The 72,089-nt window shown below is 41.5% G+C and overlaps 2 protein-coding genes across 3 annotated transcripts; one reads left to right on the top strand and one right to left on the bottom strand.

Annotated features, from left to right (window-relative positions):
- Positions 1-7,879: 7,879 nt before the first annotated feature.
- On the bottom strand, positions 7,880-25,954 carry hnrnpm (heterogeneous nuclear ribonucleoprotein M). Its single transcript, XM_088350575.1, has 16 exons — positions 25,754-25,954; positions 23,023-23,204; positions 17,592-17,644; positions 16,915-16,922; positions 14,146-14,239; positions 13,864-14,085; positions 13,629-13,782; positions 13,499-13,548; positions 13,353-13,410; positions 12,048-12,143; positions 11,924-11,971; positions 11,778-11,846; positions 11,620-11,712; positions 11,004-11,539; positions 10,872-10,923; positions 7,880-8,281 (listed from the first exon to the last, which is right to left on the bottom strand). Exons 1-16 carry the CDS (start codon positions 25,819-25,821, stop codon positions 8,118-8,120), a joined length of 1,947 nt encoding a protein of 648 aa, XP_088206701.1. The 5' UTR covers positions 25,822-25,954; the 3' UTR covers positions 7,880-8,117.
- Positions 25,955-26,769: 815 nt separating this feature from the next.
- On the top strand, positions 26,770-51,029 carry dmap1 (DNA methyltransferase 1 associated protein 1). 2 transcript variants are annotated; one of them, XM_088350029.1, is made up of 10 exons: positions 26,770-27,198; positions 27,892-27,983; positions 31,936-32,131; positions 32,206-32,364; positions 32,461-32,628; positions 35,112-35,301; positions 35,381-35,454; positions 37,024-37,096; positions 46,987-47,306; positions 50,549-51,029. In XM_088350029.1, the coding sequence occupies exons 1-10, from the start codon at positions 27,103-27,105 to the stop codon at positions 50,606-50,608; spliced, it is 1,428 nt and encodes a 475-aa protein (XP_088206155.1). In that variant the 5' UTR covers positions 26,770-27,102; the 3' UTR covers positions 50,609-51,029. The 2 variants fall into 2 exon arrangements, with proteins under 2 accessions (XP_088206155.1, XP_088206156.1); XM_088350030.1 differs by having other exon boundaries at positions 26,771-27,198; positions 35,112-35,297; positions 35,383-35,454.
- The last annotated feature ends 21,060 nt before the right edge of the window (positions 51,030-72,089 follow it).

Consider the following 72,089-nt stretch of genomic DNA (forward strand, 5'->3'; position numbering starts at 1 on the left):
TGGTCTGTGGATTGAGTTTGATTGTTCTCACCATCCTTCGCCTCTGCTTGAGATTTTTCTTGGCCTGCCACCCCGGGCCTTAACTAGAACTTTCACTGTGGCCTTCCATTTCCTCACGATGTTCCTCACAGTGGAAACAGACAGCTGAAATCTCTCAGCTAGCTTTTTGTATCCTTCCCCTAACCCATGATGTTAAAGAATATTTGTTTTCAGGTCATTTGACAGTTGTTCTGAGGCTCCCATGTTGCCACTCCTCAGAAGATGCAGAGGAGAACAACTTGCAACTGGCCGCCCTAAATACCCTTTCTCATGATTGGCTTCACATGTGTATTTAGGTCAAGGTTCAATAAGCTTATCAAACAAATTTTGTGTTCCAATAATTAGTGCTAATGTTATTCAAATCAATAAAACAACAAGGGTGCCCAAATGAATGCACCTGCTTACTTTTGTTTAGGTAATTGTTGCACACTTTCTGTAAATCCTATGAACATCATTGCACTTCTTAGATATCACTGTGTTTGTCTGCTATATGACGTAGTTAACTGAAATTGCTGATCCAAACAACCAATGATTTATAAAAGGAAAATCTTGAAAATGATCAGGGGTGCCCAAACTTTTGCATACGACTGTATATTACCGTACACATAAGTAGTGCTTGAAGTACCTGAGTAGTTAGCGTGTCCTAACACCAGTGCGGGGTTTGCATGTTTTCTCTGTGCTTGCGTGGGTTTCCTCAGGGCACTCCGGTTTCCCCCCACATCCCAAAAAACATGCATGTCAGGGTAATTGGCCGGTCCAAATTGTCCCTAGGTGTGAATGAGTGAGTGAGTTGTCTGTCTGTGTGCCTTGCCACTGGCTGGCAACTAGATCGGGGTGTCCCCTGCCCACTGCCCAAAGGAGGCTGGGATGGGCTACAGAACACCTGCAACACTACTGAGAATAAGTGGTGCAGATGATGGATAAGTAGTACTGTTCAAAGGCACCCCAGGTTCGGAATACATTAGCATTGGGTACTGTCCCACGCTGTACATCGTTTTACTTCAACCCACCTATGAATAAATTCATGTCATATCCCATGGGTCTTCTGTATAGCATGGGGGTAATCAGCCCATTTTCGGGGGTGCTCAAGCACTCCCAAATTCAACCTAAGCATCCCCAACACTTACAGCATATCTAAAAGCCTCTTTTGCTTATGTATATGTGTTAGTGTACTCTATTAAAAATATATGGAAAGCGCAGAGGAGGGGGACTCGCTATCTACATGAACACGAGGTGGTGTAAAACAAAGATTTCTATCTGCTGCAGTGATGTCGAACTTGCCCAGAGAGTTCGGACACGCCATTGCTGTTATTGTTTACATCCCACCGCGCGCCAATGCGGAAGTAGCGTGTGACGTCATCCACTCCGCTGTCGCCAAGCTACAAACACAACACCCGGAGGATGCAATGTTAATCTTTGGGGACTTCAACCATGTGAGTCTTGATAAGACACTGCCCTCTTTCGTCCAGTATGTGGACTGCAAGACCAGGGGAAATAGGACTATCGACCTTCTGTATGCAAACATCAAAAATGCATACAGTGCAAAACCACTGCCTGCCCTTGGGAAAGGAGACCACAAACTCATTCTGCTTAAACCTCATTACAAACCAAAAGTGAGGAGGCTACCAACAACCACACACTCTTTCAGGAAATGGTCCACCAAGGCAGAGCAGGCTCTGAGAGACTGCTTTGGACGTACGGACTGGGATGTCCTGCTAGGGTCCAGCAGTGGGGACATTGAGGAGATGGCAAACTGCACTACTGACTACATTAACTTCTGTATGGACAATGTTGTTCCTATAAAAACTGTACGCTGCTATGCCAACAACAAGCCCTGAATCATGAGTGACATCAAGTGTCTTCTGAACCAAAAAAAGAGGGCCTCAACAGGTTTGACCACTCCGCCTCATCCTCACCCCTAAGTACTGCAGCTGTCCCTCCCCCTGCCCCTCTGGATACTAGCACGGAAGACATCCCCCCACTCAAGATAACTGCAGCCCAGGTGTGTGGAGAGCTGAGGAGGCTGCGCCCCAGCAAGGCAGCTGGTCCAGATGGAGTATCCCCCCGACTGCTGAAGGCCTGTGCGTTTGAGCTGGGAGACCCTCTACAGCGCATTGTCAAACTGAGCCTTGAACAGGGGAGGGTCCCTCAGCTGTGGAAAACATCCTGCATCATCCCAGTCCCAAATAAATCAAGACCTGAGGAAGTCAACGACTTCAGGCCGGTCTCCCAGACATCACATGTGATGAAAACCATGGAGCGGTTGCTGCTGCACCACCTGAGGCTACAGGTCCGTCACGCCATCGACCCTCTGCAATTTGCTTACCAGGAGAAGGTGGGAGTGGAGGATGCTATAGCCTACATGTTACACCGATCCCTCTCTCACCTGGATAGGGCTAAGGAGGCTGTGAGGATTACATTTTTGGACTTCTCCAGTGCCTTCAGTACCATACAGCCTCTGCTACTGGGTAGGAAACTGACAGAGATGGGTGTAAACTCACACCTTGTAGAATGGATTACGGACTACCAGACCCTAGTATGTGAAACAGGGGGGCTGTACATCGGACACTGTGGTTAGCAGCACAGATCTCCGCAGGGGACCGTGCTCTCTCCGTTCCTATTCACTCTGTATACATCGGACTTTCAGTACAACTCTGAGTCCTGCCATGTGCAAAAGTTTGCTGATGACACTGCGATCGTGAGATGTATCAGAAGTGGGCAGGAGTAGTACAGGAAATTGATTCAGGACTTTGTACAATGGAGCATTGCAAACCACTTGCACCTGAACACCAAGACCAGGGAGATGGTGGTGGACTTCAGGAGAACAAGAACTCACCCGCTTCCTGTAACCATCAAAGGTGAATGTGTAGAATTTGTCCAGACCTACAAATACCTGGGTGTGCAGCTGGACAACAAACTGGACTGGACTGCCAACACAGAAGCTCTATGTAGGAAAGGCCAAAGCCGACTTTACTTCCTCAGAAGGCTGGCCTCCTTCAACATCTGCAAAAAGCTCCTGAAAATATTCTATGAGACAGTTGTGGCAAGCTCCCTCTTCTGTGCGGCAGCGTGTTGGGGAGGCAGCGTCATGAAGGATGCCTCTCGTCTCAATAAACTGGCGAGGAAAGCGAGCTCTGTTGTAGGCACGGAGCTGGACAGCCTGACAACAGTAGCTGAGAGACGGGCACTGGAAAAGCTGCGGTCAATCATGGACAATCCATCACATTCACTACACAGCATTATCTCCAGACAGAAAAGCAGTTTCAGCGACAGACTGCTGTCACTGTCTTGTACTACGGACAGACTGAAGAGATCTTTTCTTCCTCATGCCATGGGGCTCTTTAACTCTACCCGGCAGAGTAAAGGCCCACATTAAACCACACCCCCCTACATTGCATATTACCGTATTTTTTATCGCAATATGTATTCTGTGTAGCATGATCTAGATACTCTATATAACACGCTACAGTGGGCAATTGCACGTCACATTGGGTATTTGTATATTGTATTCTTTTGCTTTATTGTTGTATTGTTCTCAGCTCAGGGATGCTGCTGGAAATGTGAATTTCCCTGCGGGGATGAATAAAGTATCTATATGAGTAAAAACTTGGCATGGCATAGTAATAGTGTTTCTGCCAACCACAAGGTGTAATGTGATGTTCACAAATGGGAAGTGACACTCCTGAATAGTGTTGAATGATCCAAAATCACCTTAAATGTGTCATATTTGACCACCAGATGCCACTCTATTGTCTAATGCGAACAGAAATCTGTGCCAAATGAGCATAGCGTAGCAGAAAGTTGACGTATATGGCTGGATCCGGTATGTAAAATTAAAAAGAATTAAAAAAATAATCCTATATTCATTAAAGTACCATTAGTATGCTAGTTTATGTATGTATGTATGCCCATTATTAAAATAAATAGGGTTCTTTTCTGCTGAAAGTTTTTTTTACCACTAGGGGGCACTTAATAATTCACATGGTCCCTTTAAGTCGCATTAAAAAAATGAAACCGGCCAGACACTGGCTGCTCAGCACCCTTAAAGCTCTGAACCCCATATCGCCCCTGCTCAACAGTAATATATAAAAACAATATATATTCATAAATCAAGACTTATTTTCAAACGGTTGTGCTGGATGGGACAAGTCAAGTCACTTTTATTTGTATAGCCCTTAATCACAAAGAGTCTCAAAGGGCTGCACAGGTTATTGCACAAACTATTATTTCAGACTATTATTACACCATCCCCTGATCTGAAACCAACATGACGCAAGGAAAAACTTAAAAACCTCAACTTGAGGAAAATGAAGAAACCTTGAGAATGGACCACACATGTGGTAATCGCCCTTTCAGGATGACCAGGCTGCAATGGATGTTGCAATTACAAATAGTACAGAGATATGGTCAACAAAAATATAGGTTATTCATATGCTATAGAGTAGAAGTATGTTTTAAGCTTAGATTTAAACATTTCCACTGAGGTTGCATAAGCGCACCACAATTTGTTTCAATTAAAAATTTGAGTATTTTTAAGGAATGTAAATAGTAACGGAAATCACACTTTGGATACCATGTTTTTTTTACATATTGAAAAAAGTTAGCAAAATTTGTCTCCTTGCAATCACTGGAAAAGTAATGAGACAAGATGACATCTTCGAGTAGGGGAAAATACAAGACACGCTTTAAGCAGAAGTTTTAACAGCTTCAAGCGATCAATATGACACAAAATAAAATCATTACTTTTCCGTAGTAATGAGTTAACAACATACGACCGAAATTCTCACCTCATGACACCGACACAAGGGGGCCACCATCTTCAATATGGTGTTTCCAGATATTTAGGCGACGTGACATTAACCCGGGCCAGTCTTCGTTTTTCATTGGATACTGCATCGTTAATCGGGGCGTTTACACCGTTTTCAGACAATTGCGCTGATCACCTGGTTGTTAACACTAGCATTTTTCATATCAATAATCTAAAAAATGTAAACTCACTTATCCAAATGTTGTCAACGAGTGTATTTAAAAGATTAAATGTCAGAGGTTTCTCTCAGTCGGGAAGAGCCAGACAATTTTAGCATTTTTGACTCATTTCTGAAGCACTACAGAAAATTTATTTCTGTAGCTTTCGTCAGTAATCATGCTACCAAAGAAAATAAATCTTCAACTATGCTCCAATTACAGAACCATCAGCCATGCAAGTAAAGTTATGCGAAATGTCCGACTGAATCTACAGGCGGAACACATCCTAGCTGAAGAAAAGGCAGGTTTCAGGGAGGGAAGGAGCACCACAGATCAGATTTCTAATCTGCACATCTTGTCCGCGAAGTTTCAACAATACCATAGATACCTCTATGAAACCATTGTGGATTTCAAGAAGAAAGGCAAGCCACTTTATAGGCAAGAAACAAGTTCAGACCATCAAACTATGCCAATGCCAACAGTCCGGTACTTATCAATGGTACCATTGGAGCGTGGTTTCAACCCACAGTCGGTATGAGATAAAGCTGCACATTATTCAACATTTTCCGGGAGTGGATCATGGCTGAAGTTTTGGAGCAACATGAAGTTACAGGCAGTTTTGGGGGACACAATATCACTGACCTGCGTTTTGATGATGATTTTGCTGGATTGGGAGGAGACGAACAAGAACTCCGAACCGGTCAATCACCTGGACATAGCATCAACCCAGGGATGGATATCAAAAGAAAAACAAAAGTAATGACCAACAATCCTCAAGGTATCACCACAAGCATCATCATCAACAACAGAGCTAGGAATGTCACCATATTTAAATAACTTGGAGCGGTCATATCAGAAGAACCAGAGAACCAGAAATCATGACCAGGACAGCTCAAACAACAGCCACACTTGCCAGACTTAACCCCATTTGGAGGGACAAGAACATAGCAGTGAACTCAACAATCAGACTCATGCAAGCGCAGTTTACTTCCACCTTCCTCCATGTTTACAAGACACGTACTCTTACAGCCAAACTCGAAAAGAAAATCCAGACCATGGAGATGCTATGCTAAAGGAAACTTCTACGCATCAGTTACTTAGCCCATGTGACAAACGAAACGGTGCACAACACCATCAGATGGCACATATGAACCTAAAAGAACTGTTGTCAACTGTCAACTTCAGTGGCATGCCATGTCACAAGATCATCAAGACTGGCTATTTCTCCAGAGCACAGTCCAAGTGGCAGGAGAGGAAGCCCAAAAAGAACTGGCCCAACCCAAGAACAGGCCAGGGACAGTCAACAGTGGAGAGAGTTGTCCTGAGTTGTCATCATTGGTGCCCTGACGAACCATGCGATAGGATCAGTGACCTGTATAGGCATGGGACACATAAAAAGAAAGCTTCACGCCCAATTTTTTATTAGAAAAAAGTATATTTCCAGCTTTAATAGTAAACAACAGTTGAATATAGATAATTTCTCAAAAATACCAGTTGCGTTAACTTTTTAGAGCCCAATGTCAAGTGAAGTGATCAGAAAATTTCAGTCACTCGGTGGCACCCCTCACTTTCAGCCGCTGGATAGCGGAAGCAAAGCAAATGACGTGAGGCTCCTCGAAATGTGGACAAGATCAGATCAAAGCCATTTACGCCATCTAGTGGTCATTTATTAGACTGGAATCATCCCCAGAGATTTGATACATATTGATCAGCAGCACTAAAGCCTAGTTTTTGATTTTGTGGTAAAAAAAAAAAAAAGTTACGTTTTAGAACTCAGGGACAGCACTTCTGAAAACGAATGTATAAATTATGGTACTAAATATGTACCTTTACTGCGTTTTCAGCAGACACATTTAAAGGAAAAGCTGATAGTACCGTCTTGATTGTTGATTGCCACAGTATAAACTTATCCATTTTTGCTCGTCCTTATGTATTAGGGACCAGGCGACATCAAAATAAACAATTTTGGCAATTAGTCGCAAGTTACCAAATTCATACAGGAATTAACTTTTTTTATTTTTTTTTAAAGGATGTGACCATCAGGAAGTGATCAGTTTTCAACAGGGAGTGACCATAAGTGCCCATTTTAAATCACGTGACCAGTTTTTAACAGGAAGATATGACTACCATAGTCAGGTTTATTTGTATAACCCTACACAATCCCCTGATCTAAAACTTACATAACAAGGAAAAAACACCTCAACATGAGGAAACTGAAAAAACCCTGTGAAAGGGGGCCACACGAGGTGCTATAAATTCTATATCATTTTATAATTTTTTTTAAACATTTTAGCTTTTGTATTCTTTTTTATTAGTGCTTATTTCTATTATAAATTCAATATTTCATGTTTTAATTATTTTTATTATTGCTAATCTTATAATTATACATTATTTATACTCTATAAAATATATAGTTTTTCTTTGCTATTACTATGAAAGATGAGAAATTGATTATTTTAATTTATTAATTGTATTATTAAAGGGCAGCGCAGTGGTTAGCGCATGTGCGGCAAAGTTCTGAGGTCATGAGATCGAACCTCCTGTGTGGAGTTTGCATGTTCTCGCCGTGCTTCCCTGGGTTTCCTCCAGGTACTCCGGTTTCCTCCCACATTCCAAAAACATGCATGTCAGGTTAATTGGCCGGTACAAATTGTCCCTAGGTGTGAATGAGCGAGTGTCTGCCCCTGTGTGCCCTGCGACCGGCTGGCAACCAGTTCAGGGTGTCCCCTGCCCACTGCCTGAAGACAGCTGGGATGGGATCCCCGCAACCCTACTGAGGATAAGCGGTGCAGATAATGGCGGGATGGATAGATGTATTATTAAAGGACAAGTTTGCAATGTATTTTCCCTTACATAAAAAACAAACAACAAAACATTCCCGATTGTAGGTGTAAGTTTATTATCAAAACACCTTGAATTAACAAAGTGGTCAGAGATTAACTATGGACTACAAAAAATGGCTTGCTAACCAACTAACTAAAAAAAATTATAACTAAAATTAGCCTTCTAAAACAATTACACAGCGACAAACGGATCAAACAGAATATGACGTATCTGCCAAGTTTAAACATCATTATTGTAGCGTCTATCATCCGTTATAGGAAAACAACAATTTAGGCATTCCGATCAATCCTAACATCGATTTCTCTTCCGTTCAGACGATGACCGTTCATGGTGCGGCAAGCGCGTTCTGCAATCTCAGGGTTGTCGAAACGGACCACGCCGCAACCCTTGGACTTGCCGTTCTCCATCTTTATATCGGCGTACTGCACCATACCTGCAAACATTTTTTTTAATAAATTAAAAAGGGGAATTTTCATTTATACCTGGATTTTTGTGGTTAATTCATATATTCCATAACCATTCACATATTAAGTGAATTTCCGCAAAGTAGGAACCATGTAATACAAATTAACACAAGGAATCTGTCTACTTCTGCACAGATTTATAACACGCAAGAGCTACAACCCGCAGCATGTGTAGCTATCTTTCTACGTTACGCACTTTACTACTCAGTCGAACCTTGATTTGCCTGAACTATGATTTTACATGAATCACCTTGAAAAAAATATACCTACAGGTACACGGTCTTACAGTTTTTATTATATCCTGTTTTGCACTCAGTTTATAAAAAACTTTCTTTGTAAACACAATAAACTGAGGCTGCAGAGACATTTTATTGGCATTTTATGTTAATGACAATAAGACAATTTTGAATGTTATTGAAAAACATTTATTATATATCTTTGTTACACATTTTCACCTTTTTGATTTATTTTACATGCATGGAAAAGAGCAGTCCTCCAATTTCTTTATACTTGTATAATGACGATTAAAATCCATACATTCATTACTACTCATGAGTCGTTTTCCTAATCAAGGATACTTTCATGCCACAATGCTTAATGGAACTTGTAGTACATAGACAAAGGATCCATGAGAACTCCGGTTTACTCAGCCAAAAAGCCTCATGTGTATTGGTTGATTTCTTCGAAACATTCAAAGATGGGGTGTGTCGTTTCAAGTGTCCTTAAAGGTATAGACAAATTCCAAAATGTGCAAAATGTGAGAAACTACTACTGTATTTTCCGCACTATAAGGCGCACCTAAAAGCCTTTATTTTTTTTTCAAAAGCTGACCATGCGCCTTAGTATACAGTGCACCTTATATATGGATCAATATTAAGTCACAAAGTCTTGCAACTAAGGCAAGCAGCCGCCGACTAGATTTTCCCCCGAAGGCTAAGTAGTCCGCTGTGTATGCTGAGATTTATATACCGGCGTTTCATTTCCTAACCAATGTGTCAATCATTATTTGAATCAGTCACTATTGGCTACAGTTATTCGGAGGTAAAGGGGGCGGATCCTTTTTATCATTTACAGGCTCGCATAGGCTAAAGGGGCGAAACAAAGCCTGCAATTGGCCGAAAAAGATGTGAATCACACGTTGGGTTGCACTATGGCATAGAGAAAACATTTTTTACTATTCTGTATTTGTTAATATTTTACTCTCCTGGATTTACTACACTCACGGTTGTAAGAAGACCATGGTTACGCATCATTATTGAACGTGATGGCTGCAAGAGAACTTAGGTGAGCTATGCGGCTTTATATTTTCCCGGTATCTTGTTTTTGAACGATCTTGATGTTTCTGTGATGAGTCTATTTTTAAACTAAATTCAATTCAAAGTGTTTATTGTCATATGCACAGTAAAGAACCCCGTTTCCTTGCACAATAAAATTCTTACTTTTCTGTCCACACAGTTGCCAGCAAAAAATAAAATGGAAACTAAGAAAAGTTTGGCATTTCTTGAATCCCAAGACTTTAACCTTCCGAATTATATTTGGAACAATGCATTTGAGTGATTGATGACATCGTACAGACACTGTTTCCGTACATGTCTGAGACAGGTATTTGCTTCTTTGCAAGCTTTCGGAATGTTAAGGGGTTAATAAGTTTGACTGAACTATCTGACTGTTTTGTCGACGTTCCCATTGTAGCGCCTTCTAATCCGGTGCGCCTTAGGTATGGAAAATATAGGACCAAAAACTTTTTTTGGGGGGTGCGCCCTATAACCCGGTGCGCCTTATAGTGCGGGAAATACGGTACATGTTTTTGCTTAATATATTTCATCATATATATATATATATATATATATATATATATATATATATATATATATTACACATTTATTTATTTTCCAAGATAATACATTTTGAAGACAGCCAGTCTCGTCTTTGGCTTCCTGAGCTGTGACATAATCGAAGAAATCATGGCACCATTGCAAGCCAGTCACCATATTGGTTTATGTGTTAATCAGTTGAAGAGGTTACGAGTTTTGTCAAAGTATTTACATCCGGCTAAAAATGATTTCTATAACAAGTTCTGTACTTAACTGTTAAATTCCCCCCAAAATGACCTAAAAAGTCGTAATACAAAGCCTAATTAAAAAATAAAAATGATCATTTAAATCACTGTTTGAATGCTGTTTCTATCTCTGCATTCTGCATGAGTTTCTGAGTTAAATAAACTGTAGCAGAAATCAATTCAATTGTTGACTTCCTTATTTTTTACTTCCTCAAATGCAGTTGATAAACACTACAAAAAAAGATTGAATCATAGGAAGGGAGAAAAAGAACCCTCAATAATTGTTTTATAATCAAATCCCACATGCCTGAATTATTATTTAATTGTGAACCTCAGAAAAGACCTACATTTCCAGCTATGGCACACTTTTTATGCCATTCATTTATTAGTCTGGCCTCTATAAGAATGGGTTTTTGTACCGTGAGGCGCCCAAGCTAAATGAGTTGGTAACCCCTAATGTACAGAAATATATTGTGATTGATTAATGTAATCAAACTTACCACATGTGTTGAATGTATCTTTAAGCATTTTCCATGTGAAGTCAAATGGAAGCTACAGAACAAAATTAAGCTAATTTGTTAATAATAATTAAGTCTTAATAGAAACAACTTTTCAGAAAAAGAAAAACATACATTACGGACAAAGATCTGGCAACCCTTTCTGTGATTTCCTGATCCACCTCCGGGGACTCCAGCACCACCTCCAAAGGAATTTCCACCAAAGCCACGATCCAAATCGGCAGAACGGTCAAACTGACCACCGGACCCCATTCGATCCATTCCTGAACTCATACGGTCGAGGCCTCCGGACTGAAAGCGCTCGAGACTCCCGCTGGAACCCATGCGGTCAAAGTTGCCGGACATCCTGTCTAGCCCGGTGTTGCCCATGCGATCCATCGCCATCGGGGAGGAAAAGTCGAGGGAAGAAGCCATCCGATCTAGACTGGATCCGAAACCAGATGGGCCCAAGCGATCTATGCTAGAGCTCATGCGGTCGAGGCCGCCTCCGATACGGTCAATCCCGGAACCCAGTCGGTCGAAGCCAGAACCCATCCTGTCCAGGTCGGACCCGCGGTCCATCCCCATCCGATCCATCCCACCGATGCGGTCCAAATTTGATCCCAGGCGGTCCATTCCAGTATTCATCCGATCCATACCCATGGAATTTCCTGTACAATGGAGACACGTTTGTGAGCAGCCTGCTACTTCAGTTATGTACGGTTCAAATACTAAAATTATCATTCCACACCTCTATCGAAGGAATCCCCAAAATTGCGAGACATGCCCATATCATTTCGACCAAACTCCCGATCGAATCCGCCACCCAGACCTCGGTCCATGTCTGATAAATGAAGTCGAAACGAGCAAATTTTAAATAAGATTCACAACGGAAATAAAACTCTTTACCATTCATTCTGCCCATCCCAGAAGAACCAAAACGATCCATGTTGTTCATTCCTCCAAAGTTGTCCATTCCTACATGTTGAACAGATAATAATTACCATTATTGGGATGCAGACAAAGTCTCTAAAAACTTGGGTTTTGGAACCTACCGCCGCCCATACGGTTTCCCATGCTTGCAAATCCCATTCCATCCATTCCTAAGAGTAAACAACATACCCATGAGCAACAAACATTTTATTGCTTACTTAAAAAAAAACAAAAAACAATAATGACCTCCAATGCACATTGCACCACCACCTCTGTTCAGTTGGGTGGCATCAATAGGCTGACCTCCAGGGCCCAAGCCCTGACCGATCCCACTTAGGCCACCTGTAAGTAAAATATTTTTCACAATAGATTCATATTTACTTGGTATTGCACAAATTGAAATATTAGAGATGCATCCAATTCTCCGCCCCAATTTTTTTCCCTGCCAAATGTGCAATTTTTGCTTTTGGCCGACGTTGTAATTTGAAGTGAGGCGAGCCATTTGAAGTTAGCTTTCGACATTGTGCAAGGTGAACTGCTTATTTCGTGGGAGCTTGTACATGTTTTTACTAAGACAATATTTTCTTAAACTCTTGTGTCTCTTTTTGCTTCCAAATTTATGTTAGAATGCTAGCCAAGCTTCAGCTAAAGGTTACATGCTAACAGTAGAGATAACTTTCTGAAGTTCAAGTTTTATTTCGTAAACACATACATGAAGTGCTGCCGTTGCCAAAGTCGACTGGCTGTCACCAAGACATCTACAGCGAGAGTTTGATTTACTATTTTATTTTGGCGAATATGAGTGACTTGTTTGCTGCTACCACCGCACCATCAGCAGCAGCTCTCAACTAACCAGTTTTCTTGTCACTCTTGACTCTGTTCTTTAGAAGTGAAAATGCCTCAAAATATATACTTTAAAATGGGCAACGCAAGATTGCTTAGTGAAGCAGGTGGAAGCCCTTTATTTATCATTAAAAAGCAACCACTTAACTCAAAGTACAACAAACTTTTCTGTATTGTTTGCCTTTTAGATCTCTCAACAGTTTTACTTCTTCTGTGCCACTTTGTTGTCTGATTCAGGTTCAGATTTACTTTATTGTCATTCGTGTACACAGAACGAAATGTAGATACATCTGACCCGCACAGTTTCCTTGAGCGTCAGCCAGGATAGATAAGATTAACAATGTCTTCGTCAGAATTTTAGCGCAGCAGTTCGTCATCTCGCTGTCCGATGCCACTTCCAGTTGTTAAATGGTCCAGTTTATTGTCCAGAGAGCGAACGTTGGAGAGGAAAATGGATGGGAGAGGCGTTTTGAAGGGTTTAGCCTTCAGCCTATTGTATCCTTATTGAGGCACCTAAATACACTTTGGTATTTATAATGAAAATGTAATCAAGAAAACACTTAAAATAACATCCAGCAATATGCCTGTCACTTAACATTTCATCTTTTTACCAAGTCAGTTTTGGCCTAAGATGTGATTTCAATGCATCCCCTTCTAAATACTAATGTGTTGCATTTAAGTGAAAGACTTTAAAATGTTTTTGCTTACGTGGAAGAGGTACACCTCTGTCAGGTGGTCCAAAGTCCTTCTGGTTACTTTTCTCGTCCTGAAGGAGACAAAAAAAAAAAAAAAAAGGGGGGGGGGGAATCAGACAGATTAACTTTATTGTAATAATAAGACGTTGGGGAGCATACCAGTTTGACGTGCATTATTCGGTTGAACAACAACTGTCCGTTTAACATCGCTGTAAACTCATTAAGGAAATAATTGTAGCCAAATAAATCAAGCAATTGATTAAACACAGTAGCAAATTCATCAGGATACAGACAGCTTGGACCGCCTCCAGGGGCATTTCAAAGGTGACTGTGCCCATTCCTCTGCTTTTCCCGTCCTTGTCCTCAAGAATGTCGCTTCTTACCACGTTACCGGCCATGAGAAAAACCTCTTTCAGCTTCTTCCAGCCCACTTTGTAGTCAAGCTGAAGAAATACATTGGTCAATGAAATGCTGCCTTAAAAGTTAAACTTTTTGATCATGTTTTTCTTCAAATAAAGTCTTACATTTGCCACAAAGACGGTGTTGCCAATTCTTCCCGCCTGGAGCCCATGGATGATCTCTATTGGAATACTGGGGTTGTTCATAATGCTGGGAGGGATGTTGACCATTTGACCATTTGGTCCAGGGCCCATTCTATCCATGTTCATGCGATCCATTCCACCATGGGGGCCTCCACCTCCTTGGCTCTTGTTGAGTTCCCTCTGAGCTATCATACCATCAGGGTCCTACAACAAAAACATCATTAATGAAGATTGTTGAAGAAAGTAATGGTTTCTAGGGCTTACCGCTTTCACTTTTAGGGGACGGCCATTAAGGTTGTACTTGTTTACCGTCTCCACTGCCTTCTTCATTAGTTCTTCAGTCCTAAATTCAACCATACTAACCAGACAGAATTAAACCCACATGATGAAGCGTTAAACCAAAACACATTAACATAACTGAAGTAATAACACTGAATACCTTTACATGCAGGCAATAGCACAATTAGAAATGTAATATTGGATTTTTGGAACCCCTCCAAATGCATCTTTACATCCCTGGGGACAAAAGTATAATCCCATATACAGTGTGTTTGCAAGCATTACAATTACAGTGGTGAGGTGGGAGTGACGTAACTACATAAAGAGATTTTTGCTCATTTAACTTCTGACATTAAATAACCCAAGGATGTGATTTATGTCACTCATTCAACAAGGTACAAAGCCTTTTTCATTTGTGCCGCATAAGTGATAAGTGCGTATATAAGATATGTTTGGGCGTTACACTAAAAATGGTCGAATACAACTGAAATGTGTGTGTTTATAGCTATTTTAACACGGAGGTAGAAAAATAACATGTCCAGGAAAAATCAGTCAATTCACACAGGCTATATTTTAAAGGAGTAGGCACATGTGCATCATTATTCTCTGCACTACAAGTGTTTTGTAGCATAAAAATACCTCTGATGAGGAAAAACTGCCCATGCGGCCAAGCCATTACTTCCTTTTGTATACAGAGATGAAATGAAATCATCTGCATTTATATAGCGCTTTTCAAGTCAAGACTTCCCAAAGCGCTTTACATTGTGCTTCACATTTCCCAATAGCGGCCGTGCAGCCATGTAAGGCGCTAACCTGCTTATTGGGGGTATTAGGTGTTAAGTGTCTTACCCAAGGACACTCGACATGCAACACGGAGGAGCCGGGATTCGAACTGCCATCTCTTGACCCCAAGATGAGCGCTCTACCTGCTGAGCATCAGCATCGGGTGTCCTCAATTTGAGCAAAGTCCCTGTGATGATTACCATAAATTCTGGACTATAAGCCGCTACTTTTTTCCCCAAATGTTCAGCCCTGCGGCTTATTCAGTGAAGCGGTTTATTTAAGTAATTCTTCTAACTAACACCAGCGGCACTCGGGTACTAATGGTAAAATTTAGACCGGTGGATTGTGCGCCGAGGTAAACTGCACCCTCTCGGATTATGATCGAATTGTCCATATGACAGAGCATAGAAGTTCGTTTCATGTGAGGAAGACACCCTTGAAGACGTCAATGACGAGTAAGACGAGGACAGCCTACTGTGAATTTCATAATTGCAGCACAGCTTATCTTAACAGCTACGCTTTGAGCCTTGCGAGCGTGTTAGGAGTAGCGTGGTGGTACCTTTCACAGGCACGGTTTGGGATGAAAGTTATATTAGTATTATTAAAGCTTTGAAAACTCTCTCGGTGTACCGTCTTTCTTCGTAAATATGTGTAACCATGTATAATATGTATTTGCAACTGTATATTTTTGTCACGTATTTATTTTGGACACTTGTTCTGATAAGTCTTGCACTGACCAATTAAAAAGAACGGGCGTAACAGACGCGGGGGATTATGGGAAGAAGAAACCAGTAAAGGTGAGTGTTTGTGGACACCGCAGACAAAAGTGCATATATATTTTTCCCACCGTTACCTTTGGAAATATACAATTTTTTTCCCCTTGGATTACTTTCAACGGGTAGCTGGACTTTGCAGGTCTGCATCAAATGATAAACACTGGTATCATTTTCCATTCAATCAGCCGACCGTAAGATTTTAAAAGTGTTTGCACGTGTTGGTTAGGTCAGGACTTTGACCCAGCCTCTTCGCTGGAGACAAGCGTTTCATCCTAGTGGCTAAAGGTATAATGTGTTATGTCTGATATTTAGCAAGTAACAGAGAAACAACATGTTTATATAGATTCTCCCCATTAATACTGTTCAGTTAAAAAGGACTTTATTTGTCAATGTGGATGCGTGCGGCTAATATACCGGTGCGGCTTGTGTATGTAATAAATCAGTTTTCCTCCCGAAATGTGGGGGGTGCGGCTTATAATCGGGTGCTCCTTATAGTCCGGAATTTACGGTAAAGTAAAAAGTCCTTACTGAGCAGTTTCCCGCCAAATGTAGGAGACAGTCATCCTTTGCATGGCTAATGGACCTGGCGCTGGGAAGATACAGGGACTGCAGATATGGCTTAGATTTGTCAGCCTCACTATTGCTTTCTCTGCTGACGCCGCCTTAGTCGATTTCCAAACCTGATAATCTATGGACCACCCAGGGTGATCAGCATTTCTTTGTTCTTCTGACTTTCCCCAGCGTCCAAATTAATAGTTAAAAGCTAGCGGACGATACGTCCCGGCTTGTTTTGATTCAGAGCGTTGACTGTAGATGCCCACCTCGGCTGTTTGACTGCCAAAATACATGAGCCTATCATAGTTGTGTATGAAAACAGTCACGCCCACACAATACATGCACACACAATCTGCCCCGTGCGGCACTTTGTCGTCTCTCTGACCACAATAAGCTACACAGTGAAAATTCAATTAAAAATGGGCAAAGGAGTGAACCGACAATAACCGAAGCGCAGAGTAGCAGGGGGTCTGTGGAAGGGGAAAAAGAAAATGATAGGGGTGGCCTAATTATTTATCAAAATATTGTGTGTTTAATTGGTTTTACATCGTCACAATACTGGCAATAGTTTGTTTCCAGCCAGATCTTTGCCTGCATGTAAACATACCCATAGTCATAATAGAACTTAAGAGTTACTTACGCACACCCCTTTGTTGACGGAAAACCACAGAACGCAAAATGGAGAAAAAAATAAATAAATATATATAAGTTAGAATGAAGCAAAAAAAAGAATACATATTAAGAGATTACAAGATAATAGAAATCAAATCATGCATTGATTCATTTTACAGATTTAGGACCTTGGCCACAACACAACAATACAATCGCCTAGCAAAATCTCATTGACACAAATCAATCAAAATGCCTTTTTTTTTAAAAAAACAAACATCATTCAAATAAGGAAATACATGAACAAAATGGATTCCTGAATACAAAGACGTGACTGCACCAAGACTTTCTTGTGTCAAAATAGTTTTGGAATTAACCAACCATCATGCCGACTTTTGACAGCGATTTGCAGAATCTTCGCCTTCTTTAAATAATTACATAAAAATCCAGCAACCAAATCGTCCCGTTTAAGTTTGTATTTCTATTTCACAGCTAAGAGAAAGCTGAAGTCCTTAAAGAGCATCCACCCTGAAGACCTCACATCAAGGCCATTAGCGACAACAGGAGACACGTCTCAGACATGTCAGAACCTCGTACTCTCCTTCAGGTTTGACGACGGCCCAACAGTTAAGAGAAACTAAAGCTGACAAGCACAAGTTTGTCAAGTAAGAGTTAATAATGGTGTACAGTATATATATTTGCACTTACCCTTGATTTTCCGTCTGCATCCAATAAGTGTTCCACGTACGTTACCTCACCCACTACAAATCAGATCCCAGACGACACACACCAAGGGAGAGAAGCCGAGAGAACAATTGGGGTTTAGAGTAGGAACAAGAAAGGTGGCCGGTGAGCTCAGACTGGCAGTCCCGAGCCTTCCTCCAGCACCTCTGTTGCAGCACAATATGGTACAGGTCTACAAAAAGCAAAGGTTTCTTCGACAAAAAGTCTGCTTCGGAAGCCTGTCCCTTTAAGGCACCAAAACAATACAGGTTTTGCTCACAATCTTTTTGTTTGAGGAAACTTCAGAACATCCCTAGGATACGGCGCCTCCCCCTTATGACGTGTTTATCATACTGTGTAGTAAAATATTTTTTTGGGCCCTCGTTACAGCATGTTCCCCCAGTGAGACATACACTTAAAATTATTTTGTGTGCCCCAAAACGTTTAAAACAAACAGTAGAGGTCGACCAATTAACGGCACAGGATATTTGGGAATTTGACGGATATCGGCATCTGCATTTATTTTTCATTCAACGGGCCAATTACCAAGTCTCACATGCAGTCAGACTCAGTCTCTTGCCCCTACCCCCCGACCCCCTTCTCTCTCTCTCTACACAACTAGCGCATTATGATTGGATAAGCTACAGGACCCCTCTGCCCCGGAGCCACTGAAGCAGGGACAGTAACAGTTAAGAGCAGCAGCTGAGCTAGCTCGTCTGGCCTTGCCCGTGTCAGTGATAGAAAACCGCGTATACAATTAAGAGATGGCGTAAAAACTTATTTTAGGAAAACATGTTACATTGGCTCTTATCATTAGTTCGTCAATGAAGCGTGGGTGTTTGTGATTGAGAGAGCATAAAAATCAGGCTTAAGTGGAAGTGATTAGTTCTTACTAAGGATCGACCGATATGGGTTTCTCACGGCCAATAACGATTATTAGTATTAAGGGCAGGCCGATAGAGATATTTGGAGCCGATATTTATTTACTACAAAAGTAAAAAAATTGGCGCAAGAAATTTCTAAAAATGCAAAATGAAACAAAGAATACTTGTTATGAATTAAAAGAAAACGTTTATAGCACTACAAAACCTTTTAGAGTAAACGAAATAGAATTAACCCAACTCACATGACTAAAAGGCGTGGTATTCCTCTGTAGTTTTCCATAGCCACACAACACAAAATATTGTGCGTCTTACTTTGCAAAGAGTAGATACTGTAGTGAGATTTTAAATTAAATTCAAACATTTGTTTACACGGGGAAATCCAATAAAGCCAGGGTCTCATTCACAATAGTGCTCTGGTTACAGCCATCAGTGAGAAACTACATACAATATGGATGCTTGACAATAAAGCTACTACAGCGCGCTATATAAAACCTATTTGTGTACAAATAGTTGTGGTCGTAAATATTCTAGCGTCTAGCTACATTGGTCGCATCCAGTGTTGGTGACGTTCGCAGTCTTAATAAACTCAATATATGAACAACTATTGCTTTTTGGTTTTAATTGCGTTAAATCAATATTTCTTAATTAACAGTGTCCAGACTACAATCACGACACTTGTTCTATCTGAAGCGAAGCGCTGAAAAGCATAGGAAAATTGGAGTTTGCGTAAAAGGGAGTGAGACTCCAGTGTTATCTACTTCCGTGTGTGCGTTGCTGCACGTTGATGACATTTCAGTCAAGGGTTCTCAAAAGAAGTAAAAAAGAAACGTGAATTGTAAAAATATTCGCGAATATGGAAAATATTAGTGACAAAGTTAAAACATTGACTCTGGTTTCAGTCTGCAGTCTGTCACTGCACACAGTGCCGAGTAGGCATTGTGCTTCAGTGGCTCCGCCCCCTAATCACTTATCAGGTGAGTAGCGTCCGAGACCGAAGGCAGGAGAGGAGAGAAAAGTTTGGAACGGTGTTATGTTTAATAACAGACTTAATCAGCCTAATAATATACCAATACTGATAGTCAAATTCCAAACTACCAGTGCAGATAATCGGCCCGCCCGATAATCGGTCGAAATCTCGTTCTTACCGTAACATTAGTTTGTCAATCTGGCTGTATAATAGAAATGACCACACTTTTAAATTAACCAGCGCCATTTAAATGTCTATGCCCTTTTTTGTAGTTAATTAAAGTAATGTTGGTTGAATTTACATTTGTATTCATTTATTGATAAGAAAACAATCAGAGTTATAAAAGTTTTTATACAAGTTGCTGCTAATGCTAATTGTATTCCCTGCACTGTTACTTTTTGGTTTATGTGAAATATTAGTTGTTAGTTGTGTTGAAATTCTAACTTATTTCCTGTTAATGTAATTTATATATACATTTATGTAGCACTTTTCAAGTCAATGAAGACCTACCAAAAGCGCTACACACACACTGTGTAATTTTATATATATATATATATATATATATATATATATATATATATACACATTACACACACACTCACATACACGTGCATATACAGGGGGGTGTATTTGTGGTGTGGGGGGGTATGGTATTTAATCGAAAGAAAGTTCTTTAAAGCTCAATAATGTATTCAGGGATCAGAATGGAGATTTTCATTTTCAGCTGAAATAGCCAGGGTCCAGGAATAAAGCAGGGCGGAGCGCCCCCCCATCCCCCCCAACAATGCGGCCAATTTTTCTAACGGCCGCCAGGGTGCGCCAGAGCAATAAAGGAAAGAGTGAGACAGTCGGATTTTGAAGTTGTTTGCTACGCAAGAGAAAAAGTGAAAAAGTCGGAATGCCTTTGGGGTTCAAAAACAGCGGAAATCCGCGGATCCGCGGAAAATTCTGATCCCTGTGTATTGAATAAAACTATGTAATAGAAAACCCCCAGTTTTCTTTTCTTTACAATATTTGATACAATAAGAAACAAAACATTTATTTTTTTTATCATTTAAGTAATATTATTCAGTGTTGGTTTTCAGTTTAATTTGGAAACTTTTTATTTGAGATATTCCTATATATTTGAGAGTTAATAATTATATAATTGATTTTGATCAGTTTCGATATGAAATAATAATAATTTTGAATGAATTGCATAGTCAATTACCTGCGATGTATGCCGATGGAGATTTTTCGTTTAGCGGAGTGGGTGACGTCACACACTAAGGGTTAGCTCCGGTAGCTACCGGTTGCTCCAGGTAGCTCCACGTTAGCGTCCGAGATGCTAGACGTGAGCCAAGTTTCCGTAAAACACAGCAAACTGCACTCCCTGTACGCTTTGATGTTTCTCACCAGCACAACCAGTTCGTCTGTCTTATTTGGTATAGAGTTAACATTTACCATGACGGTACAGAAGACTTATAACGCCGCAAGCGCTTAGCCTTAGCTCCAGTGAAATGCATCCCTGCCGAGAATTACATCCCCTTGCTACTATAACCACTTTTACCTCATTTTCTCTTACTTTTATATCACTTTTCGGGAATGTAATGGCGAACATAAAACAAAAACCACTCCGTCTTTGTATTTGGTGGGAATGTCATCGAACGGTAATGCACACCGTAAATAAGTCACTTTTGAGAACTGTTGTGCACTCTACCGTAAAGCTTATTATGCTGAAATAAGCTTTCTGGTAGAGTGCATAACAGTTTTAATACAAGCGATTTTAATAGAAAAAGGCCAAATAAACATGTTACCAGCTTAAAAGTGATTTGTATACGGTGTGCATTACCGTTCGATTGCATTCACAACAAATACAAAGACGGAATGGTTTAAGTTGTATACATTCCCAACAAATGCAAGACGAAGTGGTTTTGGTGATATGTTCGCCATTACATTCCCGAAAAGTGATATAAATGTGAGATAAAACGAGGTAAAAGTGGTTATAGTAGCTAAGGGATGCAAATGTCGGCAGGGATGCATTTCTCGGCATAACATCGGCACTGCATCCACGATAGGGCCCCCTCATTACGCCGGCGCGACTATTCTTCAGGGCAAGGAGTTGATTCCTCGGATAAACGCATTTTTGTGGGTTAAAACCGATAACTATATGATAGAAAGTAATCCAAAGTGTACGGACTGCACCCAACACTTATTTAAAAAAAAAAAAAAAAAAAAAACGTAGTTTTTGTGACCCAACCGTAACACCGTAGGTGGGTTCAAGAAAACCGTACTCATTACGGCAAAACCGTAGTACTTGGCAGGTATGCATATATACATATACACACACATATATATATACATATACATGTATATACATATACATGTATATACATATACATGTATATACATACATATACATACATACATATACATACATATACATGTATATACATATATATACATACATAAGTAGAGGTACAACTATACCATAGGTTTCTACACCCCACGAATTAGCAATTTAACTTTGCTATCTTCACCTTGGAACCAATTAAGATCGTATCCTGGGGCTCTAATGTATTTGATAATTCACTTTTTTAATATAAAGAATTCAAACTTTCTCCAAACCCATGACTCATTGAGAACCCTTCTGCAATCAGACCCTATCATAAAACATCACGCCGCCAATCTCTAGTCCTATAAATCCATTGACCATAGCCTCAGCTGGAATAATGGCATTGCAAAGGGTAGTGAACAATGTTTTCCTACTTCATTATTTTACCAATTTATATTCAGCATGGACAACCGCCTTCCCTCCTGCCTGTTCAACAAAAACGACCAAACCTTTAAAGAAAGGGACAGCGGCACGTAAGAAATAAGTTTCATTTTGTAGACCTGTACCCCAAACAATCCCAACATACAACTTGCACAAAATGGAGAGCTGCTGAGAAAACATTTTGCTCGTCAAGGACACACCTAAAAGAAGAAGATAAAATGTAACTCTACAATCAAATAAACAACAGTAAGCCCTTCTTAAAGAAGGCCCTATATCGACATTCCAGAACATCATTTGAAAGCTCTGAAGTTGTGTGAATTTAAAATGGATTTCTTGGAAGAGAAAACAACAATGTTGGACAAATTATCCAGCCCCATAATTTTACATTAGAAAAGGGATTTTCCAGCTCCTGCTAAATTTTAGAACACATAAAAACCACGGCAAGACAGATTTCCTATCATGCAACTCATTTATTCAATCATCATTTCTCACACATTCACTCAGGCTAATGACTGTTGCTCGTTGAAGAGCAGCAACAGGAATTAAACTTCTCAATTCTGGTTATGCAAAAGTCAATTGGAACAGGTAATTTTGTGTGACCTCCAAAATTTAAACCCTAAGTACAATCCTACTGCAATTTATTAGCTGATGACAAAACATACAACATTAGGTCCCTTCTCTCAAAACCACACAATGTATCCTCCTACAAAGATGTGCAACAGTAAAAAAAATAAGCATTCCAATCAAAAAACACCTAACACACTCCATATCACTGGATACCGATTGAGGCCTGTAACTGTGACCCCTTACCTTTTTCTTTCATGAGATCTTTCAAGGCTTGCCACCTCACATCATAGGGAATGTTGCTGACAAAAACTCGATATCTCCTGTTTGCATTTCCATAAGGTTCAAAGCGACCTCCTCCACCTCTCTTCTGGGGTCTCTCTTTCCTGCTGGTGTTGCCCTCGTTTTTTAAGTTGCCATTCATTTCTCTGTGTGGTTCAATTGAAGGAGGCGTGAGGGGATGGGAATTAAAAAAAAACATGACTCATTAATGAAATGAAAATGAGATTATCTCCATTTATATAGCGCTTTTCAAGTCAAGACTTCCCAAAGCGCTTTACAGTGTGCTTCACATTTTCCAATAGTGGCCGTGCAGCCATGTAAGGCGCTAACCTGCTTATTGGGGATATTAGGGGTTCAGTGTCTTACCCAAGGACACTTCGACATGTAACGCAGAGGAGCCGGGATTCGACCTGCGATCTCTTGACCCCAAGACGAGCGCTCTATCCTTTAATAGGGCTTTTCCGTCTGACGCTTTGACATTCAGTTTGAAATAGGGAGACTTTTTCGGACACCGCCTATGGCACTAAATGACATCAATGACAAACTATTCTGCATGGTCAAAAACGTATATATTTCAAGCTCTGCCGCAGCGAAAGTGCCCGTCTGCTGTTTTTATTCCCCATCTCCTGGCTTCTGTAGTCATTGCAGCCCCCTAAAGAAACGTGTGCGAGTACCGTATTTTGACGAGTATAAGGCACAATTTAAAAGCCTTTATTTTTTTCTATAGCTGACCATGTGTCTTATAATACAGATTGCCTTATTTATGGATCAATATTGAGTCGCAAATTCACGCAACTAAGGCAAGCAGCCACCGACTAGATTTTCCCCCATAGGCGAAGTAGTCCGCGGTGTATGCAGTGATATATATATATATATACCAGCGTTTCATTTCCTAACCAATGTGTCACAATCATCATTTCAATCATACAGTATTGGCTAAAGTAATTCTGAGGTGAAGGAAGCGAGTCCTTTTTAGCATTTACAAGCTCGCATAGGCTAAAACGGGGCAAAACAAAGCCTACAATTGGAGGAAAACGATGTGAATCACACGTTTGGTTTGTCGACGGCCTAACAAAAATAATTTTACGACACTATTTGTAAACAGGAATCATGGGGCTTAACAGACAGCTAGCAATAAGCAGCGTATATTGATGCAGATGCTTCCTGGTGGATTTTTCTTGTATTTGTCAGCATTATGTGAATTTCCCTTCGGGGATGAATAAAGTATCTATCTATCTATCTATTGCGTGTTTTGGAGTGTGTAATTATTTTACACTGTTGGATTTATGACACTCACGGATGTAAGAGGACCATGGTTGCGTGATGGCTGCAAGACGACATTGGTGAGCTACCCCGGCTTTATATTTTCCCAGTATCTTGTTTCAGACTGATCTTGATGTTTCTGTGATGAGTCTATATCTAAATTCAATTCAAAGTGTTTATTGTCACATGCACAGAAGAGAACCACGTTTCCCCGCACAATGAAATTCTCACTTTGTTGTCCACACAGTTGTCAGCGAAAAAGAAAATCGAAATTAAAAAACTGGTTGGAATTTCTTGAAATCCAAGAGTTTAACCTTCCCAATGATATGTGGATTGACGCATTTGAGTGATTGGTGACATTGTACAGACACTGTGTCCGTGCACGTATGAGACACGCATTTGCTTCTTTGAGAGCTGTAGGAATGTTAAGGGGTTAATAAGTTTGACTGAACCACGACTGTTTTGTTGACGTTCACAGAGGCCTTATTATCCGGTGCACCCTTCGTGCGGAAAATACAGGAAGAAAACACTATTTTTTGGGGGTGCCCCCTTAAGTCGTGGAAAATACGGTACATACATTTCATAGATGCACTCAAACAAACTTTTCCGTCAACTTTCTTGGTGTTTGGGCTGTTCTTGAACAGACCTATTCTTTAACCATTTTCATGCTATATCAAACTACAGAAATTAACAACAAAAAATAGGATGAGCCTGAAGGTTTCAATCCTACCTGAGCAGCTTTGCTAAAAGATATACGCAAAATAAACATTTGGTCTCTTAGAACCTATTTAAGCATTGATTATTAGTACTAAAGGAAAATATATTTAGGACCTTTTTAAGAACACCTCAAACGACTCCTTTAATATCACGCATGACACGTAGGTAGTATTTACTACATACTAAATTACTTTAACATGTTTGTCTGATGTATCGGATAAATCAGAAAACTCCCAATTTCACAATGTAATTAATGACCTCAGAACAAGTTACTGCCCTGTGGGTCAACCGTTTCCTTGAAGGCTGCAGTCCAGACCAGAGGCTTTGACGAACCGATTATCAATTCGCAAATGTGAAAGTTGATGTAAAATGCAGACGCTCTTCAATCATGTAATATAAACGATCTATGTTGGAATATGGATACGTGATTTGTAAAATAAAATTACGATCAATGGGTCAAGTGACTGTTGGGCAACTCTGCAAAATGGCCGCGCGTTCATAGTATAAATTAGCGCTATAGAATAGCAGAACAAAATATGCAGTAAGACACATATTGTTCTAAATTAGAGCTATTTACAATGTAATTGTCACTGCATCCACGACGAAAACCTCAATTCAGCGAGTTGTTTGAATTGCATTCCAAAATTCTCGCAACAGCGTGATTTTTTTAACCGTTTAGCTTAGCATTGGCTAACAAAGGATGGGAAAAGCTTACCCTTGTGGTTGCGGCGGCGACTGTTTTACAACGGTTTCCGAAGAGTTGTCGCCTTGCTCGTCGGACATATTGAGAGAGAGTTGACCGGGTCGAATTTTTCGTAAAAGTAATATAACTGAAATCTGCCGTCGAATTCAAGCGGCAATGTACTGAAAATGGCGGAGGAATTTTCTGCTACGATTTAATGGCTTGAGCGGATGTAACTATTAAAAAAAACACCTACCTAGTTCCGTTTTTACCCTTCAAAACACAACCAATTTATGGCAACTGGTTTATAATTTTTGTTGTCATTGTCATTATAACAATTATTATCTTCTATTTAATTGTGCTAATTTTGCATTATTCGCTAAATTCGCCATTTTATCTGTTGTCAATGTTTATGAAACGGTTTATAGCATAACTGTAAAGCCTAAGTGTTCTCGTTATTTTACAATTTTTTTTATTGTTTCAAATGTAGACGCCGTGTAACAATTATTTGAACGAAAAATATACACACTAATGCATATATTAAGCCACACTGAATTCGCTGCAAGTAGGAAAAGCAATAAAAAATACTGAATGAATTGTTTGTGTTTTTTTATCTGGTAAATTAAAAAAATCTTAATTTCGCCAATTTATGTTCGTTTTTATTCAACATAGTCTGACTTGCTGTGAGTAAACATGGTGTGATGTGTTTGTAAGGTTTATTATCACTTAATAAAGAGAATTGCAATTATTTACAAGGGTAGCAATTGGCTGAGGTCGACGGGTATGTTATGGTCATAGGTTTTAAATGCATTTTTATTAGTTGTTGTTTTTTAACGCATCTTATCTTAGCGCAATGGAACATGAGATGGTTGCACTTTTAAAATTAATTATCCCCCATACATTTTCAACAATTTCACCCATCGATACATTTATGTACAATATAACGTCGATGATCTTTAATATGCGTAAGAATTATTATTTCTAAAATAAATTACAGGGAGCGCCATAAACATCTTCAAAAGATAAAACATTCCAGTTCGATAGGCGGCGCTATTTTATATTTCGACAGTACAGTGCACAAAAGAGATCGCAGCCACATACCCGGTAAGGCTAGCGTTAACGTTAGCTAACTAAAACAATAGATAGGAACAGTTCTGTCAGTAAGTTCATTTTTTTTGTTGAGCTTTGATTCAAACATTTTCAAATATGTTTTGTGAATAGACAGCTTTTTGATGTATCGTATCCCCGTGTGATTTCGATGAAGTGTAGAAGAGAAAAGGCTAACATTAGCCTCCAGCTAGCATCTTATATTGTCGGAGTCAATGGACAGCTTTTAGTTTAAGACGTCGAAAGGGGGCTTGCTGACAACATATTTTTGCATAATGGCTACTGGTGCTGATGTGAGAGACATTTTGGAGTTGACGGGAGGGGATAACGATGGCCCCATCAGCAAGAAAGACATCATCAATTCTGATAAGGTGAGGTATTCGAAATGTATTTGTAAGAATTATCTCGAATTATTATTGCTCCCTTTATAATAGTATTGCAGTACCTCCGGGAACGGTGCATTCGCAATGATCGCAGCAAGGCTTTAGGGATAGGACCTTAGCATGGCCTTTTGGCTGAGAGTAAGTGTCCCGGCTCCTAGGCTTTGTAGCGTATTATGAACTGACCGATAACGGATAATGGATAATGAATAACGAAGATAGAACAATAACCCTTAAAAACCCCAGTATTGCCTTTTACGCGCTGGTTAACTACTGTTAAAAGAAAATAACTCTGAAATTGTTTAATTGATGTTGAAAATTTCAGGAAAAAATGTTAAAACGTCATATCGTCACGTCATATTGTCAAATATAAAAAAATTGTGAATATGCTTGATGGCTGTGTTTTGCTGCTGTTGGTGTCAGTGGATTTGTTCAGACCGAGGACAATCGACTTTGGCCTGGACGGATCTATTGACACTAACAAAGATGTTATATAATGAAATTGTGAATATGTTTGATTTTCGAGAAGGTTTGTTCAAACCTCACTTTGTGTTTGCTGTTAAAAACGTAATATTGGAATATAATATTGTGAATGTGCTTAATTGCTGTTGAGATTGTCATGATTGTTTTCTGTTTTTAGTGTCAATAAATTTGTTCAAACCCAAAAAAATTTTCCCATTACAGAAAAAAAGCAAGAAAACAACTGAAACATTGACTTTCAAGAGGCCGGAGGGAATGCATAGAGAAGTCTACGCATTGTTGTATTCAGATAAAAAGTATGTGTTCTTTACTCATTATTTTGCACACATTTTTATTGTGCATAATTTCTTATTGTGCATACATCAATTCCACATACAATGCATCATGCACGGAATGAATTGATTTAAAGTCTGCATTACTTTGGTTTGTTCGATCCCTCAACCCAGGGGTGTCAAACTCGTTTTAAGTTGGGGGCCACACTAAAGAATATTTTCTCGGCCGAGATTTGCATCCCCTAGCTACTATAACCACGTTTATCTGGTTTTATCTCACTTTTATATCAATTTTTGGGAATGTATTGGCGAACATATAACCAAAACTACTTCGTCTTGCATTTTTTGGGAATGTAATACAACTTAAACCATTCCGTCTTTGTATTTGTTATGAATGTAATCCAACTGTAATGCACGCCGTATACAAATCACTTTTGAGCAGGTAACATGTTTATTTAGCCTTTTTCCATTCAAATCGCTTGTATTGAAACTGTTATGCACTCTACCATAAAGCTTCTCATCTCATCTCATTAGCTGCACCGCTTATCCTCAGTAGGGTCGCGGGGGTGCTGGAGCCCATCCCAGCAATCATCGGGCAGTGGGCAGGGGACACCCTGAACTGGTTGCCAGCCAATCGCAGGAAGCTTATTTCAGCATAATAAGCTTTATGGTAGAGTGCATAACAGTTCTCAAAAGTGATTTATACACGGTGTGCATTAACGTTCAATTACATTCACAACAAATACAAAGACGGAATGGTTTAAGTTGTATTACATTCCCAACAAATGCATGACAAAGTGGTTTTTGTTATATGTTCGCCATTACATTCGCGAAAAGTGAGATAAAACGAGGTAAAAGTGGTTATAGTAGCGAGGGGATGCAAATCTCGTCAGGGATGCATTTCTCGGCATAACAACGGACTGCTGAGAGAGAGAGAGAGAGAGAGAGAGAGAGAGAGAGAGAGAGAGAGAGAGAGAGAGAGAGAGAGAGAGAGAGAGAGAGAGAGAGAGAGAGAGAGAGAGAGAGAGAGAGAGAGAGAGAGAGAGAGAGAGAGAGAGAGAGAGAGAGAGAGAGAGAGAGAGAGAGAGAGAGAGAGAGAGAGAGAACGAGAACACAGAAAGACAAAGAGGAACAAAGAAAAAGAGACCGAGAGGGTGAAAGAAAGAGAGACCGAGAGGGTGAAAGAAAGAGAGACCGAGAGGGTGAAAGAAAGAGAGTGTGTGTGTGTGAGAGAGAAAAGGGAGAGAGAGGAATAAATACAACTACAGCATCTTTGTGAGTGGTACCTGACTTTGGCAACATCAAACAGACATATCTCAACCTGCAGCTTGTTTTTCCCGTGCGCTTCCCTCAGCATTGTCTCGCGGGCCGGATTTAATTATTTAGCGGGCCTGATCCGGCCTGTTTGACACCCCTGCCTTAACCACTATGGTCCCAAGTGCATATATTGTGGTATGTCTTGGGCAAGTACCACCTGACGGCACCCATCCTCTCCAGGCGAACAAATGTTTCCACCCAATCTCTAACCAGGGACCTTTCGCGTCTTAGGCGAATGTGCTAACCACTGCACTACAGAAACACCACCATAACTTCACTGGTTTTATTAGTACAGTATAACATCTGGATACGACATTAATCTTTTCTGATATGGAGTTCATGAGGTGAAATTGTTGTATGGCGGAGGATAGAAACCTTATCAGATAATGTGTTCCCAACCCCCTGTTCTCCGGCTAAAAAATATATGTATAAATATGAAACATCAGTGACTAAATAGTACATAGTAAGTACAAGTTATATGCAACATAAATGTACAGTGGAACCTCGGTTCTCGACCATAATCCGTTCCAGAACCCTGTTCGAAAAACGATTTGTTCGATCACCGAAATCATTTTTCCTATTAGAAATAATGTAAATCGTTTTAATCCCTTCCAACACCCTGAATGTATACCTTTAATGTTTAACGTAAACATAAAGCTAACCCAGGCTAATCGTACGTTCGAGTTATCGTAATCTTCCGTACGAAAGATTACGCTAACATAAACGTGTAAAAATAAAAAAATCAGGTCGTTTACAAGTCATTTAGCACCCGGGTCTCCACAACAAGTGGTGAGCGGTTCATTGGAAAGGGGGCTCCGTTACAACACCCTGAATGTTGGGCTCCGTTACCACACCCTGAATGTTTACCTTGAATGTTTAATGTAAACATAAAGCTAACCCAGGCTAATCGTACGTTCGCGTTATTGTAATCTTCCGTACGAAAGATTACGCTAACATGAAAGTGTAAAAATAAAAAAATCAGGTCGTTTACAAGTCATTTAGCACCCGGGTCTCCACAACAAGTGGTGAGCGGTTCATTGGAAAGGGGGCTCCGTTCCAACACCCTGAATGTGTGGCTCCATTACAACACTCTGAATGTTTACCTTGAATGTTTAACGTAAACATAAAGCTAACCCAGGCTAATTGTATGTTCGCGTTATCGTAATCTTCCGTACGAAAGATTACGCTAACATGAACGTGTAAAAATGAAAAAAAAAAGGATAAAGAAAAGAATTATGAATATGATTTCTTACCTTTGTGGTGGTCAGCAGAAGTCGCAGGTGGACAGTGGGGAGAGGGATGGAGGAGGAAGGAAAATCATTGTTTGGAAGGATGTTCTTTTCTCTTAAAATACCGATCTAACGACACTTGCTTCTGCCTTCTTTTTAGCACTTTTCTAAAGTGACTCATGCTTGCTTATAGCCCTTACTCCCTAGATTTCATAGCCTCCTTATTCTTTAGTATCGTACTGATCGTAGATTGAGCCATGCTGTATTCCCTAGCAAACCAGCTTGGTAGCCTAGATGGTAGGGCATCCACTCCGAGACTGGGAGGTCGCTGGTTCAAGCCTCGGCCGAGTCATACTTAAGACTTATAACATTGGTACTCATTGCCTCCCTGCTTGGTGCTCGGCATTAAGGGTTGGAATTGGGGGGTTTGGTCACTCTACCCGGCAGAGTAAAAGCCCACAGTAAACCACACCACCTACATTGCATATTACCGAATCTTATTGCAATATGTATTCTGTGTAGCACTATTAAGTTATTCTATATAACACGCTACAGTGGGCATTTGCACGTCACACTGGGTATTTGTATATTGTATTATTTTTGCTTTATTATTGTATTGTTCTCAGCTCAGGGATGCTTCTGGAAATGTGAATTTCCCTTCGGGGATGAATAAAGTATATCTATCTATCGATCGATCGATCGACCGACCAAAATGGCTGCGCCCTGTTTGGCTGCAGCTGCATCGGCTCGCTACAGTTTAACTGTACGGGTCACGTGTATCGACATTTCGTTCTGTGTGCATGGTTACAAAGAATGACAATAAAAGTAAATTCTATTCTATTCTTCTATTCTTCTAAGATCAGACACTCCCACGCCTCCTTCATATTTTGCTATTATTTCTTTCTTAAAAGCAATAGTTGTACGCACTACTTTTCTTTCTTCACCTGTAGCAACTATGCTGCTTGCACTGACTTTCTTCGGAGGCATAATTAGGGCTAAAACACTTAGTTCACCTATATTAAAAGCGAAAGCAAAACGAAGCACGTCTGCAGTTGGTCACGAAAAGAGCGATCTACACCTGTACGCCGCTCAGCATCGCACCCTAGCGTACGCACTCACGCATAATCGGCGTTCGAACTCCGATTTTTTTGACCGAACAGCGAAGCAAGAATTTCTCGAAATTTTTGGTCGGACTCCGATTTGTTGATGTCTTATAGTGGGGCAAATACGGTAAAGATGGGCAACAAACATGTTATTCCGCACCGTAAAGTAAAAACGTTGGACGACGAGGATGCCGTATCCCAGGGCTCTAACGTTTGTTTAATGCCTTAAATTATTTTGAACAACATATAGATTTCCTGATGTTCTATTTTGACTTCACGTTTATTTATTCTCTTATACACAAATTTATATTCCTCTGAGTTCATTAGGGATGCCCCCCCACTTCTTCCAAGCGACACCACACAAGGATACAGGACCGTCAAAGCCAAACTAGGTTGTAAAAAGGTCCGTCCCTGGAAGTGGATGTCTTTCAGTAATCCCGCTCGAAGAGATGGTGCCATATTCCATCATTGGCGACGAGTGGCAGAGGAAGGCAAAGACTACCCTTTTGCCCGCTTTAACAAGGTAAGAATCTGAAAAAGTTTTTGTATTCTTGAGCTTAATGACTAAAATGTACTTTGTCTCATTCCTGATTGTAGACGGTGCAAGTACCCGTATACTCTGAGCAGGAATACCAGCTTCATCTTCATGATGACAGCTGGACTAAAGCAGAGACGGACCACCTGTTTGATCTTTGCAAACGCTTCGACCTGCGTTTTATCGTTGTGCATGACCGCTATGATCACCAACAATACAGAGTAATCACTCTAAAACTCAATATTGTTCATTACTTGAATGGTAATAACCCTTCAATCAAAAAATAAACAAACATATCCTTCGTTTCGTACCTTTAGAAACGATCCGTAGAAGATCTAAAAGAGCGCTACTATGGTATTTGCGGGAAGCTGACCAAAGTCCGTGCACCTTCTGGGACCGAGCCCAAGATCTACATCTTTGATGCCGGTCACGAAAGGAGACGCAAAGAGCAGCTTGACAAACTCTTCAATCGGACACCTGAACAAGTAAGATTCCTGGTTTAAAGAAAAAACAATATACTGGACTGTCTCAGAAAATTAGAATATTGTGATAAAGTTCTTTATTTTCTGTAATGCAATTAAAAAAAACAAAAATGTCATACATTCTGGATTCATTACACATCAACTGAACTATTTCAAGCCTTTTATTATTTTAATATTGCTGATTTTGGCTTACAGCTGAAAAAAACTCAAAAATCCTATCTCAAAATATTAGAATACTTCCTCAGACCAAGTAAAAAAATAATTTTATAACAGCAAAACTAAATCAAACATTTGAAAATGTCCATTGATGCACTCAGTACTTGGTTGGGAATCCTTTTGCACGGATTACTGCATCAATCCGGCGTGGCATGGAGGCAATCAGCCTGTGGCATTGCTGAGGTGTTATTGATGCCCAGGATGCTTCGATAGCGGCCTTCAGCTCATTTGCATTTGTAGGTCTGGTGTCTTTCATCTTCTTCTTAACTATACCCCACAAATTCTCGATGGGGTTCAGGTCAGGGGAATTAGCAGGCCAATCAAGGACAGTGATGCCATGGTCAGTGCACCAGTTACTGGTGGTTTTGGCACTGTGGGCAGGTGCCAGATCATGCTGGAAAATGAAATCCTCATCTCCATAGAGCTTTTCAGCAGATGGAAGCATGTAGTGCTCTAAAATCTCTTGGTACACAGTTGCATTTACTCTAGACTTGATGAAACACAGTGGACCAACACCAGCAGCTGACATGGCTCCCCAAACCATTGCTGACTGTGGGAACTTCACACTGGATTTCAAGCAACTTGGATTTTGCTCCTCTCCAGCCTTTCTCCAGACTCTGGCGCCTTGACTTACAAATGAAATGCAAAACTTGCTTTCGTCTGAAAAGAGGACTTTGGACCACTCTGCAACTGTCCAGTGCTTCTTCTCCATAGCCCAAGTCAGACGCTTCTTCCGTTGTCTTGAGTTCAGAAGTGGCTTGACCATGGGAATACGGCTATTGTAGCCCATTTCCCGGACACGTCTGTGAACTGTGGCTTTTGATACCTGGACTCCAGCTTCAGCCCACTGTCTTTGAAGCTCCCTCAAATTCTGGAAGCGGCTCTTCTTCACAATTTTGTTAAGGCTGCGGTCATCTCTCTTGGTTGTGCAGCGTTTCCGGCCACATTTTTCCCTTCCAACAGACTTTTTGTGGATATGCTTTGAAACTGCACTCTGTGAACAGCCTGCTCTTTGAGAAATTTCTTTTTGTGTCTTACCCTCCATCAGGAGGGTATCAATGATGGTCCTCTGGACAGCAGTCAGATCAGCAGTCTTCCCCATACTTGTGATTTAGTTTGCTGAACCAAGCTGAGTGATTTTAAGGCTCAGGAAACCCTCGCAAGGTGTTTCGAGTTAATTAGATGATTCAGGTGATTAGTTGAATAGCCTACTTGTATACTTTTTCATGATATTCTAATATTTTGAGATAGGATTTTTGAGTTTTCTTAAGCTGTAAGCCAAATTCAGCAATATTCAAATAATAAAAGGCTTGAAATAGTTCAGTTGATGTGTAATGAATCCAGAATGTATGACATTTTCGTTTTTTTAATTGCATTACAGAAAATAAAGAACTTTATCACAATATTCTAATTTTCTGAGACAGTCCAGTATATAAATTACAACATTGCCAGCACAGATTTTTGGAGGATGGTATAGTATTTAAATCTGTAGTGTAATGACCTAAACAAAAAAACAACTTTAATTTTTTAAAAGATAAAAAGAAAAACACCAAAAATGTCTTTTTGAATTGTTCTTGTACATTGTACAAATATATGCAAAAAAAAATCCTCTATTATTTCTATACAGTGGTATGAATTTCTTACCAGGTGTGTGTTTTATACTGGGCAGGGCATTAATTATTGACTCAAATTCTTCAGTGGGCATTGTTTCCAATTTCTCTTTGAGTCTCCTTCAGCAAAGGTTTCAATCTCTTGTTCCGCCCCTTGGATCATTGTTTGCATGTTATCCTCATTGAATTATAGAAATCTATAAAAGTTTAGGCTGTTTTATTTAAAACAGACACTGTTTTTTCATCGTTGTGCTTTTTGGACCACTTGGTTGTTAATTCCTCCTCCTCCTGTCATTGTTTAAATGATATGAATCGGAGTTCTCATAAAAACACAAAAACCTTAGGATTGGATGGTTTTTGTGAAGCAGACTCTGGTTTTTCATCCGTGTGATTTTTGTTTTTGTTTTTTGGACTGCTCAGTTACTTATTCTTCCCTTTTTGTCATTCTATTCATGCTATACTCCAAAACATGGAAACTTCCAAATGTTGTGGTGGTATTAGTTGTTTTCATCCTTGTGATTTTGACAAAGATCAGATCACAATGATGATCATTTAATGCACAAATGTGCGAAATTCCAAAAGCTTCACGTCCTTTTTCATACCACTGCAGTTTTAAGCCTAAATAAATTGAAACTTGTGTTTCTTGCCTGTCGTCTGCAGGTGGCAGAAGAGGAATACCTTATTCAGGAGCTGAGAAAGATCGAATCGAGGAAGAAGGAGCGGGAGAAAAACGCTCAGGATCTGCAAAAGCTTATCAAAGCAGCCGACACCACCACTGAGTTGAGGCGAGCTGAGAAAAGAGTTTCCAAAAAGAAACTTCCGCAGAAAAGGGAGACTGAGAAGCCAGTAAAGGAAAAAAATCATCATCATCATCAACTTGTGTTGTGGATTTAACTCAAACTATTTTATTGTCTTTATTGATTTGTCTCAGGTTGTTCCCGAAACCGCAGGCATCAAATTCCCTGATTTTAAATCTTCAGGTGTTACACTTCGTAGCCAGAGGGTGAGTATTTTGATTCCACTACTATTTGGATTTATAGGTGATGCTCTCATTTTTTTTTAATACTTTGCAGATGTATAGTTAATTGGGTTATCAAGCTAATTATTTTATATATAAAAATAGGTTTTGCTAAGTACTTTCTGTATTTCCAAATAATCTAAAATGTCATACATAAAAAAATGTCATACGTATAATTGCAAAGCATTGGTTGTAACGGGATTTGAACATGTGTTGCAGCTGATATAGATGGCTTGAGAAAAGGCATGGGCCTTATCCCACTATCTTTAGTCACAGTACCAGGGACAAATGTTCATTTAGTTGTATACACGAAAAAATGTGGTATTTTCCTTGTAAAATTTTCTGTTATTTTTCTTACCACAGACTGTATATAATTTTAATTTTATTAGGAATGCACAATGCTATTTTTCCCTACTGATACCCATAAAGTCCAGCTTTTGGAGACTGATATCCATACTGATAACCTAATTTTATTTTAACTCCGTATATGCATACATGCATACAAAATCTGATTAAGAATCATAAAAAGTAAAATAAAAATCATCAAATTGTGCAAAATAATCATCCCCAAAAATTATTTTCCTGTTTTACTGATTCTGTCTTTCTTACTTTGCTAACAATAACTATAACTGGCAAGCTCTCCGGTGCCTCGCACACCTCTTGCTACTACTTCTATAGAAAATCAATATATAATATGGAACAAGAATGTTTAGAACACGTCCTAATAATACTATGCCATGCGACTGATTATGGCCGAGTTGTCCAGTGCTTCGCAAACATTTATGGAGAGGTTAAGATGAGACAAGACAAAATTGTGCTACTACTTCGATTAAAAATCAAGATATAATTAAGAACAAGAAGGTTTACAACATGTCCTGTAATTATCCTGCGCTGTGTGACTGAATTTGGCCGATGCTTTGCACACATTACAGAGACGTAGATAGGAGACATGACCTTATTGTGCCACTACCTTTGTAGGAATTTTTTTTTAACGAAGAAGATAAAAGCTTCAAATCTTTCTAACAATTAGTGTGGTCTTGACTAAACATTACGAAATATCGCGTCTTTTTTTATATTAGTAACTGGGAGGTCATATTTGGCCGTAATCTGTTCAATGACTAATGGCCCGATAAATGTTATTATTGTGTAGTAAAAGGAGCTCAATGTAAAAGGCTAAAAGTGGATACAACTAAAAAAATAAAAGCTAGCAGCAAGAAAATTCCAACTTGTTCAGATTATCCCTTATTAGCTTCATAACGATCTTTTCTGCCGCAGATATGTTGATGCCTGTTTGTAAGAGCTACCTTAAGCAGGGCCTTTATTCATCTTCAAGACTGATGAGAGGCGCCTGCTCGGACATTAGCATAACTAGCTCCCCGCTAATCAATCAGACAGAGTTCAGTGAATCAAAAAAATATTTTTTTATCGGGCCCACTGGAGTGCTTTACATAGAAAGAAAAATAAATTGTTTATCTTCGTATGCCTCTCATGACTACCTTGAATCATATCTGTGAGTGTGTCTCACTCTCACACTTTGTTTTTGTGTGATTCAAGATGAAACTGCCCGGCTCGGTAGGCCAGAAAAAGATCAAAGCCATTGAGCAAATTTTGGTGGATCAGGGAGTGGGTGAGTCTTTTATTATTTTAACAGGTGTTGCTGTTTGTCGATTTTATAGGTATTTATTGGGGGTTCCTTGACATCCACGAAGGCCCAAATTACAACTTTGTAAATTTTAATGAAAATGGTTAAGCCGTATTGAAGCTTACAATTTATGTACAACCACGCACATCACCTATGTCCTATTCAAATATATTTCATAAAAGAATTGAGGGGTAAATAATATAAGGACATGCCACCTTACATAATATGTCTTTGTTTCGAGGGGGATTTCATGTATCAAAAGTATCGAAACTTAGTATCTGTATCAGTGTCTACTAAAGATATGAGTACTGTACTCAAATCAGTTGGGGAAAATGGTACAAAAGATAATCCTTCTTGTTTCAAGCAGTAAATAATAATATGCATCATTTCTTTATACATGTTTGATAAATCACAATGTGTATCTACCTACCCTGATCATATCCCTTGAAGAGGGGTGACCGACAGCAAGACAAACACAAAAACAAAACAAAAAAAGTAGCAAAAAACACAAAAAATTGCTCTGTAGATCCTCTTCAACATTCGCTCCTCATCCATCCTCTCCATGTGTCCAAACAACCCAGTACTCTCTCGTCCACACGCTTGCTCAGTTCAGCTACTCCAGTTCTCTTAAAATTTCATTTCTCAATCTTTCCAATCTTGTCATTCCTAACAAACTCCTCAAATGCTTCATCCCAAAAACATTTAATTTCCTTCTCAAATTTACAAGTCTCTGCAGCATACAACACAGTCAGCACAATAACACTCTCATACAGTCCTCTCTAACATCCATACACATACTCTTTTTTTACTCATCACTCTCCTCAGAGCACCCAAAACTTGCTTCTTTGATTCACTCTGTGCAATACCGCACACTCCATTTCACCAACTGCAGCCACATCACATCCCAAGTACCTAAAGCTCTCACCTTCTTCCAGCACCTGTCCATTCAACCTTTTTTTAAACGCCATGACCACTTCATCACATTAATGATTTTATATATATATATATATATATATATATATATATATATATCACCGTACTCTTCCCAACATTCACACATAACTTACGTCTATCACACTCTCTTCCTAACATTTCATTTCAAACTCCATAACCTCATCTCATCTCATTAGCTGCACCGCTTATTCTCAGTAGGGTCGCAGGGGTGCTGGAGCCCATCCCAGCAATCATCGGGCAGTGGGCAGGGGACACCCTGAACTGGTTGCCAGCCAATCGCAGGGCACACGGGGACAGACAACTCACTCGCTCAGTCACACCTAGGGACAATTTGGACCGGCCAATTCACCTGAAATGCATGTCTTTGGAATGTGGGAGGAAACCGGAGTGCCCGGAGGAAACCCACGCAAGCACGGGGAGAACATACAAACTCCGCACAGTAAGGCCGGGAGCTGGATTTGAACCCACGCAGGAGGTTCCCACGACCTCAGAACTGTGCCGCACACGCGCTAACCACTGCGCCGCCGTGCTGCCCAACTCCATAACCATCCTTCTCAATTTATCCTCAGAATCAGCCACAAGTACTGTCATTTGTAAACAACAACTGACCTGCTACACGGTTCCACTGTTATCCATCATCTCTACATCTCTGCCAAATACTCTTGCATTCACCAATTTCACCACACCATCCATGTACACATTAAACGGCTATGGCAACATCACACACCCCTGTCTCACACCATTCAACACAGGGAACCACTCACTTGTCTCACTCCCTACTCTTACACATGCTCTTCAATTCTTCTAACAACATTCTACCCACTCCATACATTACCATCACCTGCCAAAACGCCTCTTTATCGACTCTGTCATACGCCTTTTCCATGTCCATGAAGGCAAACCAAACATCCATATTTCTCACACACCTGTCTTACTGCAAAATGCAGATCCACAGATCCTCTTACTTTCCTGAAACCACTTTGCTCCTCATCACCACCTCATCTGTTCTTCCTGCCACTCTTAATCAAGACTCTTACATACAACAAACTGATAACTCTCGAGTTGCTACATTCATACTTATCACCTTTACCCTTACTCAATGGCACCACACATGCACTACACAAATTTAACAAGATCCACACCACTTAAAAAGCATACATTCAACAAGCGTACTAACCAGTCAATCGTGCCACCTTTCTTCAAGCATTCAGCAAGCAGTACAACCATCCAATCCAGCCACCTATCCCCCTTTCATTTATTTCACTGCCTCCTGCACCTCCCATGTTTCCACAGGCTTCACATTTATATCACCCAACACGGGCATTCTCCCCATACCACCGATCACCTCGACTCTCACTTCTTCCCAGTCCTCCACATTCAGCAACTCCTCAAAATATACGTCCTGACTGCACTGCTACTGACCAGCAATCTACGGTCCCTATCTTTCACTTTCTCTTCCTTTCCAGACTTGCTCTTTCTTACTCTTTTCAATTCTTTCCAAAACACTTTTCTCCTTTTCTCAAAGTTCACTCCTATGTTTCAACACCATTCATCATTTGCTTTCCTTTTCCCTGCTTCAACTACCGCTTTTTACCAACCTTTTCTTCACTTTGTACCTTTCATACGCATACCCACTCTTACCTTCCAGCCACTCCACAAAGGCACATCTCTTCTCTGTCACAGCCTCTGAGACCTCATCATTCCACCATTCACTTCCTTTCCTATTGCCTTGACCATCTTTTCTCATTCAACACTCTTCTTTGGCACTCCTCAACACTGCCTCTTTAAACCACTTCCATTCCTTTTCCACACTCTCCACTTCTCTTCTACTAATCCGTTCATACCTATCTTCTTTAAACTCTTTCCTTTTCTGCCTTATTCAACTCTGACATTTTCACCTCTTCCCTCACACTCTTCCTATATCCAGCCCTCCGCGATCCATCTATTCTCAGTTTTCCTTCCACATAAAAATGATCAGACATACCACTCATTTCACCTCTGTAAACATCCACATCCAACAATCTACTTGACATCCCTTTTCTAACCACTCCATACTCCATAAGTGCTCTATCCACATTCTCACCACCACCCACTTTGACAAAGGTGTACTTCTTCTAATCCCTCTTTTCAATGTATTTGCAATCACCAACTTATTTACCAAACATAGCTCAATCAATTTCTTCCCACTCTCATTTATTCCTGGTACTCCATATTTACTAACCACATTTTCGACCATTCCATCACCTACTCTAGCATTCGGGTCACCAAGTATTACCACTTTCCACCACTTTTACTCGTGATCCCAAGAGCCAAGAAGAGATCCACAGGATCGAGAGCGTTCTCCATTCAGGCCCCGGTGCTGTGGAATGCTCTTCCCCCTGAGATTCGATCTGCAACCTCAGAGGAAATGTTTAAATCTAAGCTTAAAACACACTTCTATTCTATAACATATGAATAACCTATATTTTATGTTGACAATATAAGGGGATGGTGTCATGATAGTCTGTAGTTTGCAATAGTCTTTGACCTGTGCAGCCCTTTGAGACTCTTTGTGATTAAGGGCTATACAAATAAACATGACTTGACTTGCCACGCATTCGGACAAATCCTTCCAGAACTCCCCTCTTTCCTCAGCAGTTATTTCTGAACCAGGTCCATATGCACTTATTAACATCCATACTTCTACACCCCACTTTAATCGCACCCACATCAATCTCGAAGATAGCTCTTTCCACTCCACCAGTTTTTCCTTTGCTTTCTCACTCACTCACAAGCACAGCCACTCCTTTTCGAGCATGTCCACCGTAACGCCAGACATTTTAGCATACACACCTCCAAGCTGTAATCCACTCTTTCTGTTCATCTTTATTTCACTCAAGGCCAATGTTTCCTCTAATTTTCCACGGTTCTGAGTGTTCACACAGAGTCTGTGAGCAACGCTTGAAACAACAGTGAGCAACCATAATCCCAAGTGTGGCAAGATAATGAATTATCAAACATGTCCAAAACTTGATATCGGGTTACATTTTGCTGAGTTTCCGGAAATGAAAAATTATTTTTTTCTTTTGAATGAATTGACTCATGTCTATTGCAAAGGTTGTACGGCCAAAATTATTACTTGTATTTACATTGTGTTTTATCTATTGTACATCGAATATATAAATAAATGATCAAATTATTATTTACAGTTTAAAACAAGAATAATTATTTTTGAGACCTTTTTCTTCCCAAAATGATTTGAATAGGCAGCATGGCAGCCCAGTGGTTGGCGCGTGTACGGCACAATTCCGAGGTCATGGGATAAACCTTCCTGTGTGGAGTTGGCATGTTCTCCCCGTGCTTGCGTGGGATTCCTCTGGGCACTCCGGTTTCCTCCCACATTCCAAAAACATGCATGTCAGGTTAATTAGCCGGTCCAAATTGTCCCTAGGTGTGAATGAGCGTGTGAGTTATCTGTCTCTGTGTGCCCTGCGACTGGCTGGCAACCAGTTCAGGAAGTCCCCTGCCCACTGCCCGAAGATAGCTGGGATGGGCTCCAGCACCTCCACAACCCTACTGAGGATAAGCGCTTGCAAATAATGGATGGATGGATGATTTAAGAACTCATATTTTTCATAGTCACTGATAAAGTTACCTACTGTTGATACATGAATATCTATGATACCAAAATTTTCAGACATATACAAGTGCTAAATTCTTTAGTAGTCACGGATGCAGATACCTGGTGTCTATACTCTTGTAAAAACAGAATGATTACTTGTATTTACATTATGATTGTATATCAATATTTCACCCGGTGGTGAGGGGCCCTCTGGGTGATGTGAGAATTCTCCGTGTCTTAAGAGGCGACTAAATGGAGGGAGCGAGGGTACTGGGGATCCTCTACTCCCCAAGAGAATGCAAGGCAAAGAAAAGAAAGGTCTCATAAACCCTCGTCATAGGGTCACTAAATGTGAGAGGTTGCGTAAGTAAATCGACTGAGTGGAAGAAAGAGGAGATCGGACTTAAAAGGTTGATGTGGTAGCCTTGAGAAGTGTTCCCTCCAAGCTGCGCGCGTGCGCAATTGCGCACTGCTCGCACATTCTCAGCGCACAAGAAAATCTAGCCAGCGCACAAAAATGAGGGCTCAAAATTACTAATTAAGAAGCGACTTAAGTCAAAGTTACAGTGCCAGAGCGTAAAAATACACGGGTTCCCCTGACGTTGTGTCCTAAATGCGGTATTTTGAAGTCGAGTCGAAGTAGAATGAAGTTGAGTAGTTAGTAGAGTTTGTCGAGAACTGGCTCTTTCAGGTCCTAAACAGCTCTTCAGGTTGTTTTTGCTTCTTTAATCCCAACATGACCAAATATTATGTAAAATTATGCACAAAATGGCTTAAAGGATGGGGGGAATAGTACAAAAAAGAAATAAATACCAAAATGAAAAAGTTGGTAAAAGGTGAGAAAAAGAAGAAGGAACAATTTAGAAAAAAAGCCAGAAAAAAAAACAAAGGAATACAGTAAATAGAGAACAAAAAGAAAAAAGTAACAGCTCGGAAAAATAAACACAATTTAAAGGAAATTTAAAAAAATTTAAAAAAACGCAAAAAAGTTCAAATAATTTCCAATTATATCAAGTAAATCTTGTTGCATACATTGTACTTCCACTAAAAAATGTGATTAAGTACAGTTCTGAATCTTACAACAGACTAAATAAGCCCCCAAAAATGTTAATATTATGCGTCAAAATATATCAGGAAATAAAAAGAAATGGATGTAAGAACAAATGACGTTTGTAGGCCGTACAACCTTTGCAATAGACATGAGTCAATTCATTCAAAAGAAAAAAATAATTTTTCATTTCCGGAAACTCAGCAAAATGTAACCCGATATCAAGTTTTGGACATGTTTGATAATTCATTATCTTGCCACACTTGGGATTATGGTTGCTCACTGTTGTTTCAAGCGTTGCTCACAGACTCTGTGTGAACACTCAGAACCGTGGAAAATTAGAGGAAACATTGGCCTTGAGTGAAATAAAGATGAACAGAAAGAGTGGATTACAGCTTGGAAGTGTGTATGCTAAAATGTCTGGCGTTACGGTGGACATGCTCGAAAAGGAGTGGCTGTGCTTGTGAGTGAGAAAGCAAAGGAAAAACTGGTGGAGTGGAAAGAGCTATCTTCGAGATTGATGTGGGTGCGATTAAAGTGGGGTGTAGAAGTATGGATGTTAATAAGTGCATATGGACCTGGTTCAGAAATAACTGCTGAGGAAAGAGGGGAGTTCTGGAAGGATTTGTCCGAATGCGTGGCAAGTGAAGTCATGTTTATTTGTATAGCCCTTAATCACAAAGAGTCTCAAAGGGCTGCACAGGTCAAAGACTATTGCAAACTACTGACTATCATGACACCATCCCCTTATATTGTCAACATAAAATATAGGTTATTCATATGCTATAGAATAGAAGTGTGTTTTAAGCTTAGATTTAAACATTTCCATTGAGGTTGCAGATCGAATCTCAGGGGGAAGAGCATTCCACAGCACCGGGGCCTGAATGGAGAACGCTCTCGATCCTGTGGATCTCTTCTTGGCTCTTGGGATCACGAGTAAAAGTGGTGGAAAGTGGTAATACTTGGTGACCTGAATGCTAGAGTAGGTGATGGAATGGTCGAAAATGTGGTTAGTAAATATGGAGTACCAGGAAGAAATGAGAGTGGGAAGAAATTGATTGAGCTATGTTTGGTAAATAAGTTGGTGATTGCAAATACATTGAAAAGAGGGATTAGAAGAAGTACACCTTTGTCAAAGTGGATGGTGGTGAGAATGTGGATAGAGCACTTATGGAGTATGGAGTGGTTAGAAAAGGGATGTCAAGTAGATTGTTGGATGTGGATGTTTACAGAGGTGAAATGAGTGGTATGTCTGATCATTTTTATGTGGAAGGAAAACTGAGAATAGATGGATCGCGGAGGGCTGGATATAGGAAGTGTGTGAGGGAATCAGTGACTATTAAAAACATGAGTACTTTAATGGTTTTGGGGAAAAAATTGTATCAGTGACTATTAAAAACATGAGTACTTTAATGGTTTTGGGGAAAAAATTGTATCAAATATATTTCCTCTTGTTTTAATCAGTAAATAATAATGTTATCATTTATAACATATAAATATATGTGTGATATATAATCGGTCAACCATAATTTTTACAAATGTATCACCAGTAGGTTTCAGTGACTACTTAAGACTTGAGCAATTGTATAGGTCTGAAAAAAAATGGTATTAATAACAATTCTTATTGTTTTAACCAATGATTAAATAATGTATGTATTCAACATTTTAATATTTGATTTTCAGTAGTTTACTTATAATATAAATCTATGTCATATTTCTTATCTTATACAAAAGTATCAACCTGAGCACTAGTATCAATTATATTTATTTTCTTTAATGTGTAAAACTAAATGAAATTACTCGTTTATTATTTTTGTTGTACATTTGATTTACGGACATTCATTATGGGCCATGCAAAAAACTAAGGTAGCGTTTCCCAGTAGTAAATTGAAAGGGGAAGAGCTTCCTGTATCTGTAATTGTAAGCTACGTATTACCGTCATTTTTACACATCATCTACTCATCTCAAAAATATTTACACTTGTATTGTTCGGAGCCACAAATATACTCAAGATCTAAAAATCATATGTCTTGATGAACGCACATGCAAGATTAAAAATTGCATATGTCATTTGCAGTTACACTTGTGGCTCTGCAAAATACATGACTCACACAGGATTTCTTCTTTTAATGGCACTGGAGAGATTGAAAATTGGCTTTGTTAATTCCTTAAAAAGTGCTTGATTTTGGTTATGAAAAAGGCATACAAACCTTGTTAACAATAGTAATGCCGACAGTGGCTTGCGAAACTATTTGGCTCCCTTGAACTTTGTGACCTTTTGCCTCATTTCAGACTAAAAAACATAAAGATACAAAACTTTCTTGTGAAGCATCAACAATAAGTGGGACACAATCATGAAGTGGAACTCACTTTAGTGGATTTTTAAACCTTTTTAACAAATAAAAAACGAAAAAGTGGGTGTGCAAAGTAATTCAGCCCCATTTAGTTAATACTTTGCAGTGCCACATTTTGCTGCTATTACAGCTGCAAGTCCCTTGGGGTATGTCAATATCAGTTTTACACATCGAGAAACTGATATTTTTGCCCATTCTTCCTTGCATAACAGCTCGAGCTCAGTGAGGTTGGATGGAAAGCGTTTGTGAACAACAGTTTTTAGTTCTTTCCACAGATTCTCAATTGGATTGAGGTCTGGACTTTGACTTGGCCATTCTAACACCTTGATATGTTTTTTGGTGAACCATTTCATTGTAGCTTTTGCTTTATGTTTTGGATCATTGTCTTGTTGGAAGACAAATCTCAGTCTCAGGTCTCTTGCGGACTTCATCAGGTTTTCTTCCAGAATGTTCCTGTATTTTGCTCCAGCCATCTTCCCATCAATTTAACCATCTTCCCTGTCCCTACTGAAGAAAGCAGGCCCAAACCATGATGCTGCCACCACCATGTTTGACTGTGGGGATGGTGTGTTGAGGGTGACGAGCTGTGCAGCTTTTACGCCAAACATAACATCTTGCATTGTTGCCAAAAAGTTTGATTTTGGTCTCATCTGACCACAGCACCTTCTTCCACATGTTTGGTGTGTCTCCCAGGTGGCTTGTGGCAAACTCTAAATTACACTTTTTATGGATATCTTTAAGAAATGGCTTCCTTCTTGCCACTCTTCCATAAAGGCCAGATTTGTGCAGTATACTACTGATATTTGTCCTATGGACAGATTCTCCCACCTCAACTGTGGACCCCTGCAGTTAATCCAGAGTGATCATAGGCCTTTTGGCTGCATCTCTGATCAGTTTTCTCCTTGTATGAGCTGAAAATTTCGGGGGACGGCCCGATCTTTGTAGATTTGCAGTGGTCTGATACTCCTTCCATTTCAATATTATTGCTTGCACAGTACTCTTTTAGAAGTTTAAAGCTTGGGAAATCTTTTTCTATCCAAATCCAGCTTTAAACCTCTACACAACAGTATCTCTGTGTGCCCGGTGTGTTCCCCGTTCTTCATGATGCTCTCTGTGCTTTTAAACAGACCTTTGAGACTATCACAGTCCAGGTACATCGAGATCAAGTCCCTGTATACACACAGGTGGATTCAATTCATCATCGTTAGTCATTTAGATCAACATTGAATCATTCAGAGATCCTCACTGAACTTCTGACAGTTTGTTGCACTGAAAGTAAAGGGGCTGAGTAAATTTGCACACTAGCCGGCAGAGATGGAAAGCTGCGTCGTTGATTTTATGGACTTTTTGGACTAGTTTACGGGCTTGAGGCATCGTTGCTGTCATGCAATTCCCGGACAAACTTCAACATGTTACCTAGTGTTCTCTTTTATTGATGTTTTCTATGTTTGTGTACTGTAACTCAATGCTAAATCTATTCCACCCTGGTCATTCTGGAAGAGGTATTACCACATGTGAGGCCCCTTCTCAAGGTTTCTTTTTTTCTCACGCTGAGGTTTTGAATTTTTCCTTGCCCGCATGTTGGTCTAAGATCAGGCGATGGGGTAGTTGTAATCCTGTGCAGTCGTTTGAGACATTTTTGTGATTAAGGGCTGTACAAATAAAAGTGACTTGACTTGACCCACTTTTTCGTTTATTTGTTAAAAAAAGTTTAAAGTGTGTTCCACTTCATGATTGTGTCCCACTTATTGTCGATGCTTCACAAGAAATTACAGTTTTATGTCTTTATGTTTGAAATGTGGCAAAAGGTCACAAAGTTCAAGGGGGCCAAGTAGTTTGGCAAGCCACTGTATAATAGTTATTACTTTCTTATTTTACACAAGCATTTTTAATTTTAACCTTTTTTTCCTTATTGCAGATTTGAACCCAATGCCGACAGAAGAAATGGTGCAGATGTTCAATGAGCTGCGAAGTGACTTGGTGCTGCTGTACGAGCTCAAGCAGGCGCACAGCAACTGCGAATACGAGCAGCAAATGCTGCGGCACCGCTTTGAAGCTTTGCTCAAAGTCGTCAACAGCAGTGCATGCGGCGTCGCACAGTCTTCGGTGCCACAAAGCGCTGAAGCAGCTTCTACGCCGTCCGGCGAAGGCCAAGGGTGGCCCGGCGCTGAAGACATCAAAGTCGAAAACAAGGAGCAGATCATTGATGTGGTCGGGGCGCCTCTGACCCCCAATTCGGTGAGTTGGGAAATCGTGAGGTGAAAAGTTTCTTCTCTCCTTTAAGTTTAACAAATTTTCTGTGCAAACTCAAAAGTCTGAGCATTCATGTTACTCATGGGAATAGATTTTTATTTTCTATACAAGAAGTAGCACATCTTGGTCGTCTCTCTTTTCTACTCTTCTCTCTGTAATGTGGGCAAGGCAATGGCGAGCTTTTTCATGATAGACTTTTTTGTCAAACACATTGGAAATTGGCTGATTGTTATTCGTTAGTATATTGATTTTCTATAGAAGTAGGAGTATAGAAGTAGAAGTACAACTTGGCCATGTCTCTTCTCTACTTCTTTGTAATGTCTGCAAGGCACTTGCCCTTGATAGTTATTTGTGACAAATTGAATATTGCTGCTTGCTCCTCATTAAAATACTTGGTGGTGTCTGCTCGCTTCCTCTTCGTAATGTGTTCAAGGCACTGGAAAGCTTGCCCAGATAGTTTTTTTTGACAAATATATTTTTGGATGATTGTTTCTCAAAGGAATACATTAATTTTGTACAGTAGCAGAAGTACAGACGCTCCCCTACTTACGACCATTCGACTTACAAAAAATGGTATATACGAAAACAAATTTTGGGATGTCACAAAATATCCGGACATTGCTGTAAGTTAAATTTTGTGCTGTCAAGTCAATTCATTTTTATTTGTATAGCCCTAAATCACGAAGAGTCTCAAAGGGCTTCACAGATTATTACACTATATTACACAGACTATTTTTCAGAATATTATTATACATTCCCTTGCTCTGGAGCCGACGAGTAGGTTGACAAGAGTAGGTTATTCATATGCTACAGAGTAGAAGTGAGAAGTGAGTTTTAAGCTTAGATTTAAACATGCACCTATTTCAGAGGAAAGGACAGCGCTTCTTTCCGCGTGGTGGTTTGAGAGGTCACCCAGCCTCCACCTCGAGGAAGAAATCCGGCTTCTACTTCCTAGTTCGTGTGTAAATATACTACGTGTACAGTAAGACCTCGCTTATCGCGGTTAATGGGGACCAAAACCACCCGCTAAAAGTGAAAATCTGCGAAGTAGCGACGCCCCCTCAAAAAGAGAAAAAAAATCATATTATCTGCACCGCTTATCCTTATTAGGGTCGCGGGGGGGCTGGAGCCCATCCCAGCTATCTGCAGGCAGTGGGCAGGGGACACCCTGAACTGGTTGCCAGCCAATCGCAGCTGCAAATCACATTAGTTCTTGCAGCTTGCTGCGTTCTTCATCGACGCACGAGCCGAGTGATCCACCGCTAAGAGTCGTACAGCTGGGCGATTTTACGTCCGCCCGGGACGATCGGAGACAAATTCACGACAGGGTTTTTAATTGCGCCGCACCGCGGGTGCCGTTCAGTCGCTCCCGCGAGCGAGCCCCCAACCCGCGGCGCGGGTACTTTCGGGCGCAATACGCACGACACCGACAGTTACGGGGCTCCCGCGCACGTCCGCCGGCTTTCGCCTGCCGCGCGCGGACGGTCGCCTGTCGTCGCGCCGCACTACTGGGGTCGTCGGACGAGTGGGCTCCTCCCAGTTACGGGGGTAGCCCGATCACGCCCGCCGCCTTTTCTCGCGTTGCGCCGTGTAACGCCGCTTCCGCCGAACTCGCTCCGTCGCGCGGACCGGGAGTTACCTCCGCAGACTAACAAATCTTTGTTAAAAAAAAACAAAAAACAATTTGGTGTCAAAAACGTTGCGTCCCGGGGATGCACGTTGATTTGACCCAATGCGTCCCCAGCAAAAATGATGCGTCTAGGACGCAGGGACGCGGGAAACGAGAACACTAAAAGTGTCATATATACTTCTGTATAAAAACAAAATATAATGAGAAACATAAATGCTCAGAATCTTTCCAACAAGTAGTGTAGGCTGAAAGGCGAGCTTTCCGGTGCCTCACTCATATTAGAGGTAAAGAGGCGGCAGGACCAAGTTATGCTGCGTCTGAAGAAAATCTAAATATATTCTAATGAGGAAGAATCTGCCTAAACTTACTTTGTTTATTTACAATTATTACTATAGTCTGTGAGCTCTCATGTACATCGCACAGAAATGTGGAGAGGTAGAGAGGAGACACGACCAAGTTGTTATATTATTTCTTTAGATATTAAAATATAATTCGGAACATAAATGCTTAGACTCTTTCTAACAAGCCAAGTTCACTGGCGCTTTGCGCACATTATGAAGACATGACCAATGTATGCCTCCTCAGAAATGTATTATCATGAGGCACATAAATGCGACTGATTATGGTATAGCTCTATGTCATCTTGCACACATTAGGGGGAGGTAGAAAGGAGACAAGACCAAGTTGGTGTACTACTTCAATCGAAAATCCAAATATTTTCCAATAGTGCTTAGTACTGTATCTGTCTAACAAGTAGTGTCAGCTGAATTAATTAAAGCTTGGTGTTAAGGGACTTATTATTGGGCTGGTGATTGACATCATCCGATAAAAAATTCGGTTACTTATGAAAATGTTTTTTGTTTAGGTAATTGCAGTGGGACCAAATACCACAACTCTTCTGTACTTCAGTAAATTGCCAGAGAAAAAAAATCATGCGATCCTATCTTTCATATTAATTGTTCCTTTGTTATTATGGTGCATTAGTGCTATCTGGTGGATACTTGCAGTGAGACCATGTTCGATGTGCGGTTTACAATTGTAGAAGATCCACCTTTGACCCTAAAATAGGCACTCTCAAATGCCACCATTTTTTTTTTCAAGAATTTCTCTTTATCCTTTTTTGAAAAAAGATTTCCAATGTTTCACAGATCTGTAGTGATTTTCTATTTATGTTAACTACTTATCTAACTAACTAGCTAGTTAGCTGAGGAGCCCGCTGACAAATCCCGAAAATAGCTCACCAGTGATGAGTCATTGTTCATATCTGGGAAATTTGAATTCTAACTGGCTATCATTTTTTGTAGTAGACCAAGCCTATTTTAACTCCTATGATGCACAACCTGGTTATAAAATAGTAACAATATAGTAATAGCATGATGGGTTGTTTTTTTAGAACTATTAAACTGGTTGCCCTTTGCACCAATGGGTAACAAAAAGAAAAACACTGTGCCGCTCTGGAATAGGGATTATAATACAGCTGTCGAAAAGCTACAAGAAAGTGTTTTAAGAAAGCACATATAAAACATTGATCTAATAAGAATGAGAGAACCAGTCGAGTGGAGTTCCCTGGCGATTGTAACCATTATCCCTTCCCCAGCGAAAGCGCAGAGAATCGGCATCCAGCTCTTCTTCCGTCAAGAAAGTGAAGAAACCCTAACGCGAACCACCACGGGATCAAGGGCTCAACTTAAGAAAATGTGACAACAAACACACACATACACGACTCCTCAGCTCCTAATGGCAGTTGCCGCCACCAAATTCACCTATTGGCTCGCCATCATGGGGACAAAAGGCGACGACGGAGTGACATTTCATTTCATTAGACATTTTGTGGCCGCTCGGGCCAATGTCTCATCTTAGGTGAGGTCAGATCAACTGTAAATTGCCAGTTGCAGCTAATCGAGACATGGGGAGAAGATAGGAATGACTTAAGTAATTGAATGAATTGGAATGAGAGAGGAGGCTGGCAAGAGGGAAGCTCCCAACAAGCTGGAATTTGGTTTGTTTACTGCCGTCGCTGTGATTTTGTTTGTTCTTAATGACGCTTAAATTAATGTTTCAATAAATAATCCACATTAGGTTGTTTGCCTTGCTTTGTAATAAAGGAAATGGGGAAAAAAAATCAGCAAAAACGTGTTGTGGAAATTATTTTAAAGGGCCAGTGGATACGATATACCAATCACTAGTACCGTATTTTCCGCACTATAAGGCGCGCCTAAAAGTCTTAATTTTTTTCCAAAAGCTGACCATGCGCCTTATATATGGCTCAATATTAAATTCGCAAGGTCTCGCAACTTACGCAACAGCCGCCGACTCGATTTCCCCCCGAACGTTGAGTCGTCTGCGGTGTATGCTGGGATTTATATACCGGCGTTTCATTGGCTAACCAATGTGTCAATCATCATTTGAATCGATCGCTATTGGCTAAAGTTATTCGGAGACTCGGATTGGCTAGAGGGCCAAAACAAACCCTGCAATTGGCTGGAAAAGATGTGTCAATCATCCGTTAAATCGATCGCTATTGGCTGAAGTTATTCGGAGCCTTGGATACGCTAGAGGGCCAAAACAAACCCTGCAATTGGCCGAAAAAGATGACTGAATAGCAAGCTTGCTAAACAACGCCTTAAAGAAACATGTTTCATTAGTCTGTGTCTGTAAATATTTTACTCTCCTGGATTTACTACACTCACGGTTGGAAGGCTCCAGGCCCGGACAACATTGCGGGGCGGGTACTTAGGGAGTGCGCCGATCAGCTGGCTTGTGTACTAACAGACATTTTCAACACCTCGCTAGACCAAGCCAAAGTACCATCATGCTTCAAAATTGCCAACATCATCCCTGTGCCAAAGAAACCCCAGATCTTATCATTCAATGATTACCGGCCCGTTGCACTGACTCCTATCATAATGAAGTGCTTTGAGAGACTGGTTAAAGAGCACATCACCTCCAGTCTCCCCTCCTCATTCGACCCCTTTCAGTTTGCCTACCGGACAAACCGCTCCACCAGGGATGCCATCTCCTCTGCGCTTCACCTGAGCCTGACACACCTAGAGGAGAAGAACACCCATGTGCGGATGCTGTTCCTGGACTTCAGTTCAGCATTCAACACCATCATCCCACAACATCTGGTAGACAAAATGAGACTCCTGGGTTTCAACACCCCCCTGCGGAACTGGCTGCTGGACTTCCTCAGTGACAGACCCCAATCAGTGCGGATAGGTCAGAACATCTCAGATGTCATCTACCTCAGCACGGGCTCCCCCCAAGGCTGTGTCCTGAGCCCCTTGCTGTTCACCTTGATGACACACGACTGCGTCCCTAGGTCCGCCACAAACCACATCGTGAAGTATGCTGACGACACAACAGTGGTGAGCCTCATCAGGGACGACAACGACCTGGCCTACAGAGAGGAGGTGGAGCAGTTGGTGGCCTGGTGCAGGGACAACAGCCTGGTCCTGAATGTTGACAAAACTAAAGAGATCATTGTCGACTTTAGGAAAAACCAGCCCAACCATGCCCCACTTTGCATCAACAACAAGGCTGTGGAGGTTGTCAGCAGTATCAAGTTCCTAGGGGTGCACATTACAAACAAACTCACCTGGTCCGTGAACACTGCATCACTGGTTAAGAGGGCACAGCAGCGCCTGTACTTCCTGCGGAAGATGAGGAGAGCCCACCTGCCCCACCCTCCCTCATCACATTCTACAGGGGCACCATAGAAAGTATCCTGACCAGCTGTATCTCTGTGTGGTGTGGAGGCTGCAGCGCTACCGACTGGGGTAGTGTGAGGAGGGTAACGAGGACAGCAGAGAAAATAATCGGGACTACACTTCCCTCCATTCAGGACATTGGCCAGAAGCGCTGCCTATCCCATGCTGAAAACATTATCGGGGACCCCTCTCACCCCCATCATGGACTGTTCACTCTGCTAGCCTCTGGGAAGAGGTACTGCAGTGTGCGGTGCAGGACCACCAGGTTCCGCAGTAGTCTAGTCCCCCTGGCCATTAGACTGTTAAATGGTCAATCTAACATATAGTTAACCTAAATCTTAACGGCTGCTAATCTGACTTTTTGCACTACTGGCAGTTCTTTATAGCTTGCCACTCCTTGCACATTTGCTCTCTGCACTATTGTACTTACAGCGTTACTGTTACAGTGTTAATGTTACTGTTTACCTGACTTGTTAACCTGAATGCCCATTTTGCACATCTGGTTAGCTACTCTTCTTGCACTATCGGCACTATGGTATGGTAAAATACTATACGTAGCCATAATACAATACAACTTTTACTTATATCTGTACATTCGAGGAAACTGTGCGGGTCAGATGTATCGACATTTCGTTCTGTATACACGTGTACTAGAATGACAATAAAGTAGATCTGAATCTGATCTGAATCTGAAGAAGACCATGATTGCGTATCATTATTGAACGTAAGAACTTAGGTGAGTTATGCGGCTTTATATTTTCCCGGTATCTTGTTTAAGAACGATCTTGATGTTGCTGTGATGAGTTGAGTGAATTAAACTCAATTCCAAGTGTTTATTGTCATATGCACAGTAAAGTTGCGAGCGAAAAAGAAAATAAAATGTAAGGAATGGTTGGCATTTCTTGAATTCCAAGACTTTAACCTTCCGAATGATATTTGAAATGACGCATTTAAGTGACATCGTACGGACACCGCATCCGCATGTGTCTAGCAAATACGTGTCTATTTGCTTCTTTGCAAGCTATGGGAATGTTAAGGGGGTAATCAGTTTGACTGAATCATCTGACTGTTTTGTCGACGTTCCCATTGTAGCGCCTTATAATCCGGTGCGCCTTATCTATGGAAGATATAGGACCAAAAACTATTTTTGGGGGGTGCGCCCTATAACCCGGTGCGCCCTATAGTGCAGAAAATACGGTAGTCTAAAAAAATACTCAATTGGTTTATGTAAAAATATTGGTTCAAATAACTCATAATGATAATAATCTAGTAAACATAATTTAAGGTTTATAAATTTGTAATTTTATTACACACCTTGAAGAAGCTTTTGGCAGCCAATTTACAACTACAGAAGCCCAAATGACCATCTTGCAAAGCCCCGCAGTCCTTTTTAGCACTTAAAAGCCACAGCTGAGCCCCAAATGTGATGGCTGCTGAATCCAGTCATTCAATCTTCTTGACCCTTTTTTCCACAGTGTCCTTCTCTAGTAACCCATGTTACTGTCTTTGCCGCAGGTTATGGCTAGTCTCCATTGATATTTTAAGCGTCAGTGATACCTCCTAAAGCCGGACATCCAAGCGAACCTCGCAGAGTCCCATCATTCAAGCATTTTTTTTTAGTTTCCTTCTCTAGCTACTCATGCTAGCTACGTGGCTGAGGCTATGGCCTAGTGCTATTGTTATTATCAGCTGCTGTTACCTTGTCCTTCAGTGTCACTAGCCTTTCACAGCTGTTCATCTGAGCGAACATTGCTGAGTTCCGTTTTTCAGGCTTCTTCACTTTTATCCACAGTTTCCTTTTTTAGCCAGTCATGTTACTCTGTTGGTTGGAGGCTATGGCTGGTCAATATTGTTATTATTGGCAGTTCCTGGTCATTCACCTCGCCAAGCCTGGTAATTTAGGCATCTTTCACTTTTCTCCCACGGTTTCCTCCTCTAGACAATTATGTTAACCACTTGGCTGCAGACTATAACTCATCGCTAGTGTCATTGATAGTTTCTCCTGCCTTGTCCTTCAGTGTTACTTGCCTTCCACACTAGCTCATGCAAGCAAATGTTGCCAAGTCATGTTTCTATTTTTTCCATTGTTAAGGCACTCTTGTCGGCCACTTGGCTGCAGGTTATGGCTAGCCACTATTGGTTTTGTCCGCTGTTCTGTGTTCGTCCTGACATGCAGGTGACCCCCGCTGAGTTCCGTCATTCGGGCATCTTCCCTTTTTTCTCTCCACTGTTTCCTTCTCTAGCCACTCATGTTGGCCACTTGGCTGCAGGCTATGGCTAGCTTCTATTGTTTTTTTAGCTGTTCTGTATTTGTCCTTATGTGTCACCCACCTTCTCCAGCTGGACATCCAAGCGAACCTTCCTGAGTCTTGTCATTCGGGCATCTTCCACCTTTCACAGTTTGCCCGCAGCCAAGTGGCTAGAAAAGGAATCGCTCACTGTTATTGTTAGCTGCTCTTGCCTTGTCTCTCAGTGTCGCTCGCCTTCACAGCTGCTCATGCGAGCGATCGTTGCTGAGTCCTGTCATTTAAGCATCTCCTCTTTTTCCCACTCTTTCCTACTCTAGTCACTCATGTTGGCCACTTGGCTAAAGGCAATGGTTAGTCACTAGTGTTATTGTTAGCTGTTCTGTGTTCGTTCTTATGTGTCACCCACCTTCTCCAGCTGGACATCCAAGCGAACCTTCCTGAGTCTTGTCATTCGGGCATCTTCCACCTTTCACAGTTTGCCCGCAGCAAAGTGGCTAGAAAAGGAATCGCTCACTGTTATTGTTAGCTGCTCTTGCCTTGTCTCTCAGTGTCGCTCGCCTTCACAGCTGCTTATGCGAGCGATCGCTGCTGAGTCCTGTCATTTAAGCATCTCCTCCTTTTCCCACTCTTTCCTACTCTATTCACTCATGTTGGCCACTTGGCTAAAGGCAATGGTTAGTCACTAGTGTTATTGTTAGCTGTTCTGTGTTTGTCCTTATGTGTCACCCACCTTCTCCAGCTGGACATCCAAGCGAACCCTCCTGAGTCTTGTCATTCTGGCATCTTCCACCTTTCACAGTTTGCCCGCAGCCAAGTGGCTAGAAAAGGAATCGCTCACTGTTATTGTTAGCTGCTCTTGCCTTGTCTCTCAGTGTCGCTCGCCTTCACAGCTGCTCATGCGAGCGATCGTTGCTGAGTCCTGTCATTTAAGCATCTCCTCCTTTTCCCACTCTTTCCTACTCTAGTCACTCATCTTGGCCACTTGGCTAAAGGCAATGGTTAGTCACTAGTGTTATTGTTAGCTGTTCTGTGTTCGTTCTTCAGTGCTACTAGCCTTCCAGAGCTAGACATACAAGCAAACCTTGCCAATTACTGGTTTCAGGCATCTTTCGTTTTCCAGTTTTCTTCTCTAGCCAATCATGTTAGCCACTTGGCTGCAGGCTATGGCTCATTGCTACCTGCTGTTATTGTAAGCTGCTCATGCTTTGGCCTCCGGTCTCGTTTGCCTTCTGCAGCGTGAATGTTGCTAACTTCCGTGATTGTGGCCTTTTTCACTGTTTCCTTCCCCAACAAGTCATCTTAGCCACTTGGCTCAAGGCTGTGGCTCCTGTTAGCTGTTATTGTTAGCTCCTCAAGCTTTGTCCAACATGGTCACTAGCCTTTCACAAATGGATTTCTGTAATTCAGGGTTCTAGCGCTTGACAAGTGCAATCTTTTATTGGCCTTTTTAGTAAGCCTCTACTGCTAGCCGCTAAAGTTGGCAGCTAATACCAGCTCCTCCCAACCTTAAATATTGGCTCTTCTGTTCCGAATTCTGCCAAGTGGCACCCTTCTAGCTTTTGTTGTGTCTTCTTCCAATACACACCCTTCAGTTATATTCCAGGCTACAACGACGCTGAGTGGCGAATTATGATGCACTGTCACTTTAAATCCACATTTGACAGGGAGCGCTAGACTCCTGACTTCCTTGTTGTCTGTGTCATTTACATGGACAGACAAGTAAATTCTTCATTACTCGGATGATTAAGTGTGTCGGCAGAGTAATTAGTTACCCTCCTGATAATTGAGCTAATTGCTGGTCGATGGTGCCGTTTAACCTGCGTTGACATCATTTCTATGCAAATTATTGACATGTTGGCCCACAAGAGCTCATCTTCAATTACAAACACGCTAATCTGTGGAAGCAGATTTAATGCCAGCATTTGTAAATGCTTCAAATGACCAACCAACCTAGTTAATGTTTTAAAGTTGCTTGAAAGCTTGAGTTTAAGCTGCTTTAATTTTAACTGGAGCTTTGCTTTAACGCAAGCAGCTTTAACTCTGAGGCTTTGTTTTCGCACAAGCAGATTTATCTTTAATTGTGAAGTTTTGTTTGAACTCTTTACTGTTCCTGTAAAATGTGCCAAAGTAAATTGAATGCTATTTTTGAACTGAAATAATCACTGCAAGTGCTACCACCGTTGCTTAATCTGAGTGGGAGCCCACAGAAATAGGTTTTTATTCTTACCAGGATTTTTTCCATCTATCCATCCATTATCTTTACCGCTTATCCTCAGTAGGGTTGCGGGGGTGCTGGAGCCCATCCTAGCTAGCTTCGGGCAGTGGGCATGAGACACCCTGAACTGGTTGCCAGCCAGTCGCAGGGCGCACAGAGACAGACAACTCACGCGCACATTCACACCTAGGGACATTTTGAACTGGCCAATTAACCTGACATTCATGTTTTTGGAATGTCGGAAGGAACCGGAGTGCCTGGAGGAAACCCAAGCACGGGGAGAACATGCAAACTCCACTCAGGAAGGTTCAATCTTATGACCTCAGAACTGTGCCGCGGACGCGCTAACCACTCACCCGCCGTGCTGCCCTGGATATTTACCTTGCAATTAAATGCCTGCAGATGAGTGTAGCATGGGCATCTTAGCTGGAAAACTGGTCTTACCTGGTACCTTGTCAAATTTGATCACAATATGAAAAACCAAACATTGTATTTTATACATGTTTCTAACGGTAGGTGTTAAGGCATAGGTCAAAAGTGGCCGTTTGGAGATGACCAGTTTATAGCACTAAAACTTTTCCGACGGTGTATTCAACTTTGGCCAATTGTTTTAGACATTTTGTAAGAGTTGTAAATGTTTTGCTTCTCTTTTCAAAAGGCAATCAATGACTGTGCACACTTGCGCATAATAATGCTACATAAGATAAAATCAAGAGTGGCGTTTCTCACTTTTTTGTGGGTGTAATTTGAATACCCTTTAAACATCTGCCGTATTGTTGTTTTCATAATCTAACTGGCTAACCAATGCGTTAATCATCATTTTACAGCACTAAAACCTTTGCAACTGTGTATTTTACTTTTTTTTTTTTTTTTTTTTTTACACATTTTGAAAAAGTTGAAAATGTTTGACTTTACTTTTCAGAAGTCGATCAATAATTGTGCACAGTTGCACATGATAACGGCATGTATCATAAGTGGCCTTTTGCACGTTTATTTTAGGGTCATATTTGATCACACAGTGTATACCTGCGTATCGTCATATTTTATTCCCTAATCAATTTGTCAATCATCATTTGATTCCATTCTACTGGCTAAAGATATTCGAAGCTAAGGGAGGCAATCTCCGTTTTATCAAGTCAAGTCACATTTATTTATATAGCCCTTAATCACAAAAATGTCTCAAAGGACTGCACAGGATTACAATTACAAAATTGCACAATTACCTGATCTTAAACCAGCAAGGAACAACTCAAAAACTTCAGTGTGAGGGGAAAAAAGAGAAACCTTGATTGACCAGGGTGAATTACAATTAGCATTACTGTACACAAAAGAGTAAACACTAGGTAAGATGTTGAAGATGTCCGGAAAGAGCATGATACCAACGACGCCCCCAGCCTGTAAACTAGTCCAGAAAGTCTATGACGGCCACGACGCTGCTTCCCATCTCTGCCAGCTGGTAAATGCAGGGGTTGACATGCTGCAGGTCAGACGCTGGTCCGCTGACTCATCTCAAATCGTCCTTCTCCTTCGTATCAGCCAGTCAGGCAGTCGGAAAAAGACAGGACAATACAGAATATAAGGTGGGCATCAATCATAAGCTTTGGAATAGAAGTGTGTCTTAAGCCTCAATTTAAAAACTTCTGTTGAGGTTGCAGATCTTATCTCCGGAGGCAGGGCATTCCATAACACCGGGGCCCGGATGGAGAACGCTCTCGAGCCTGCAGACTTCTTGGCTCTCGGAGTCACAAGTAGACCGGCATTTTCCGAGCGCAGACTCCGTGCAGGAACATAGGGGGAAATCAAATCAGAGAGATAAGAGGGTGCAAGCCCATGCAAACATTTATATGTTAATAAGAGAACCTTAAAGTCACATCTCAAGTGGACTGGGAGCCAGTGCAAGTTGTATCAATACAATTTCCGGTTACAAAGTACAGATCCTGAATAAGAAAATAGTGTGTCTAGTTATAACGTGGTTCAGGATATGAATTTAAGAATTCAGTATAGTACACGCTGCCATTAGCTGCTCACAGAGTTTCCGGAACGTAAACAAACTGGTTGTTGCTTCAAATCTGCCTGGCAACCCAGTGCGCATGGGTGCCCCCAGCATGCTCTTAGTGTCAATGTCACAGGTGAGAGTTCAGCGACGAGGAGGAGATGGAGTTGCGGCAAGGAGGACGCAGCCGTCATTCAATCGAATTTGTGGAAAGCAATGACAAGTTGGGGGATCGCTCAATATGTCTGCTTTGCGCATTTCCGACGGATTGTCAAAAGCCGGCAAACGCAGACGTCATATCAGTTTTTAAAGAAACATGCGGTAAAAAGATAAATGAATAATTTGATTATTTCCTTTATTTTTTGCTTTTTAAATGCATCTTGTTTTATGTTTTTTGTGCAGTAATCTATTTTTGACATGTATTTATTTAATGTTCTGATGCTATTTTATGTTTATTATAAAAGATATCCTGTACTTTAGCGGGGCTTGGAACAGATTTGCGCATTTACATTCAAAATGCGTCTCTACTCACAAAGGTTTCAGGTTACGAAGTAGAAGTACCACTGTACAGGCCCTTACGCTGATGCGGGCTGTGGACCGTGAAAAAAAGCGTGCTATTGGCAGGTATTGGTGTCAGAAGCTAACGGCGATATTGGAAATAATTTTTAATTATTTGTTAAGGGAAACTATGTGGTAAAACAGACCGCTTGCAACAAGGAATATCCAACGATGCAGATATGCTAATAGTTATTTTTAATCTGTCGGCATTATCCAGTGTTTTGGAGTAAATATTTTATACAGTTGGATTCACTGGACAGTCCTGGATGTAACAACTCCCATGTTTGCAAAGAATGATCACATGAGCAAGGGGAATTATTTGTTATCTTTGGGTGTCTTGTTTCAGACTGATCGCGATGTGTCTGTGAGGAGTGCATTTTGAAATGATAACTATTGTGAATCCCAAAAGTTTAAGCTTTCCAATGATACTTGGCATGATGTATTTGAAACAAGATACCCACAATCTATCAAGTCGGCGTAACTCACCACTTACGTCCCCTGGCTGTCATCAAATTTGTTTAATGTCTGCAAAAATGGCTTTACATCCAGGACAATCCAGAAAATGCAACCATGTAAAATATTTACTACAAAACCGCCGATGAGGCCGACAGATAAAAAGAAAAAACACCTAAGGCACTCCTGCTTCGTTGGACATTTCTTGAAGTACAGTAATACCTTTTTTGCTCCAAAACTCCCCTTTCAAAATCATCAGCCGCATAAAATTATTACCGATAGAGGTCAAACATTTACAACTCTTTCACAATGTCTGAAAAAATGGCCAAAGTAAAATACACATTTGCAAAGGTTTTAGTGTTGTAAACTGGTAGTCTCCAAAAGGCCAATTTGGTAACGCCTAGACCTACCCTTGTGTAAATGTGTAAAATATAATGTTTGTTTTTTAGATTGTGCTCAAATGTTAGAAGGTACCAGGTAAGGCTTCAAACTATTGTTTAGCTGTTTTCAAGCTAAGATGCCCAGGCTTCACTATTCTGCAGGCGTGTGATTGGGGACAAAAAATCCAGGTGAGAGTTAAAACCTTTTTATTTCCGAGATTTGCAACTCGGTTTACTCGATGTTAGTAGCACTTGCTTTGATTATTTCAGTTTGGGACAAAACTTGAGAGTCTTGCCTTTTAAAAGATACTAAAGCCATTCATATTATCCAAAAGGTTCAAGAACAGCATTCAATTTACTTTGGGTACGTCTAGGATTGGGACTCTGAACATTTGTTTAAACACAATTAGTTTTAACTCAAGCTCTCAAGCTTCTCGTGAACTCTGAAGCTTTTACCGTTAACTTAAACACCTTTAACTTTAACTCTGAAGTTTTGCTTTAACTCAAGAAGATTCAACTTAAACTATCAAGCTTTTCATTATATTTGAATCTTTGCTTTAATTCAAGCAGCTTAAACATGAACACTGAAGGTTTGATTTTTGACAGCACTAGTATTGTTTATCACAAAGTTAAACATGAAATAATTTGTATATTCGAATAAATGTTAATTGTTGAAACAAATATATTTTGCGCTTTATTTCCATTTCACATAACCAAAAAGAATCATCGTACATTCAAAGTATGAAATCATATGTATAAACCCCTTAGAATTCCAAAATTGTTTACTTCCGAGAGAAAAAAAGAAGGTGAGTAAACATGGCAAAAATGTATTCTCTGTGTCTATATTTCATGTTGAAAATTGGCTCAAAAATCCAGTGGTTTGATCCATGGTGCCGGTCGTGGCTTGAAAAAAACCTCTGTAAATGTGTAATTTCTCCCTTGACAGAACACAGCCAAGAGGCTATCTTTCTTTTGCAACCCCACCTCCCCCCTTTGCGGTCACAGCCTCGGATTAATGCTCCTCTCTTTCAGAAATCTCTTCATCACCATTCATCCATTCATCAAAAGCGCTTCTATCTCTCAAAATCTCTGGATATGAGGCAAATGCGGTGAGGTGGAGATTATTAATAAATACTATAGCTCAGATTGAAAATGGGCATATTGCTTCACCAGCAGTGTGCGAATGATTGAGACGGCCTGTTATTCTGCAACACGGATGTCACAAGCGGGAAAGGCTTTTTGGTTTGAACAGTTTTATTGACACTATTAACAGCAAATAAACAATGTGAGGTTTGAACAATTTTTCTTGACAATCTTAACAGCAATTAAGCATAGTCACAATTTCGTTATATCTGACAATATGACGTTTTAACAAATTTTTTGACATTTGCACTGATGGGATTTAATCGCAAACTAAAAGGCATCCAGGCTCTTGTCGTAATCGAACGGCGTACTGGCTAATCGCGGGTATACATCAGTGTCGGGCGGGGTGATTGAACGTCCCTCTATTAAAGAGCTGGTAGGCGAGGCTGTGGATGATTTCGACCGTTGGTGCTCTATTTTTACCAAGCGCGCCACTTTATTGCTCCAAGGTCTTGTGCAATTATTGATTGTAAGAAGAAAGGAAGGGAAGAGGTTGCAAATACAGTAGACCTCCTCCCGATACAACATATCAGTGTTGTGAGGTGGGGATTCTAAACCTATGATAATAGATGGTAGAACCTGTTACAGATACCTATATTAATTATCTAATGCTACAAAACACCAAAAATCTTGAGTAGTTTACAAAGTCAGTTTATAGCAAATAACAAAATACGCATTATCTATTAAAAGTACAAAAATCCCGTCAAGTCACATTTTTTTATATAGCCCTTAATCACAAAAATGTCTCAAAGGACTGCACAGGATTACAATTGCACAATTACCTGATCTTAAACCAGCATGCGGGCAAGGAACAAGTGTGAGGAGAAAAGAGAAACCTTGAGAAATACAATACAGGAGTAATATGCTCAAACTTTTTGGTCTTAGTCAAAAGTCTAGCTGCCGCCGTCAAAACCAGCTGCAAACTTATAATGCTAAACATCGGGAGACCAGAAAGCAATACATTACAGTAATCAAGCCGAGAAGTAATAAACACATGAATTAAAACCTCTGCATCTGATTGGGACAGTATCAAACGAATCTTCGCAATATTACGGAGGTGGTAGAAAGCTATTCTAGTAATATTTTTCACGTGTGACTGAAACAACAGATAAGGATCAAATATAACCTAGATTTTTGATCGAGTCACTGTGGGTGATATTACATTTGTCTAGGTTCAGGATAGTGTTTGAAAACAACTGACAGTGAGCTGGACCAATAATCAACATTTCAGTTTTTTCTGGGTTAAGGCGTAAAAAATTAAGTGACATCCATCTTTGAATCTCAGTAAGGCAAGCCTCCAGATTTCTACAACTTCAATGTCCAGTTGTTTTCAGTGGCACATACAGTTTAGTGTCATCTGCATAGCAATGGAAACTAATATTATACTTGCGGATAATGTCACCAAGCGGGATCATATAAATACTAAAAAGAAGGGGGCCAAGTACAGAGCCTTGAGGAACACCACATGGGACATTAGATTGTTTAGAGGTCAGATTGCCATAGTTAACACATTGCATCCTGTCTGACAGGTAGGACCTAAACCACGAGAGTACAGTTCCTGAGATACCAATGCGTTCTAGACGAACCAGTAATATGTTGTGGTCGACAGTATCAAAAGCAGCGCTGAGATCCAGCAGCAGTAACATAGATGAGGCACCGGAATCTATTGCTAAAAGGTTACTAATCTAGGTGTTATATTTGATTTGGTTACTTTAGCCAGGGCTGTCTCGGTAGAATGATTTGCCCTAAATGGTGACTGGACAGTTTTAAAGAGGTTATTTTCTGACATGAAGTCATTTAGCTGCTGTGCAAGGACCTTTTCAAGTAATTTTGCAAAAAATGGCAGATTTGACACTGGCCTATAATTACCTAGGCTTTCTGGGTCAAGGTTAGGTCGCTTAAGCGTGGGTTTAATGACGGCAGACTTGAAGGCTGAAGGAACGATACCCGAGGATAGCGATATATTAATAATATTTAAAACTGATGGTCCTAAGGTCCCAAACAGATCCTTCACCAATGAAGCTGGAAACAAATCGAGCAGGCATGTAGTTTGTTTGGCCCTACTGACCATCTGTGTTAGATTATCAAGTGACAAATCATTGAAACTGGAGAATGTTTCTGAACAACAGCCGACACGGTCCTTACCTAACACCTCCACATCTTTGAGATAGGAGGAGGATACAGAGCGTTCTTTTAAAATTTCATTCCTGATTAGTTGAATCTTTTCATTAAAAAATTCCATAATGTCGTTAGCAGAGTAAGTACAACTATTTGGGTCAAGTTGTTGTCTGGTAAGTTTCAAACAAAAATTTCGGATTATTCTTATGTTTAACAATAATCTTAGAGAAAAACGATGCTTTAGCTGTGGCAAGAGCTACTTTATATTGCAGCAAGCTGTCACACCAGGCCAATCGGAAGACCTCCAGCCTTGTAGTGCGCCATTTTCGTTCAAGTTTTCTGCAACCTTGTTTGAGTAACCTGGTTTCTTCAGTAAACCAAGGTGTATTCTTTTTAGGTCAAAATTCAAGAACATTAACCAAAGCAGTATTGAAGTTGTTTGTAAGTAAGTCAACAGACCCAGTGTACGAAGGGAAGGCTGCAGTTACCGTAGGTAAAAGTTCTTTTAAGGCTAATACTGTTGTAGGGCGGATATTGCGACTGCTAAAGCCTAAATTTTCCTTATCAGAGTAAACATTAAACAGCACCTCACACTTAACAAGATAGTGATCAGAGATGGCATTAGGATACGGTAACACTGAAACATTTGAGGCTACTACGCCACGGGTCAGAACGAGATCTAGAGTGTTCCCATCTTTTTGAGTGGGCACATCAACTATTTGATTGAAACCAAATGTATCAATCAGTGACCTAAAAAGAATTGCAAGTGAATTTGATGGGGAGTTTATGTGAACATTAAAATCACCAATAATTACAACACTGTCCGCATAAGTTACAAAATCTGTTAACAGTTCCGAAAATTCCTCCAAAAAAATTTGAGTATGGTCCACAAAACAACTAAATAAATTGGTGTTGACATTAAGGACCTAATAACAAATGCTTCAAATGTTTTAAAACCAGTAGGGGTATTAGGAGTAAATTTCAACTTACCTTCCGATATAAGAGCAACACCTCCACCTTTTTGCATGGTCGTGCCAAGTGCGAACTCTCAAAGTTAGGGGGAGAAGCCTCATTTAACACTCCAAACTCATTTGGTTTTAACCAGGTCTCACAAAGGCCAATAAGGTTAACATTGTGTTCATTAATAAGTTAATTGACAAGTAAAGCTTTGAAGGCTAGTGATCTAATATTCAGAAGGCCAAGCTTCAGCACTGTGGACTGAGCTGAAACCATTCGCGAGTTTTGAGCCTTAATGGCAACCTTAATGGTAACCTCCACAGGATTATACTGCCGGGTCTTGTGCCTTGCATGACGGCAGATGCGGCCTGAACTCCATACCACAGGAATATTCTTGACAGGTGAAGTAGCAGGATGACTATTGATAGAAAATAATGTTATTTCTTCTCCCTCCTCACCTAACAAGGGAGAATCAGAGGTAAGAAGCACAGAAGAAGATGTTATAGAAGAGCACAGATCAGGGTGTATGGTGCAGTCAATAGAACGCTCTAAACTACATAAACTATGTGAATTGCATGAATCTAGCATAGCGCTAGTTAACTCTAGCGTTACAGACTCCACACCTGTGGTTACAGGTTCACTAATCACCTGTGACCTGGCCTGCACTAGTGTACCCTGTCATGGAAGGCTTAAACAGTAATCTAGATTTTTAGAAAGAGTAAGAGCACCTTCCCAGTTAGGGTGAAGGCCGTCTCTCCTCAGCATGTCAGGTCGGCCCCAGAAAGCAGGCCAGTTATCCACAAACCTAAATACCTGCTGACTGCAAAAACTTGCCAGCCACCGGTTTAGCGAGGCTAGTCTGCTAAACCTCTAATCATTGCCTCTCGCAGGCAAGGGGCCAGAGACAATTCCTCGATGCCGACTCATCTTTCTGGCGAGATTACAGGTCCTAGCAATATTTTTCTTTGTAATCTCAGATCGCCTCAATGTAGTATCATTAGAGCTGACGTGAATGACTATATCGGTGTAGCTAGCCCTGTCCTGGTGTTAGATTTGCATGTCAGCTCCCTCAAATTAGCCTCAATGTCGGGTGCTCTGGCCCCAGAAATACACATAACATGGCTGGGGTGCTCAGCTTTATGTTACGGGTGATGGAGTCCCCTATAACTAGGGTGCGGGAGCCAGTAAACCGGGGTGGAATGGGACTAGCTAGGGGGCTGAACTTGTCACGTGTCTGAATTGGCTCACTGTGATTAGCATGCCGTTTAGGGCTAGTGCTAACCGGACTAGCGGGTTCGCTACAACCCACGCTAGCAGTGGTGTCCGAGGCACCTAACATTTTCCGTTTAAACTGCTCTAGCTCACGGACACGTCCCTCTAGAAGGGCTACTTGCCTACGAAAACGGGAGCAACCTTTACAGCAACCCATACTCACTTGTGAGCAGACGGATGCCGAAAGAGCGTCTTAGCAGCCGTGGGAGGGGATGCCCTTCAACAGCGATCGGCAGCAGCGCGACTGTAAAACAATTGTGCGCGGCACTTACCTTGGGCCAATCCTCCGAGATACTTACCTGAAACTTTTCAACTGTTGTTCAACTCCAGAATTCTGCTATAGTAGGAATCTCCAAATAAAAATAACAAATTAAAAAATTCACATTTTGTATTGACAATGTTGAGTGACAATTTCAGCTGTGCTAGTTTCCTCACACCGAACCCACCCTGAATTTTCTTAGGATACGCTTTTTCAGATCATGTGACCATTCAAGATCATGATTACAAAGATGAGCACTTATTTACTACTGTGTGAAAAGAGAACAAGGGCTGTGTTGCACAGATATTTAATTGGAAGTTGCTGCTGTAGGGTAATTATGCCTTGGTATTGCAACCAGTGCGGAAGTCAGGCAGGTTGAGTTTGGCTGGCGAGGAGATCGAAACGTGGGACGGAAACAGGTCGGATCGGAGGCAGGCAGGAACAGGTAAGCAGGGCTCTTTGACGAACGGGAAATCAGGAGAGTCCCACAGAGTTACCAAAGTACACTCTGACGAGGAGGTCTAGGCGCAGCGTGCTTAAGAGCGAAGTGCCAGCCAATTAGAAGCCACCCACATGATTGCTCCAGGTGATCAGAATTAGTAATCATGACAGAACCCCCCCCTCAAGTGACGGCTCCAGAAGTTTCCCCCCCCCCAAAAAAAAATAATAATCCAAGGGCAGGCCAACAGGTATTCCAGAAAGTCACAGAGAACAGAAAAAATGCAGGAACTCCAAGGGAAAAAGCCAGAAGTCAAAAGTAATCCAAACAAGTACAAAAAGTATTCCAATACGTCACCCGGAAGGATCCAAGGCAAGTCACCCGATGTCCTTGGCAGTCACAGAGTCCACAGGCACGTCTCCAACATCCAAAAAAAAAGGAATAAACAATCCAGCGATCAATGGCGAGAGACATGGCAACTGAAAAAAAATGAAAATTGCAAGTCAGAACAGTACAGTACCTAGAATTCCTCCGAATGGACAGAGGCTCCTTCATCAGCATCCGAAGGGGCGGCAGAGGGTGGGCCCGGAGGTGAGCGTGTAGAAGGACCTCGGGGACGAACACAGCGCGGCGCTGGTTGGTCTGGGTGTTGTCGGTGGAACTCCTTCACGAGGAAACGGTCCAGGATCTGACGGGTGGGAATCCATGACCTCTCCTCCAAGCCATATCCTTCCCAGTCGACTAGTTATTGGAGTCCTCGTCCTCTGCGTCGGGAGCGGAGCTGGCGACGAACCGTGTAGACCGGGTCCCCATCCAGCATGCGAGGGACCGGAGGAGGAGGAGTCTCGGGTGCCAATGGGCTCTGACGGACGGGCTTAATCCGGGAGACATGAAAGGTAGGATGAACCCTCGTTGATCATTGGCAGGCGGAGACGGACTGCTGAGGGGTTAATGATATTCTTAACTGTGAATGGGCCAAGGAATTGAGGCGGCAGCTTCTTGGATTCCACCCTCAGCGGTAGGTCAGTGGACGAGAGCCAAACCCTTTGGCCCACCTGATAGTCCGGAGTGGGCCTTCGTCGTCGGTTAGCCCCAGTCGAATGGGACTTGCCTGCCCGAAGGAGTGCTGTCCTGGCTTGTTCCCGGATACGTCGGCAGCGTTTGCTGTCGCAGACGGGCAGGAAGCCTCCCCGTCTTGGCTGGGGAACAGGGGAGGTTGGTAACCATACAGGCACTGGAAGGGAGGGATTCCCGTTGAGGAGCTGACCGGGGAGTTGTGGGCATACTCCACTCAAAGCAAGTGCTTGGCCCACGAGAGCGGTTCCCGAGACACCATGCAGCGCAGCGCTGTCTCCAAGTCCTGGTTCACTCGTTCAGACTGTCCGTTGGACTGGGGATGGAACCCTGATGAGAGACTGACTGACGCCCCCAGTAGACGGCAGAATTCTCTCCAAAATCCTGACAAAAATTGAGGACCCCAGTCAGAGACAATATCATTTGGAATGCCATGGAGGCGAAACACGTTCTGCTGAACGGCCTGGGTGGTTTCTTTAGTGGAGGGGAGTTTGGGTAGAGCAACAAAATGTGCCATTTTACTGAACCAATCAACTATGGTCAGGACGGTAGTCATACCTTCAGATTCAGGCAACCCAGTTACAAAGTCCATAGCAGTATGTGACCATGGTCGATGAGGGACCGGTAGGGGATGTATTAGACCGGCCGGACGCTGGTGAGAGGACTTGTTCTGAGCGCAGACTTGACAAGCCGGTTATGTCTCTAGCCATGGAAGGCCACCAAAAACACTGAGACACAAAACCTTGGGTTCGCGCTGCCCCTGGGTGGCAAGACAGGTGGGAATCGTGCCCCCACTGTAGGACCTCTGAACCTAGGAACTCGGGACAGGAACTGGGGCCGGCTTGGTCTCGTAGCGCTTCTATTACTCGCCTCTCCACGTCCCATGTGACGGTTGCAACCATGTGCGATGCTGGGAGATTGGTTGCCGGACCCTGGGGTTAGTCCTCTGGTTTCTGGAACTGTCAAGAGGTGGCGTCGGGTTTTACATTGCGGGAACCGGGTCTGTAGGACAGGGTGAAATTATAGCGGGCAAAAAACAGAGACCAACGCGACTGTCGTGGGTTTAGTCGCTTGGCCGAACGGATGTATTCTAAATACTTGTGGTCCGTCCAGACAATAAACGGCACTGTCACCCCCTCCAGCCAGTGCCACCACTCTTCTACGCTAGCTTAATGGCCAGCAACTGATGATCCCCCACATCGTAGTTGCGTAGGGATAACCGCCGGGAGAAGAAGGCGCAGGGGTGCATCTTCTGGTTCTTCCAAAATCTGTGGGACAGGACAGCCCCAACACCCACATCCGACGCGACCACCTCAACCACGAGTTGCCGTGCGGGGTCTGGTACCTGAAGAATAGGGGCCGTGGAAAAGTACGTTTTAATTTTATTGAAGGTCTCATCAGCTGCGGGGGACCACCGGAAAGTGTCCTTGGGGCTGGTAAGAGCCGTGAGGGGAGCCGCCACCGAACTGTAATTACGGATGAACCTTCTGTGGAAATTAGCGAACCCAAGAAATTGCTGGAGCTTTTTACGATTCTCCGGAACAGGCCAAGAGGTGACACACGATACTTTGGCCGGATCATTCTGTAGCTTCCCTTCGGTTATTATGTAGCCCAAGAATGAAACCACCTTGGAGTGGAACTCACATTTTTCTTTGACAAACAGGGAGTTCTCCAGGAGGCGACGGAGGACGAGCTGGACGTGTTTCTGATGCTCCTCTCGGGACTTGGAAAAGATTAGAATGTCATCCAGATATACAAACACAAAACGGTTCAGCACATCCCGTAACACGTCATTAATCAGAGATTGGAAGACAGCCGGAGCGTTGGTTAACCCGAACGGCATTACCAGATATTCGTAGTGGCCCGTGGGGGTGTTGAACGGCGTCTTCCATTCGTCTCCCTTCCGGATACGGACCAAATGGTAGGCTTTACGGAGATCGAGTTTCGTGAATACCGTGGCCCCTTGTAGTAACTCGAAGGCAGAAGCAAGTAATGGTAACGGGTAACTGTTCTTTACCGTGATATCGTTGAGTCCCCGGTAATCGATGCAAGGTCGGAGGGACCCATCCTTCTCCCCAACAAAGAAGAACCCTGCTCCCGTTGGCGAAGAAGAGGGGGAATGATGCCGGCCGCCAGGGCATCTGATATATATTTGTCCACAGCCTCCCTCTCGGGAACCGACAGGGAATAGAGCCGACCCCGAGGAGATCAATAGCGCAATCATAAGGCCTATGGGTCGGCAGGAAAGAGACCTTTGCCTTGCTAAAAACTTCCCGTAAATGATGGTAGCACTCAGGAACCCGGGACAGGTCGGGTAGAGTCTTCGGGGAAACGGAACTATCTGGTCGAGAGGCCGCGCGCAGGCAGGTTTGATGACAGTCCATACCCCACTCCAAAATTGAGCCAGAACGCATATCAAAATGTGGATTATGTTGGACCAACCAGGGGTGGCCAAGAACTATAGGTTGACCCGGGGAGTGCAGCAGATGAAAACAGATTTTCTCTCGGTGATTACCGGACATTCTTAATTCGACTGGGAGCGATTTTTGTGAAACGGTGCCCAGCAAGTGCCCATCTAACGCTTGAGCCGAGATTGGATTAGGGAGTGTATTAACAGGTATTCTTAACTTGCGGGCGAGAGACAGATCGAGAATGTTTACCTCAGCGCCCGAGTCAATCAGGGCCAGAAATGTCTGAGCAGAATCAGAGAGGTAGATAGAAGCCTGGATATTGGGTCTTACGTTCTTGGGAGCAGGTGCGAAGGCTGAGCTCAATCGAAAGCACCCTATGTCCGATGAGCGTTGGCTTTTACCGGACAGGTGGCCACGCGATGTCCCTTGCCGCCGCAGTACAGTGGAACCTCGGTTTTCGAACGCCTATCAGTTCGAACAAATCGGTTCTCGACCAAAAATTTTGAGAAATTCTTGCTTCGCTGTTCGGTCAAATAATCGGAGTTCAAACGCCGGTACGCTCGGGTGCGATGCTGAGCGGCGTACGGGTGTAGATCGTGTAGATTGCCCCCACCCCTTGTGAAGAACTGTTATCACGTGCGGACGTGTTTCGTTTTGCTTTCGCTTTTAATATAGGTGTACCAAGTGTTTTAGCCCCTAATTATGCCTCCGAAGAAGGTCGGTGCAAGCAGCAAAGTTGCTACAGGTGAAAAAAGAAGAGTAGTGCGTACAACTATTGCATTTAAGAAAGAAATAATAGCAAAATATGAAGAAGGTGTGCGAGTTTCCGATCTTGCTATACATACAGCATGGCTTCTGCTGAGCACCACAAAGGTAAGAAATCCTATTCATAATTATTTTCTTTACCCTTTGTTTATTTTTACACGTTCATGTTAGCGTAATTTTTCGGACGGAAGATTACAATAACGCGAACGTACGATTAGCCTGGGTTAGCTTTGTTCACATAAAACATTTAGGGTGTTGTAACGGAGCCCCATTTCCAATGAAGCGTTAGCCACTTGTTGTGGAGACCCGGGTGCTAAATGACGTGTTAACGACCAGATTTTTCTATTTTTACACGTTCATGTTAGCGTAATCTTTCGTAGGATTAGCCTGGGTTAGCTTCATGTTTACGTTCATGGTAAACATTCAGGGGGTTGGAACGGATTAAAAATGATTTACATTACCTTTAATGGGAAAAACGATTTCGGTGATTGAACAAATCGGTTTTCGAACAGGGTTCTGGAACGAATTATGGTCGAGAACCGAGGTTACACTGTATAAGCATAATCTTTCGACGTACCTTCACTGGCGTTCCTCGGCGTAAAGAGAGACCCGGTCCACCTCCATTTTCTCTACGACGGGGAATGCCGGGACCTGGGGTTTAGGTACATTACCCTCTTCTTGAGTCGGGCGGGTAACGACTCAGTTAGGACCTCCCCGCTCCCGTCGTCTCGCCTGAACCCGGCGGTCGATCCGGGCGGTTAATTCGATTGCCTCATCAAGCGTAGCCGGGGAAGCGTGTGACACCAATTCATCTGAAGATAGTCCGCCAAACTATGCAAATAAGCGTCGACCAGCGCCTCTTCGTTCCATTGGCTTTGTGCCGCGAGGGTACGAAAGTCAATTGCATAATCGACTATTGTGCGCCTTCTCTGGCGAATGTTCAGTAGCGAGCGGGAGGAATCGGCCGACGAAGAACCCAAATCAAATACCTTTGTCATCTCTTGCGCCAAAAGGTTGAATGAAGTGCACGCCGTCGCACCTCTCTCGTAGGCGGCCGTTCCCCAAAGACTGCTCTTCCCGTGAGGTGGTTTATAACGAACGCCACTTTCGCCGCTTCAGTCGCAAAATTGCGGGGCTGGAGA

Source organism: Urocampus carinirostris, chromosome 12 (genome assembly GCF_059441175.1).
Source record: "Urocampus carinirostris isolate Australia breed hairy pipefish chromosome 12, RoL_Ucar_1.0, whole genome shotgun sequence".
Taxonomy (NCBI): domain Eukaryota; kingdom Metazoa; phylum Chordata; class Actinopteri; order Syngnathiformes; family Syngnathidae; genus Urocampus; species Urocampus carinirostris.

Bases quoted from the DNA above. Each gene is read 5' to 3' on its own strand.
- hnrnpm (XM_088350575.1), bottom strand. From the start codon at position 25,821: ATGTCCGACGAGCAAGGCGACAACTCTTCGGAAACCGTTGTAAAACAG. The intron at 14,086-14,145 runs GTAAGCCCTAGA...TTTTTGTTGTAG, and splicing joins GTCCCCTAAAAGTGAAAGCG to GACCCTGATGGTATGATAGC. The intron at 11,540-11,619 runs GTGTGGAATGAT...TCCATTGTACAG, and splicing joins TGGGGATTCCTTCGATAGAG to GAAATTCCATGGGTATGGAT.
- dmap1 (XM_088350029.1), top strand. From the start codon at position 27,103: ATGGCTACTGGTGCTGATGTGAGAGACATTTTGGAGTTGACGGGAGGG. The intron at 35,302-35,380 runs AGGAAAAAAATC...TTGATTTGTCTC, and splicing joins GGAGACTGAGAAGCCAGTAA to AGGTTGTTCCCGAAACCGCA. The intron at 47,307-50,548 runs GTGAGTTGGGAA...TCCCTTCCCCAG, and splicing joins CGCCTCTGACCCCCAATTCG to CGAAAGCGCAGAGAATCGGC.